Source organism: Neopsephotus bourkii, unplaced genomic scaffold (genome assembly GCF_033783945.1).
Source record: "Neopsephotus bourkii isolate Nb327-2 ecotype Australia unplaced genomic scaffold, CSIRO-AGI_Nbou_v1 NB_1120, whole genome shotgun sequence".
Classification (NCBI taxonomy): Eukaryota; Metazoa; Chordata; class Aves; order Psittaciformes; family Psittacidae; genus Neopsephotus; species Neopsephotus bourkii.
The window spans coordinates 291,151-363,239 of NW_026901606.1; the positions used below are offsets into that span (position 1 = coordinate 291,151).

Genomic DNA, 72,089 nt, shown 5'->3' on the forward strand with positions numbered 1-72,089 from the left:
TAGGTTAAATGAAGTCACTGCTTAATGTTAGAAGGCTTCTGAATCTGTAAAGAACTACTTACCCAATGTAGCATGTGTTGCCACTGGGGACAGGTTAATAAAGGTGTCTCTTTGCCAGAGGATTTTTACAGATAGCTTTGAAAATAGTATCTGCATTAACAAAGTTTTATAATCTAAACAGCTCGTTTTGGGTTTCTGCTAGACAAAGAGCCCTACATCAGCTCTCTCAGTAAGGGCAGCTGGGAATCTGGGTCATTGTTCCTAGAATTAACTGATACAATCTGGTGGGAAGGTATGAAAATAATCTTGTCAAATCATTGCCTCATCATTCTCAGCTGCTTTGAGACTCATGGGCCCATACAATTGGAGGTGTGAGTCTGGCTTGCCCAGACCACTGAGGATGGCAAAGAAACTGTGGGGCACAGAGCTACTGGTGATTGGCCTGGAATAAAAGGCTAAAACCATGAGCTGTATTACCATGTACATAAGAGTCAGGACTAGAAAACAGACAAGGATAAATTCCTTACTGAATAGAAAGGCAGCATTACCCTACACATCCCAATGGGCAAATGTAAACTCATTTATTTTTTTACAAATATTTTTAGTAAGTAGAAGAAAGCTCACAAAAGGCAGAATGGAAAATGCTCAGGACCTTGTATCCTTTTTGTTACTGCAATCCCATAGATATACTTGACAGAATTGAAGAGTATTGAAAACACAGCAACAAAAGCCCAAGTATATTGTTCAGATTTTGTTTTTCAGAGAAAATACAAGATAAGGATAAAATTTAAGTCCTCCTGAATTCAGCAGCCAAAGACCATTATTTTTCAGTGAACAAAAGATTTTGCAGAAAAGATTCTGTACACAAAGATACAAGTGATCAAATTTGAAGAGTATAGTGTATTTACGAAAGTATTTTTACAATCTATTCTTTGCATACAGTGGCATGATAAAATATTATCTGATCACATAGTACTGTTACAGCAGAGAAAAATCAGATTTGGGTGATCTGCCTGAAGAGTTCTTTTTTTCCAGTCACTTGGATCTAAATCCACAAAATGCCGAGGATTCAGCTACGTGACGCCATGCTCAGCATCCATGGCTCTTGGGCAACAGTTACTTGTCGTACAATACATCACTGCTTGCTGCCAGAGTCCAGATCTTCCCAGCTCAAAATCAGCACCACTCAATGAGAGCTTTCCATGTGGCTTCAGCTCCAGCTCTGCATCACTGACCTGGGGAAACTACTTCATGCACCAGGATGGCATGAAGCCACCAGGTATTCCAGTGCTAGCAATAGGGAGGTATCTAACCCGGCCCAAACAAGGAGGGGAGGCAGCTGTGTTTGGATTCCCTTCAGGGTGGATGCAACATAACCAGGGTAAAAAAGTACGGCGCAAGGTCACAGCTCTAAAACAGTGTTTAAAATCATTAATCCCAAGTAGTATGAAGCACAAAGTAAGCAGGCTGGATTGCAGAGAGGGCTGCGGTTTAATGTACAACTATTCATGGTATTTCCCCATTTTCCATCAGGAGGGTACCTGTGCTCAGCACCTAATACCTGTACTTTCAGGCACCTAATTCGGGGCAGTGAATCCCATTTCAGCTCTGGCATCCCTCAGCATCACTCACCAATGCAATGATGCCCATAGCTCCCTCTGTGCTTCAGTTCTCCATTGTATGATTAATTAATAGTAACAACACTTACTGCCTCACCAGGGTATTGTAAAGAAAAAGCATGCTAAAAACAGTAAGGCACTCAGATACATAATAAGGACTTTGTAATCTCCTAAGGAAAACTTTAAAGAACTGATCAAATATAGTTCAAAGTTTAAGCCCTCTAAGACTGAATTTCTGTCCTAGATAATTTCAGTCCGGGAAGAAGGACTCCTGCAGCATGTTGGCCTTGTTATGCTGGCATCTGCACAACATCACCTTTATCAAGGCATTTTGCTAATGCAGAGGTCCCTGAGAAAGTCCCTGGTCAAGCTATGACCAGCCATGTTAGTTCCTTCCTAGCATGCTCTGGCCACAGGAACAGGCTGCCTTGCTGTCACCTAATGCACAGATATGTCCTGCCCTTGTTCTGCTCACACAGCTCTCTCATGTTGTATTTAAGATGAGCGTAAAGTCTATTTTACATTTCCATGAGCCAGAGGTGCAAGTCACAGTGCAGCTGCCAGTGGAAGGCAGCACCATATCCCTGGGATAATTCCAACACTGCAGTCAAAGAGAGTCAAAGAGTTTTAACTACATGGTGGGAAGATCCAGCCACCACAGCACTCAGCACAAAGCCTGTCAGGCTGCTGGAAGAGCTCTGCATTGATTTTGATGGCCACTGGCCTTGCACTATGTAGAGGTGTAGTACAGATACTGCACTGTATCCTAGCACTTTACAACAAACCAAATTTGTTTCTGTTCTAGTCTTCTCCTACAACAAAGAAGAGGAAGGACATCGCAGGACATAGAGCAAAATTTAAAAACCTAGTATGATTTCACAGCTGGCATCCACTTAACCCAGAAATAATATCCATTGAGCCCATGAAAACAGGTTTAAACCTCAATTATGCCATTCACTTCCTTCTTTGGTCCTTCTTGTTCCTCTCTCAAAGGTTCTAGCTCAGGCCCATCCTGTGTGGTTTCTTTGATCCAGTTATTTCTGACTTCATTTTCTGTCTTTACAGTTTTAGGATCCTCTTCTTTTGCTTTTCTCTCCTTTTCCTCCTTGGCAAGCATGCGATAATTATAATAATTCATTATGAACAGGAAGGTTCCTGCCAGGACCATCACAACTCCACATTTAATGAACATGTATTTATAGTCCCCAAAGGTATCGATAAGCGTTCCTGTAAAAGATACATATATAAAAAAAAGGAGCTTAGAGATGAAGGTAAGAAAATTTTGGTTTAGGATCCTAAAGGACACCCTTGTGGCTTTTGGATAAAATAAGACATTCTCCAGACTTCTGATCTCTTCCATAAATGCTCTGATCCTTCAAATACTTCACATGTTCCACTATATATCCTTTGGGTAGTCAACACTGAGATAAGTAATACTACCAATAATTCGTGCAGTTAAATAGAAGGTGACAGGAAACCTACATCGCAAAGTCTGGACTTTTCAGCACACCTATTTTTCCCATGCAGAAACTGATCCTCTCATCACAGAGACAGTCTTTTGTTGACTCTGGTGATCACCTACAAGGATGTTCATTTCAGTTGATAGCCATCAGGCTGACAGCAAAAGCATCAGCTTTTGGGAAGACCTTCATGAGATAGCACTTGGCCACTCAGTCTCATTTCACACTCCTGACAAAGACCCTCCAATTTATTCCACCACTGCTCATTCACCAGCATTAGAGGGGACTCATCTTTTGGTCACAGCTGCCCTTGCTGCATTTATACTCATGATGTAAAGATGAAAGGGCGCTGCACGGAACTGGAAAACATTAGTTCCAGGGAATGCAAAGATGATGCTGTCAATGTCAGATAATTTCAATGCCAAGACAAATGTGTCAGGTTCTTCTCAAAGGTTAATGCCTCTGCCATGGAGTTACAGAGTAATTGAAGGGAGACTGCTTAATTGAAATGTCACTGTTCTCCATTATGTCAAAATGTAATGAAAATCTTACTGGGATTATGATCCTGAGCATTAATTCCATTTACTGGTGCAATACCGACCATTCTTAACATCCCAAATCCTAATTAAGGTAAGACTCGCTCCTAACCTGGCCTTCATAGTACAAATAGCCCTCCTTGAAACTGGCCCATCATCTATTAGCTCTCTGACTTCTTCAAATATGTTCTCCTCCTTAAAAAGAGGGACCTTTAATTACTTCCTGACTGAACCCTAATGTTGAAAAGCTGATGATTAATTCTCCCACTGCATTACACTAACAAAGGATTTTATGGCCACCAAATAGGTTTCTTGATCACAAAAATAACTGGTTTTAACTGGTTTTGGCCACGATTCTTCCTGAATCATTCCTAGGTATTTTGGAACATCATTGTCAATGGACTGGTTTTCATGTTACTGGTGAAACATCAACCAAATGCTAATTGCAACAATCTTCCCTTTTCTGCTAATCAGGATGACCTAGAGGTCTCCTAAATGAGTTTCAATGAGAGTTTTAATGAGCAGAGTATTGGAAAATTCAACAGTAGGATCGTCTTGCCTCTTTTCCTTTGAGAATAAGATAAAGTCATAAAACACACTGGGAACAATTTACTTAGTTCATTAAAGCAGAACCCTGCAGTAGGTTATTAAAATGCCAAAGAGCCAATAAATTTGCTGCTTATTAAAATGGTGGGGAAAAACCTACAAAACTAATATTCCTGATTATGGCATAGAACAGTTTTAGCCTCATTAGCAGTCTCTGGTCATTAACCTAATCTTCCACACAGAAAATTGTATCATTCAGAAAACAGTCATTTTGAAATTGTATTTTCTTTTGTTTGTCATTAATTAAATGAATCAGTAAGATAGCAAGAGGATACAGCTGCTTCTGTCACACTGGATGAGCTACATGGCAATATGAAGAATTAAATGGCTCTGCCCAATGTGTCATACAGAGTATCAGCCATGTCTCAGTTTTGAATCTAGGAAATAGATTTAAAGTGACTTCTTTCTGTTCATTCTTTACCTGTATTATGGCATTGTCGTATCAAAAGAATTAGCAGAGTTTAACTTTCACACATCTGAATACAGAGAGCACACACAAACTAATTCAACTTTTTTGCATACTTAAAGTGACCAATTTCCAAACTACTTATTCAGACGTTCATACAGGTGACATGCAAATTGCAGGACAGAGCACCCTATATATATGACAGTATCTGTACACTGAGATGATGTCACCTATAATGTCATTTATTTCATAGCCAACTCAGATCTGATAAGGACTTTACTAAGGCCAAATGCCAGATTCAAATATCATTCAAATTTAAAACCCATGTCTTTCAGACAAGGTGTGATCCTTGTAGAAAAAGAAGTGAGCGCATGCTGTAGAGGGGAAGAAGCGGAGGCTGTTAAAATGACAAAAGATCACTGTTCCCACTTACCTTCAGATGACTGTAAGCCCTACTGGAGGTTCAATAGTGTCAGCATGGACCTTTGAGGGTCTCTGCCTCTTGATATTTCAAAGCATTCCATCCAAAGTAAACCCTTTTTGTTATTATTATTATTGTTGGAACAGCCTTATCAATCTGATAGATTTAAGGCTGTGATTATATGACTAAAATGTGATTATATGATAAATAAAATCCATAAAAGGAAGTACTCAAAGCCTTACACACAAATAGCAAGGCTTAGCTTTGATTTAACAAGAGGATCTGTTAGAACTGTTGTGTTTTACTGTGCTTAAATGTGGAAGTTTTGCAACAGGAGAAGTCTCCAGGAGGAGTTATCTGGTGTTGCAGGAAGTCCCAGTCCGCAAGTTCAGCTCAAGTGGTTGAAGGGATCAGGAATGAAAATCACTTCCAAACTGTTGACTTCAACTGGAGGGCTACACAGGAAGGAGATACCTAAGACCTGCTGTCCCTGTTCAATTACTAGTGGAAAAATGGTGGGTGGGAAGCAGAGAAAACACAGGTAGAATCACTTCTTACAAACTGTGCTTGCAAGATGCTAAATGTGACAACCCAGTGGGAGCAGAGGAAGAAAATGCACTCACCTCCAATAGGTGGCCCCAGCAGTATTGTACAGCACTCTGCAATGGTGACCAGGCCAACAGCGCTTGTGAACCGGGCAGCTCCCACGAGGTCCATGAGTGTTTCAAAGAGCATGGCACAAACCATGCCAAAAGCCAAGCCAAAAAAGACAGAATAGACAACGAGTCCTGTGTAGCTCGAAGCCAGTGGGCACAGAAGGTGGCACGTGCCATTGAAAGCGATGGAGAAGCTGAAAAAGTATTGAATCCGTGGCCTCACCCACTTGCTGTTTGCAATGATGCCAGTGGTAGGACGGGCAACTATATCCACGATAGCAAGGATTGAAAGGAGGAAAGCAGCTGAATATTCATCAATGCCAATGTGCTTTGCATAGGGTGCCAGAAAAATAATGGGGGCAAAAAAGCCCAGGAACATGAGCACGTTTCCAATCAAGTAAATCAAAAACCCTCTGTGCTTAAAGAGGGAAAAATCGAGGTACTGATTGATTTTTTCACAACAGTCCCTGTCTCCTTCCTCTTCTGTTTTGTTCTTCATGGGCAGGTTTGTGGGACTACTCATTTCCATGGCATCTTCAGTGACTTCTCGTTTCAGAGAACCCTTCCCTTCCTCGGTCGCCTGAGTTTTGACTGATGCTGTGCCTGGCCCAATGGGTCTGAAGAGAGCTCCTGCCACACAGCAGTTCAGTAAAATTGCCCCAAGGATTAAGAAGCTGCCTCTCCAGCCAAAACTGTCAAAAAGGAACTGATTGAGAGGAGCCAGGGTGCAAAGCATCACGGGGCTCCCTGCCATAGCAAGGCCATTCGCAATGGGTCTTCTCTTCAGAAAGTATTTCCCTATCATTATCACTGATGGCTGGAGGTTGAGAGCAAGGCCCAGTCCTGGAACAGAGAAAAGTAGTTGAGACACAATGGAAGATACGAGACCCATTTAACCTCAGCTCATTGTTTAAGGCAGACTCATGAGCAATTGGTCCACTGGTGGCTCTTCAACATGATAGTCTGGATACAAACTTTGCTCAAGATACCCCTAAGCTAACGTGGGTAACCAGATCCCAGGAAGATACTTGCAGTCAGAGAACACTCCTTCCTCTTGCACAGCAAATCTCTTGGGTGGCAAACTTATCACAAAGAGTTTGCTTCAGAATAAACTGAAACTATAACTCTCAGTGAGTTAGTTTTGTCCAAAAACAGCAGCGTTGCTGCAGGAGAGGATGGATCTATTAAAAAACAAATGACAGCTCCCAGTTTGAGGAAGGTTGTTGTGGCTTGGACAGTGCAAACCACAGCCTTCTCAGGTGCATCTTGAGCTAGCACCCCCTTCCACAGGTGGTGGGCACCCAACACTGCTGCTGGGCACAGTAAATAACATCACCCTTCTCAGCCTCTACTAATGTGGTGGCGTGAGCAATTCAGGTCTGATGCAAAAGATGAAGAGGTCTGCAAGTACACAGCAGAACAGCGACTGAGGATGCTAATTAAACAGGGCCCTAGAGTGTTTCTTTTAATTAGAATTTATTTTTATTGCACTTAGATATATAAATGGCATTACAAATTTGCATTGCTAATTCAGTTAGCCAGCTTCCCTTGCACAGGTGAAATCTGAAGGCAAATGCTATCACAGTCTCAACTTTCTGTGGTTCTGTTTGAGAGCACTTGCCTATAACAATCTCTTCTTTTCAAACATTGCTGCAATGTGCAGTATTTCCTTCAAAAGTTAAATTTTCAGAACTCCATCAAAATGACATTTAAAAACCATATCACATATTTTCCACCCTATCATCCAGGAAAGAATGAGCCCCATTAGAACAAAGCAGAAATGTAATCCTTGAAGTGATTATATCAGATATATCAGTGATTATAACATGAATCCTGAAAATAGGGTCATGCAGATTTTTCTTGTTCATTAGTCTATATAATTAGTTTGTTTAACTGTGCAGTACATAATTAGGCATATTGCTTTACAGGAGAGAATTTAGAAAGGTCAAGGTCCTCAAAATTAATTAAGGAACACTATCATTAGTCGCTGATAGAGCAGAATCCAACTGATGCAGCAAAATTCAGCTGATGTTGGATAGCTTCGGTCTGAATGGTTTTACAAAATGATGATTTTTGCCAAGTCTAAGATTCTTTAAAAATAAATACTTGGAGGTTTGAAGCATTAAAATAAATTGAAATGGCAACAGATTAAAATTAACCTTGATATGTAACAAATTCTCAGCATGAACTTTTCTAGATAGTCCATTTATTTGGTAGGGCATCTCTTTGGGAAGTACAGGCTGCTCATAATGCATAAGGGGGCAAATTCATCCCCATGAAAGGGCTGACCTGAGGACTACAGAGACAAAACACAGCCTTGGTTAGAGGAAAAACCTTGATGGTCCTCAGATACAGGAATGCAGCTGTTTTCACCTGAGAAGATGCAGCACAGTGGATTAGAGTTTGCTTTATCTCCCTATTTCCCATGCTGGTAGATAAGGGCAGAAATCGAACCATCATTTCCACAGAATCATTTTTGGTAGGGACTTAGCACATGTCATGCAGAGAAGGAAAAATCAGATGCCAGCTACTCACTTAAACAATGATCTACTCCATTTTTTTATTATATGAACATTAATTTGCCAGTCAGACAAATCTAATTTAATATTACCTCATGCTCTTCCCATTAATTAAATTTGGAGAGTTTCAAACTGACTGACTGGAATTCCAATTTGCTTTAAGCTTTTGGATGACTTTAGTTGGAAATATTTATATCCATTTTATTCCAGTTTTCAGAAGTACAGCAGCTTTTCCATAGCTGAAATCATTACTCAAATAACCACATTTTCTCCCCAGGTATATGACAGAAAAGCCTATTGATGGTGTTGCATGAACAGAAGCAAGCCCATGCCAGAAGGAGCATCCTTCCTTAGATTAAATACATCTCCCTCATATTAGAAAGAAATAAGTGGTGCTACAGGAGTAAGCTGTGTAGCTATTGATCTTGTTCTTAACTTATTAGCAAGGGAAGATTCCACAGGTATTTCAATGCTCAACACTTACAGCTAAGGCAAAACCTCTAGTCTCATTAGTCAACACGCTTCACCCTAGATTCCACTTTATTTCATGGCTGTCTAATTGGCACAGATGGACCTAAACTCTGACCAGTTTTTATTGCCTTGTATTTAGCTTTGAAATTCGCTGTTTCTACCTCAGACTTGAAGAAGGGGTCGCATGCCTGAACACCTATTTAATGCACCCAGGCTGGCATCTATCCAGGTCAACAGCTTGCAAACTCCATTTCTTTTTCTAAGCACTATAGGGAAACACGTGAGGAAGAGAACATGGGTTTTACAGCGCATGCAAGTGCCTCGTGCAGCCCACAGCTCGGTGCCATCGAGAACAGAACTGCTTCAGAGCAGCAAAGCCTTGTCACTGCTCTGCATGCAAATCGAGAAAGACATAATCAAGAAAGCAACTGAGACTTCTATGTCTAATCCCTCCACTGTAAACAGATACTTCCTGCTCTGCCCCTCTGAAGAGATTGCTATTAATATGCCAAAAGCATAGGACTGTGGCAAAGACCTCCTAGTAACAACTATCTTGTTTTTATCTCCATCCCTGTGAATTACACAAACAGGGTCTTTCACATCAGCCTGTTTCCTTTTCAGGCTGGTGGGAAGGAGGCTAGAAAAGAATGTGATGTTTACAGGTTGCTTTCCAGTCACTGCAAATCATCTTTACAGAAGTCTCTCACCACTGATGCTGTCTCAGCTGCGTGATAAGCAGGCAGCTTCGTAATTGCCCTTGAATGCTTCCATGTTAGGCCTGACCAGCAAAAGCACTTCAAGTGCAATTAGAGGCATCAAGCATGTTAGCAGGATTACAAGGATCTTCCCTTCTCTGTCAAATTAATATTCCTTTCCCAGCACACATACCATGCCTGGAAATGATGGGTTATTAGCTAAGACCTCATCCATACAGCTGCCCCCGTTCAGCAAGCAGAAGGAAAAGATGTACACAACAAAATATGTGCTTTGCTTTGAGGAAATATCACAGCATTAAAAATGAGGAGATATTCGAGCTGTTTGCCCTGTATCCTTTTGCTGGCACAAGGGTTACATGTGTGCATCAAGCACAGCTCATACTATCAGCTCTATGGGGTAAGCAATGGACCAGATTTGTAAAGATACTAGGGAGCAAAACAGAGCAGGGTCTTCATAAATCCTATGCCCATTGGAATTAGGCACAGAATTCCCTCCTGGTGTGTTTTTAGGTAAGTATCTTTGAACATAGGAGTTAGTGCTTTCCTATAGCACTGTTCCTCGCCTGAGCCCTTCCGCTTACCAAAACGCATATATTTTTAGCAAAGGATTTATGGTTTCCATGCACTAATCCAGCATTAGCCAACTTGCTTGAGGACATTTGTTTAGTACAGAATGATGCAAGCTCATGCATCAATAACTCTTGAATTTATTCATGGCAGACACTGGTTATTTTTATTTTTCATTGCTTTGTTTATGGAATCTCTTTCAAGGAATCTGCAAGATTTAGTCATTCAGTAATAACACAGTTTCATCTAACTGCAGTGACTCTACTTGGAAAGATTGAGTTTTAGGAGAGGGAATCCTACACAGGGATTTATTCTCTACTGTATGGATTTAATGAAGCAATATTGGCGTAGGAGAATAGGGTGACAAACTTTCTGTCCCAATTTACTTTGTTAGTGGCTGGTTTTATTGATTTTTAAATGTTGAGCTCGTGCTTTTCATGATCAGAAAGCAGTAGCACTTAATACAGCTGCAGAGAGATAGGGAACACTCATTTAAACGTATGCCTTGCAACCTCAAAAGCCAATTTTGAACTCATTGTGTCATGTTTTTAGGCAGGTGTTCTCAGTGCAGTGGAAGGAACAGTGGCTGTACCTTAGCCAAAATAATCAAACAAAAATGCTTGCAGTTAAGAATCTACAACTCAGGTTGGGAACTCCATCTACCTTTAAAAGCAATAACCCAGCACCTGCAGGCTTTCAAGATGCTGGACTGAACCTATGTCTTCTTCTGTTTAAGTTTCCAATATGGAAATTCATATTTCAGTACAGACAAGTCAAACTGTAATTTCAAAAAGGAAATACAGTCTTATTTTTTCTTAATAGGGAGAATATTGCATCTTTTCAATCAATTCCAGTAGTTATTCTTTTCAGATAACCTCACAAGTAGGCAAAGCACAAGCAAACACCTAAACTCTCATTTCCTGCATCTCATGGAGGGAAGACAGAACACAGTAATACAGGAACACAGGTGCTTTCTTCATAGTCACACTTGAACCTTGAAGGACTCGCCATGCCCAGGGCAGAGTGCAGTCAACCTTCATTCACTTCAGCAGGAGCTGAGGGCACTGATGGCCATCCTCACCACCGCTTCCAGCCAAGAGCACCCATCTGCACAGAGCAGATCCACTGCTGTGATCCCGCACGCGATGTTCAGGAACACAGCGCTTAGCAGGGGATGTGCTCTTTGCTGAAGTTCATCTAGAGCACTTAGTAAGAGAGGGCCCTTGTCCCACTAGCTTTTTATCTCATTTCCCATTGCGTTCGGCTGCAGTGCCCAAGTGTGAACACCCCAAGCCACCAGATGTGAACCTCAAGTGCACATGGAAAGGAGATGCTTTGTTCTTACCTGTAATGAAGCCCACACAGATGTAGAGCTGCATGATACTGGTGCAGAAAGCAGCTGAGACCATCCCAATGCCACACAGCAGGCCTCCCAACATAACCACGGGTCGACTGCCATAGCGGTTTACTAGAATACTGCTAATGGGACCTGGGGAAAGAGCACAGAATGGTCCTTGAGGTAGGTATCTTCTGACAGAAGGGCATGTTTTACACAAAGGAGGTTAAGAGATGCTGCTGACAGCTTCTAACATGACTTCAGGAAGAAAATGGAAAAGGAGAGAAAGATGATTCATACTGTGTGGAGATGGCAGCATGTCCCGTGCCACACTGTGTCACTCTTGGTGACAGTTCCTGCCCCCAGGACTTTCAAGTGTCATCAGAGAAGGCAAACAGCAACACCAAATCAGGTGAACACATGATCCCAACATAGGACCTCCTTGATTTATTATGATGCTAAACCATACACACAAAGCAGGGGTTCATATTACTAGGCTGATATCATGAGTACTGTTGCATTTTTAATGCCTCTATTTAATGCAATTCCAATAGTGCTGACCAGAACTGAAGCTTCAGCAGAACAGTTGTTAATTAAATCTTAATAGCGGTCTATGTAGGTAGAAATGGTTTGGGATGATGGATTACCTGGATCTCAAAGGAATCAGTTTGGTCTTGCGTTTATGTAGAGAGGTGGTGCAGGACAACGCAAAATTAAGAAGGAGATAAATGGCTTAACAAAGACTGCACACAAGGAAATGAAGCACTGAAACCTGAGGAAGTGAAACACGCCAGCAGCTTTGAGTGGTGGAGGAAAGAAGGGAGGTTTTGTGTATAGTAGGCCCAACTAGCTGAGGGACTAATACAAATCAGAATCAGAGAATAATCTATGTTGGAGGGACAATGAAGGGACTAACCTCTTGCTCAAAGCAAAGCCAATTCTGAAGGTAGAAGAGGCTGAGATGTCAGAACTAGGGAATGCAAACAGAGCAGGAAAGAGTGGTCCAGAAATCAAGCTATGAGATGGAAGGAAAAGATTCTGTACTCCTCAAAAACCCTGAAGCAAAATGCTGCAAAGAAATGCTGGAAAGAGGCAGGGGAGTACAGGCAGTGTTTACTACCTTATCTGACTAGTTCTGGTGCTACTCAACAATGGTGTTTCAGAGCCCAGCGTTCCTGCTAGCCTTCATTTCTGCCCTTTGTAACAGCCCACGCTGTCCACATACGGATTACTGGAAACAGGCATCTTTAGCTTACAGGCATCTCTGAAGAGTTTGACTGTGGGATCCACCTCACTGCAGAGCCAGTCAGTAGGATATTTGCTTTTGCTTAAATAATCTTAGCCAGAAATAGTGCCAGAACTTTTTCCAGACCTTGCAAACCATGGCACACAGGAACGAGACCCAAAAACCCCAATATTCCTGGAACATGGCTGAGAGCATCTGAACAAGTTCTCAGCTGTTACAATGTGCAAGAATAAAAACCAGTAGATGTGACTGGTTTAATATAGAAAATGGACATATAAAATACTTCCCACTACATGCCTAAGGTCAAATCACTCCCAAATGAAATACACACAAGCACAGTCTTAACAGCATCCCTGTATCTGCATGATCTGAGCTGGTCCCATTGAATACACCATTCAATTAACATTTATGTGAGTGCATAATTCCACAGAGAGCTTTTTGTCCTAAACCAGTGACTGGATTCACATCATGCATCCTTTTGCTGCACAGAGCACTACAGAACTCAGTTAAGTTCTGGGGAAAGAGATACATACATGTGATCAGCACAACAGGAAAGGGACCCTTTTTCTCACTGAGCTTCCCCTGGTCGGAGCTTGGAATGCATCATGCTTAAGCCAGTGTCAGCATGTCCTTTAATTAAACAGATCAAGCCAGTGTTCCTCAGAAAGGCACCAACATGTTCATCTGCAGCCTAAGGGCACACAACTCTTCCATTTTTCAATTTTCCACATGTCCACATTTCTCCAGAATCAGTCTAATTACTCAACTAAGAAAATGTGGTTTCAATTACCTTTTTACACTGGAAGAGGACTTTCACATTAGCCCTAAAAATACAGGATGTCCCACCATGGAGCAGAGCATTTAAACCCCACAGGATTCTTGCTAAGGCCCCTCTCCTACTCTGACACAGGACAGATCCCAGGGAGAGAAGCCCCTGCTATGAGAAGTCAAGCAAAATGTTCACATATGTTCTACTCTTGCAGCATCCACCTTGAGAGAAGGGAAATATGGATCCACAGTGCTCTCACTCGATTCCACAAGCTCTTGTATTGGTTTCACCCATCAGTTAGGACAAGTTTGGACCATGACAGCAGATGATGAACTGGAAGGGGATGAGGGTGGGATACATTCTGCTCTGCTTCCCAGCTATAGAGACAACCTGGGATAGAGGCTAGAGTAGATGAAAGCAAAAATTTGTATCCCAACCACTGGCTTTACAAATGGGGGTGTCACTGTGGCATCCTCCACAAACATGCAACGCCCTCAAATACAGCCCAAGACATATTTGAGCCAAGAGACTACAACTGGTCCCTGTTCTTGTATTGTGTGATCTCTTGGCAATGTGTTTCAGCAGTGATCTTCAGCAAACAGCCTTTATCTCCTGTAACGAGCATTGTCAGTTTTACAGGGGGATAATCAACCTCACTTGTTTGCCAGTCTGGGTGGGAGAGCTGTGGTCTCAAAGGCATTACCTGCCTGGGCTGGGCTGAGCTCACAGGGAGCTGTGATGAACTTCAGAAGCAACATCAGCCTTTCTCCTTCACAGACTGAAACCTTACACCCAGACCCTGTGGGCCTGCTTTGCTAAAGACACAAAGCATAAAGGATCACGCCACACTCTTGCGAGTGACATCATTTGATCTTCCTGACCAGCCTCACCCACATACGACTGAGAGTTGGAGTCCTCCAAGATACTAAGTACAGCCAGTTAAAGGAGAAAACAGTAGCAGAGCACTGGGGCTAAACCTTTCAAGCCAACAGAGAATACACAGCAAAGGCCATGATGAGCACTCACCCTGCAAGGAAAGCACCATCTAGCCCATCCCATGCTTTAGGAGACACCAGAGAATCCAACCCAAGGACTCAAAACAGTTGGGAAACCAAACTTCCCTGAGCTGCTGCTCACAGGCCAAAGGTTTTGTAACAGTCCTGAGCAGACCTTTTAAACGCACTGAAGCAAACGCAAAATCACATCCCCAGAATTACTTCCACTCAAGTCATTTGGTCCTACATAAAACCATAGGCTTTAATGTAGCAGCCTTTCAAAAGCTGTCCCATCTCTCAGCAGAAACCAAGTGTGTGCAGTATGTCACATAGCTGCTGTGCACACTTCAGCACGCAAACCCTGCCAGTTTGGGCAGGCACATGAAGCACAGACACGTGCACCTTCACCCTGCCCAGATGCCTTCACTGATCAGCATCACACCCAACAGATCTAAATGCACCTCTCCTGCCCTGCTCTGCCACATGCCACCTGCAGCATATCTCTGGCAGGGGGCTTATTAGAGATCAGACCTAAGTTCAACAGCAGCCTTCTGGGGAGCTCTGGAAAACATCAAACAGCTCAAGTCAGGGCAAAGGAATTAAGGAGAGGGAACAACAAAGCCCCCACCTTTGGGAAGTTGTGGGAAATGGGAAACACGATTACTGCTTTGCTTGCAGCTATTGCACAAATTAAAAGTGTGACAGCCCCTGGAAACACAGTGGAACTGAAAAGCACGACCTGTTATTTACCAGTTATTTAGCCAGCATGAAACAAATAAAGATGCTGTGTATTACCACACAGAAACCATTTACAATAACAACGTGTGCAGTTTAGATCCCAAGGCACCTTTATTTGCTAATACCTGCCTGGTCAAATGTGCAGAAATCACAGGTTCTCTTGTCCTAGCACCCAAACTAAATCATTCTCCCTTTGTGCAAGCCAGGAGAAGCCAACAGGAGTTGGGGTGACTTTTACCTCTTAATTTACAGAGACAGGTGAGGACAGCAGAAGCTCTCAGAAAGCCGCTATTTACCTGGCTTTGCCTTGCAGAACCAGCCACGTGAATGCTGCCTGAGTCCCCGAAATGTCATAGCAAGGAGCAAAAGCTTTCTCATCCCCAGTGCATAGCTTCACTGGGACCAGGGCTAGTGCCACCCAGGCAGCACTGTTCCCACAACTCCACCACCATGGCAGCACTGCAACATCTAATGAGGAAATTAGAAGTAAAACTTAATCACCTCTTTGTAACCTAATACATTTCAAGGACAAGGCACTTCACTGCAGGAAGAGGTGGCACTTCCACCCACCCATACTTGGGAAACACGCAGCCCCTTCCGCAAACCAGCAAGTGGCTTCTTCCCTCCTGACCAACTTCCAGCCATCGTTTATCATCTATAACAAAGAGAGATGCTGAGCCTCATCTTGCTGCTGGTTTTGTTGAGAGCTGTGCCCATGGCCCCGCACCTCCTCTGGCTCACAGGGCAGTGTTGGAAGGGCACGTGGTCTCCAGTGGGGCTACCACCATCCCCACCGGCAAGGAAAGAGCAAGGAAAGCCCACTCAAGCACTTCACTTTACACCCTAATCCCTTGCAGAACAGGATGCACACAAGATGAGTTTACTGCAGTAAAAGTCTGCAGTCAGGAGAGCAACAGCTTACAGCAAATGTCCCCAAAAGATGTAGCTGGGATCATGGCATTCCTGGAAGACTGATGCAATGTAAAGTGCTATCCTCAGCCCATATAAATCATGCTGGTTTAGTGCCTGTCCTGTATAAAGCCTCTTTTCTCATACCTGTGGCAGATTTCCATTCGTTGTTAGCTGGTACATGAAAGGCCATGTCAAAGAAGCTGATCTTGGTGGCAAGCAAAACACAGCAGCTTGCCGGTGGGAAACACAGCAAGCAAGCCCTGTCTCATTTATTAGCTTGTCCAATTACTTCTCACCTTGAGTTTTGTGTTTGTAGAAGTGAAAAGGACCCTGAAGAGGAGTTTGCAAAACCATAAAGAAAATGCAGAATCCTCTGGTCTCCACAAAGCCAGGCCATTTGTTATTTATTCTTCCTGAGCTGCTGAAATATGATCCAAAGAGGATCATAATGCAGAGTTGGCATTTAACAAGAAATATCAATCCAGACTGGCTTAAACTCTTGCAAGTACAACAGTACTCAACAAATAGACACCTGAATTGCCTTTCTGTTTTCCTCAACGAGCCTTATGAATCTTTTATGAGCTGCAAAACTTCCAGTGGTGGTGCAAAACACAATATATTTTTAACAAGGACTAAAGCATTCTTCTCTCCTGTATCTCTGACAGTATATATGTATCTATATATCTTTTATTTATAAAGTTTGGTTTGCCCCTTTTTTTTTTTTAACTTAGCCTAATTCTAACAGAATTTTCCCTTTTTTGGTGGAACTTGGATGAATTTCTGCTGAAATATCTCTGTTCAGGGCCTTCAGAGCAGCAGCCGAAAGCTGAGACTGAAAGACTCATCTTGTAACCCAGGGGCCTCCATGAAACGTGGGGGTCTTCCCAGCTTTCACAAGACTGACCTGCAGGGTAAAGTGGCACAGAGCCATTGCAAATGCTACACGCCTGATGGGAAGACCATTTGATGGCCATGCAGGTGATAGAAGAGCAACCCTGCATAGACCCCAGTGTTGGCAGATTTGGCATGTCACCCCCATTGCTGGGGCTGCAACACACAGCCCAGCTTTTCCCACTTTTCCACAGTGATGAGTGGCTCTGAAGAGCTGTTCCCGCAAAGGGACAGGGGTCAGCACCAAAAGAACTGCCCAGACAGTCGATGTTTTTCAACTGCTGTTGTTATACTAAGGAATAGCATGATATACTGAGGAATGCAGCACAACATGCAGCAGAGTGTACTCAGCTGGGGGGGGGTGGAATCATCATTTATACTGATAAAACAAAGTCTATTACTATACTAGTAGTAAAACGACAGGAGCAGGCCTGCAATTTCCTCAGTAATAATCTCACTCCCTCGGTGGAATAACAACACTGCCTTTGGCCTTGTAATTTATCCACTAGGGTACCAGCCCATTGTAACAAAGCAACCTCCTCATTACCCCACAAATGAAAGCAAGTGCCTCCATGTTATTAACACATTGCCAGAATCCACCAAGCTCCCAAGGCAGAGGGGATCAGCATCAGCAACCAGCACTGGTAATGATGCACAACCCTGGAAAACAGTTCTAAAGGCAGGGGGAAGGGATGAGAGGGTTAAAACCTGCAGCTTTTCACTCTTCTTCCTTGCTAGAAGACCAAGGGTCCAGGACCTGGATGGTCATGCACTTAAGTGTCACCAGGGCTTGGAGAATGGCTGCTCTCTGTAGTCCCACAGTAACTGAGCTTACTGCATGTGGCAGTTCCAGATAACTAGACAAGAGAGGGTGGTACCTAGTAATAACAGCATATTATTAGTCCCAATTGCTTGGTGCAGATGGTTTGCTTTGCACCTGCAATAGCTGATGAGCCCACACACAACAGGCACTTCCTCAGGCAGGGCTGATGGAAGCAAGCTGGCCATGCACAAGCTGGAGGACAAGCAGCAGCAGCAAACAAACACCCCAGGAGACTATCATGGTATTAAATACCCCCCTGCCAGACCCCAAAGGGCAGCTTCCAAAGATCTGTTCACCCCAAAACTTCCCTGATGCTTTCTGTTAGTATTACTTTGCACTTCAAATAATCATTTTTAAATAAGGAGGCTGAAGTCCAGCATATGCAACAGCAGCTCCACCAGCTAACCCATCACCAGAAGATGCCTCTTTCTTCCTTGCAGGTGAGGAAAATGGTGTGTACATCAAAGGTGCTGGGTCTCAGTACTGTATCCAGCTCAGAAGGCAGTGGGTGTAATGATCTGCTGCAGAAACCAACCTGCGTCCTCCAAGAAAGGACCCTGACCTCCCATCAGAAATATGGATTTGCCACAGCAGCATCCTCATGTTAAAAAAGGAAAAGGCAGATGAGGCCCAAGCTTCACAAAGACAAAGTGATCCAGCAATCCCATCTGATCAGTGCCTCAGCATTTCAATTTCCACATCACACAGCTGACTCGCACTGCTCCTGCGGCACACAGAGGAGCCACAGGCCAACAGCTCCAAACCTGGGGCTGGAGCCAAGGTCCTTCGTGTCACTTCATATTTAGTCAATTAAATAATGGCTCCTGTAAGAGGATGGCGTTGCAGGTGCCTGTGCTCAGTGGTTTCCCTGGGCTGCTGGTTTGGATCTCTCCACACAGCAGATCACAGCTGCTCACCTGCAGAAGCCATGGGTTCATGGGTTTTGAATTGCTTTCCTATGGTTTCTTTAGCTAACCTCTTGCTTTGGCAGGACTGCAGGCTTCTATCCCTGCCAGCATTTGAAGCATGGCTGCAGAACACAAGTTTCCTTCATGGCTGAAACACCTATTCCCCAAGATCAGCAGCCCTTTGTTATTGGTTTTAACACAATTGTTTTATCGGCAAATTAGCCGCTACCTCGCCATGTATTCCAAAAGGCTTTGTCGACCTCCTGGAAGCTCTACATATTTGACCAAGAGATCAGTTATGCTGGAGAATCATCCAATGCAATTGCAATGCTGCAATGATAGAATGGTTTGGGTTGGAAAAGACCTTAAGATCATCCAGTTTCAACCCCCTGCCATAGGCAGGTTCGACTCACACTAATGTTGTCCAAGTCTCTGTCCAGCCTGGCCTTGAACACTATCAGGGATGGGGCATTCACCACTTCTTTGGGCACCTGTTCCAGTGCCTCACCACCCTCGCATTAAAGAACTTCTTCCTTATATCTAACCTGAACTTCCACTGTTTATGTTTAAACCCATCACCCCTTGTCCTATCACTACAGTCATTGATGAAGAATCCCTCACCAGGGGAGTGGATTATAATTTACTCCTGGGCTTAACACCCACCTGTGAAGTGTTAACACCACCCCAACCAAAACTCTGCGCATTCTTCTTCCTAGTTCTTATTAATCTTGGGGTTTATTAAGTCTTCCACATCCCTATTACTGCTGCCTGGTGACCTTGCTGGCTCCATGAAGGGCGAAATGATAAAGCTTTGTGACCAAGTCCGCGAACACAGAAATATTTCACCTGAAGCTATAGTGCTATTAGAGCTCTTAAGTAGAGCAGGGCTATTTAAAAAAATAAAAAATACAAGCACATATGTGATGACCTTGCAGGGCCTGAGTGCTCTCTGAGAGTCAGGAAAAGTATATGAATCTGCAGCATCATCCATTACAGAAATCAAATCATTCCTCATCCAGCTTTCTTAACAAAATCCATGACTGTAATGGTGCTGCTACCCTGGGGATTGCCCCAGTGTGGAAAGATGCCTTGTTTCAATAACACAGGGAGGCTGGTTGACTCTTGATGGGACTCCAAGAGGTGATGATGATAAGCAAAAGGATGTAGTCCTGCACAGGGCAGCTGAGCAGCGGGTACACAGGGAGCACCCGACAGAGCGTGGGCCACAATGGTAGGATGCTGGATATCCACTCTGGATAAACAGAGATATTCCTTTTGTTTCAGCCCACACATAATATCCATGTGGAAAAGCACATGCCCTGCTTGAGAACTGTTGTTGAACCAATGCTGCAAGCACATAACTAGAGTGAGATCACACAAGACACATCACTGCAAATACCACCTGTTCTCCCCTTCTTTCTCCTCTCTCATACCCCTCACTCAGTACTAAGGGCTCATGTCACTTCAGACACCCTCAGTAACTAAGGCGTCCCACAGGATGGTCAGAGACAACACAGGAGCTGGATTTCCTGGAAAGGTTAATGAGCAGCTGGGTACACACCGAAGACCCACGCTGCATGTGTATCAACTGAGCGTCTCCAAACGCAATACTAGCCAATCCTTTTATTTCTCTGCTGAGTCCATGCTATAGAAAATGATGGGAAACCCATAGTGCAACAACTTCCCAACCCCTTGTGCACCCCCAAACTCCTCCCTGATAGTGTGAGGAGCAGAAAAGGCCTTGACTCTGTGTAAGCCCTGCTCAGCAATCACAAACACACCTGAATTATCAAGGCTGTTTTCAGCACAAATCCAAAACATCACCCCAAACTAGATATAATGAAGAAAAGTAACTCTACCCCAGCCAAAACCAGTTCAGTATATGCAAACTTGCACCTTGCAGAGACCATTCTTAAACCAGACAACGGCCCCATAGGCTGTTCCACACAGACAACCTATTTCTCACACCAGCAGCTCTCTTCCCCATAGTGATGTGGAGGCCCACTTGTTTGGAACACCACACACAGAAAATCCACTGCAGAATGCTGGGCAATGCACAACACATGATTTTGCCCTAACCTATCACCAAGTTTCTAGCAGGTAAAGCCTCTACCTACCAGGGCACATCCTGCCCCGCTGCTTGTTGCCCATCAGCAATGTCTGAGACAAAAGTGGCTCAGTGCTCACACTTCTTAAAGCCTGGGATGGATTCTGCTACCCACATATTGCTTGCTCTTTAGAAGACCCCACACCTCCCTTCCCGTGCCTCAGTGTCCCCTTTTAGCACTGATACTTCACGACCATTTGCAAGCATCCGGCATGGATGAGAGCCCTGGGTGAGGTCTTCTGGAGGCAGAGAAGGTTTTGATGGAGCCCAGACCAGGCCAGAAGAAAACATTGGCAGCTTTGATTAAGTGAAAAACTGCAGAATCAAACTCATTATTAATACAGCTTTACGCTGCTGTATGTTGTAAGGTGCTTTCTAAACCTGTCACTGCAATTTATCATGCAGCACTGTAATAAAACACAGCTATAAAATTTTGGATTAGATGCTCAAGGTCAATGGTCGACTTTCAACTTCCCAATCTCTTCCTTGCTGCTTTAGCAGGTGCCCTATTAAGCAGTTACAGGCTCTGGGAGTAAGTTTCTTTGGAGAAAAGATGCTCTGTTGTGGAGCATCTCCAGAATTAAATCTTCAGCCATTTCATTTAATTACAAACCAATAAATAATAAATACTAGAAGTAATAAAGACTGACTGGCTTCAGGATAAGGCTTTTGCTCCAGAAACACTCATTTTCCCTTGTGCTTGCAAAAGGTAGCTCTCTGCTCCTGTCTGAAAAAGAGACAGAAGGTGATTGCCCAATTTTAATAAACATTCGGATGGGTAAAACCAGCCCGTTGGAGATTTTAGGGGGAGTATTACAGTAGCGTAGAGTGAGACTGAGACAAGGACTCCACTGCATTACGTTCTGAATGGAAACAGTGTATGGTCCTCATGAAACTTAGCTTTATACATAAAGGGACAACAAAAGCAGCTCGTATTTACATCTAAAGTGCACACAAACATGCACAAGGCTCAGCTGCACAGCAACTGCAAAAGAAAGAGTGAGATTCTTCAAAATAAGGTGGAAAATAAGAGCAGATGTCCTCTGCTCCAGCCCCAGCTATTCACGCTCAGCAGCTGAAATGATTGTGTCAGGAGCTAATCTATGTGTTTACCCAGGTGACTCCTCTGTTTTTTCATTACAGTGATGACAGGAGCATCCTCACCACATACTCACTATTAAAAACCCCTGGAAATGAGGATATTGTCCTAGATATTATTTTCTCTATTCTGGCACATGTGCCAGAAAGCTTACTGCTCAAGCTCTAAGTTGGCTATAATAAAAGACATTACTTCTTCCTGCAATCTTTACCTCTCTCAAAGCCTTAGAGGAGACCATAACAGCTATGAGAACATTGCTGCTATTAAATTACTGGCATCAGTATTCCTTATTTTTAGAAGGTTTGGCTGCTTCCCCTGATGCTGAATAGGGCAACTGAATTACCAGCAAATTAATACTGTTTATCCTTTCTTTTCTGGGAGCTTAACAGCCTCCTGCTTTCCCCAGGTAATGATTATCTCCAGGAACTCATCTGTGGCCTAGCTTGAAATGCGTCACCCTAGAAAATGGGAGAAGGGCAGCTCAGTTTGCCATTGTGAGTGCAACACATGGCCCAAGTCAGGAGGTGTGAAGGCCAAAGGCTTTTGTTTTTGCAATTACATTAGTTGAGGTTGTCTTCCTCAACAAAACTCATCCCTGTACATAAAACAAGACCTTGGGAACCTTGGTGTTGGCATAACGAAGTCCAAGGAGGCAGTCTGCAAAAGGAAATCCTGCCAAAGGCATGCAGCAGCATGATGGGCGCCCTGTGATGCTCACATGTTGGTGTGTCCTTGTCACCTATACAGCCTGATACCTTGTCGTGGTTTAAGTTCAGTCGTAAATCAGCCACACAGTCCTTGCTCACTCCCCCCCCTTTCCTTCCCCCACTCCCGGAGGGATGGGAAGGAGAACTGAAAGAATGTAACTCCCACAGGTTGAAATAAGAACAGTTCAGTAACTAAGGTATAACACAAATCACTACTGCTACCACCAGTAATAATAATGATAAGGGAAATAACAAGGGGAGAGAATACAACCCCTCACCACCCGCCGACCAATACCCAAGCCCAACCGAGCAGTGAACCAGCCCTTCTGGGTAACTCTCAGTTTACATCCTGGGCATGATGTGCTGTGGTATGGAATACCTCTTTGGTCAGTTTGGGTCAGGTGTCCTGTCTCTGCTTCCTCCCGGCTTTCCTTCCTCCCTGGCAGAGCCTGAGACTCAGAAAGTCCTTGGTCAGGGTAAACATTCTGAACAGCAACTAAAAACATCGGTGTTATCAGCGCTGTTCCCAGGCTGAAAGTCAAAACCACAGCACTGCACCAGCTGCTAAGAAGGAGAAAAAAATGACTGCTGCTGCTGAACCCAGGACATACCTGGAAGCTGAGGTGCAGCTGAAAGCACCTTTAGGGAAAGGTGATGCAATCTTCCTTCCTTTTCTTTCCATCCATTTAAGACTCTGCTCTGTAATACTTTTTTCATTTGAGGTAAGGAATGAGCTCTTGGCTCACACACACAAAAAAAAGTGTAAATATTGCAAAACAAAACCCCTTCTTTATCAGATTCATAGGTTTCACCCTGCAGGATTTGGTCAGGGAAAAGCAATGTTCCTTTGAGCTCCTCATTCACACACCTCCCAGCTTGCCCTCCACAGTGGGAAGCAGGGAATTGCTGAACGTGAATGCTGGAGAGAACTACAAGCATCCGATCATAAAGTCCAAGCTGTCCACTTTACTGCACACTAATCTGTTTTACTACTTGTATTATAGTGACAGAATTGTTTTCTGCAGCCTAGTTCAGATTAAGAAACTGGGGGATAAGACACATTAAAACTTCTGCAATATATATTGCCAGAGCCTCAGCTGGTACAAAACACCTTCCTGGGGGAATTCAGCAAAAAGTGAAGGGCAGAAACAGTCTCGGCTGCTGGCTTTCGGTTTGAGTCTGAAAAACTGGAGCTGCTCTGGTGCTACAAGCTAAAGCCTCAGGTGGTCACTGTAAATCTGCATCCATGCTGTCAAAGTAAAAACAGCTGCTCCAGTAGAGACTTGGGAAGGTTCACGCGTGTGTTTTCAGAACACAGGCATTTGCATTATTTATGAAACACAAATATAAGCTCTGTTACACAGCAGCGAAGCCTAGCAGCAAGTCCCCACACAAGGAGCATGCCAAGGAAATGAGGGACTACCACCTAAGGGTGTTTGCAAACAAAAGCTGTTGCCACTGAAACCATTAGACCCTGCATGCCCTACAGGCACGGATGCCCAGAGCTCTAGGGATAGAGGAGACCGGCTGGCTGGGTCAGTCCTTGTAGGGGACTTCTGTGCTTGGATGTGCCTCCCTGAGTCTTGGCTCAGAGAGCCACAGCACAGCACAGGGACACGGCAGCGTTTCCCCGAGATAGCAAACAGCAGAGCCTGTGCACGCTTCAGGAACGCTTTTTGATCCAAATCACTGCCATTCACGGCTGATGGAGGTGAAGCAAGGCTGGTGCTTTCCTCTCATGGCTGTGTTGCCCACACCTGACACCAGCGAATGCACCATTCATCCCCTCCAGCCCTCGGACCTGATGCTTCACATAGGATATACTCTACACCCCAACACAGCTCCTACATGGATGTAGACTGCACCCCCCTGCACCTCCACACAGTGACAGTTCTGCCTCACCACCGATACGGGAAAGGAATGGGCAAGCTATGGCAATAATTACCTGGTTTAATAACTCCACTAGTTACACAGCACTATGGTGAATGCTTCCTTTGGCATTTTTGAAACTTCTTTTCAGGAGAGATCAGCAAAAATCCAGTGTTAAACCATTCTCTAGTTTGTCAGCAAAGTAAATCAAGCTTTGCATGGGCATCTGAACAGCTCTAACAGGCACCGCAGCAGAGCGAGACTTGGGCAGCCTTGTTCCTTTAATGAGAATTTCTAAATCACTGAAGTCATTCATAAGTCAAACTGCTCTGGTGCTAAATGCTCAGTCAATCAAATGAGATGTGTTAAATACACTCCTGGGCACGTGTGTTCCATTTGCTCCATGTTCTGCAAACTCCCACCGCGCGCCTGTCTGCAGCTACTGAGTGACTGAGTCTCAGCTCAGATCACTGCAGACAGGATGATCAAACAAGCATAAATCTTATCTGAGAGCAGAGCAGAGGAGGGGAGGACTATTAAATGGACATAACTCTGAGCAACTGCAGGGCCAGTGGGAAGGTACAAAAGTACAATCACCTGCATTAAGTCTAAAAGCACCTAGATGTATCATCCCCCATATTACCATGTAATAGCATAAGGGAGAATAAGGCTAAAACTCCTTGATAAAAGGCAGAAGACTGCTGACTAGGATAAAAGTCTACTACAATGTTCCAGGTACAGAGCCACTGGCTTGAAAACTTGGACAAAAAGAGAAGAAAGTGGGTTGGAAAATCTACAGACAGGAGAAGGCAGAGGTGACCAGAGCAGCATTTCACCTGCTCCAGTGATGTCCTAACTTTAGTACCAGACCATGAACTTTACAGCAGCCTCCACTCATTTGCATACTTTTGGCACCAAATATTAGCCATCTTTTTGACTTTCAAACCATCCAACTTCCTCAGACCCTCGTATGTAGACAATTGAACACACCAAAGGCATGGGCTGCATGCTTTGCTTTTTTTTTCCCCACCTGACTGCTTCAGAGACATTCCACATAGTTTACCCCAGCCTTTTAAAACAGCATTTAAATGTAACCTAAATGACAAGTGGTCCTTTTGCCTGCCTCCCCACAGCAGTGTTTCCCTCTCCCACCACAACCCACTTGCTTCTGTTGAGCCTAAACAGAACCTGTTTCCTTTGCACTGCAGACTGCTTATTGATATTAATGGGGTTGACGCAAAAGTGCTTTTATCTACATTTAATAACAAGCCCCAGTGGAAATCTGTCTCCAAGAGGCAGCACTCCCTAGGGCTTGGGCTCAGCATCCCATCAGGGAGGCCAAAAGTGTGGCCTGGGACAATGGCACTGGCCTAAGCTGTGTGGGTCTTGCCCTCAAAAGTGCTCCATTTGTTGAGTTCTCAGCCCTTGCAGAGCTCCTTTCTGTGGGACCAAGCCTTTGCAATAGGTTATGATGGAATGGATTACTATAGGCTCTGATTCAAGCATCTCTTTACAAACCTTTACAAAGCATCTTTACTCTCAGCTGTGCTCTCCAAAAAACACTGCAATGCATTATTAAGGAAACAAAACAAAACAAGAATCCCTGTTTTTAAGAAACAGCATGTTTTCAGAATTGCCTGAAGAGCCAAGATAAATATTGATAAAGTTTCCTGCAATTACAGAGTGTGGTTCCCATCCACTTACCATTGCAGCCTCAAAGGCAGCCCAAGTTTTTCACTGAGCCATGAAAGTGCTATCAGAATCATTTTAAGAAGAGCAGAGCTCTATGCACTGCTTCGCAACTGATAAGAATGATGAACTCTGGTGATTTCACTGCTGTAATTATAAGCTGCCACAAGAAACGAGCAGCTACTTCATTTATTGCTTCACTCCACGCTCGCCTTCGGCTGAAACCCAGGCCCAGCTACTGCACATCAGCCTACTCTCAGAGTGTTTTCACTGATGCCCATGGAAAGTTATTTGATTTCCGAGTAGGAGAGCTCACTGCTACCATCAACAACACACCAGGATCAGGCCTCTGGATGTGCAGAGGCTTTATAAAGGCCTCTGGATACGCAGAGGCTTTATAAAGGCCTCCGTGCCCATATTAATGAAATAAGCAGTATTGGAAAGCAGCAAAGGTGCTGCAACCCCAAATGAAAATAAAGGGAATGTCAACACCAAACTGTTCACGGACCACAATTCCCAAGGCATTTAGAAACCTCCAAAAAGCCAAAAGGCACCCAGAGAAGTCAAAAGATGCTTGAACCCAGTAGTAAATAAGGTGGGCATCAGACATGTTTGAAGACCTGCACCAACACCAATTTACCTCTGAAAAACTTCCCCTCAACCCCTTTAGGCTCCACACAAGACTCATTTCCCTAAGGGACATTGGAAACATGATCATAAAATGAACCTGTTGATAGTACCCATGCAGATGTCCTTCTGCCCTGTCCCAGAGTTTCCATTTCTGGCTTATTTCTGCCCTTCCAATGCACCACACAGCAGGGGGTGGTGCAGGTTTACTCACCGGCACCGTACGTCGTGGCCAACATGATGGAGGAGACCCACGCGACCTCGCTATAGGACGTGCCAAAGAAATCCTGGATTTCTTTGAAGAAGATGGCTACGCCTTTGGGGAATGCGTACGCGAAGCCGATAGACACGAAAGCACCAAAGACCACCACCCAGCCCCAGCCACCGTCCGGTGGGCTGGGGGCTTGCCTTGTGTTAGCAGGAGGTGGCATGGCTCCTCAGAAAGCCTGAAACACAAGGTGCAAAGGTGGAGAGTCAGTCCTAGACCCCCAGTCTATTCCATACAACTGGTATCTTCATGTTAAATGGGAAAACAGAATGGCAGGGGTGAGAAGTTAGAAATAAATAACCAGATTGAAGCTGCAATGCTGCTGCTTCACATCTTTAATGTGAATCTGAGAATCACAGAATCAGCTAGTTTGGAAAAGACCTTTAAGATCACCAAGTCCAATCTTTACCCCAGGACTGCCGAGACTCCCACTAAACCATGTCACTCTGGATCTCATCTACATAGTTTCTGAACACTCGCAGGGATGGTGATTAGAGAATCATAGGTTAGGGTTGGAAAGGACCTTAAGATCATCTAGTTCCAACCCTCCTACCATGGGCAGGGACACCTCACATTATCCCCATTCCAAAACCTGACCACCCTTTTGGTAAAGAAATTTCTCCTAATATCCAAGTTAAACCTCCCCTGGTTCAGCTTGAGGCTGCTAGCTCTTGTCCTATGACTTGTTACTTGAGAGATGAAGTGAATATACCAGTTATATGGCATAAAGCCTCCTGCATCCATACCGGGGGTCATGGGAGAGTGGGATGGTCCCAGATACGCACAGTGGAGGTGAATTAGAACCAGTGCACCACCCCATCCATGCCTGTCTCCAGCCCCAAGACAGGCTGGGCTGCAGCCCCAGACATGCATGGACCCCGCACCCCAACATGGCAGCACCCACCTGCGGAGTACAGCACGGACACGAAGCCCCTTGTGGCCGACGGGACGAGGTTGGAATGGCACAGGATGGTCAGGACGGGGCGGGCACGGATCCAGCCTGCCCCGGCCCCCACTGGACTCTACAGCTTTCCTGCTTGTTCCTTTCCCCTCCAGCTTCCCCTGCACACACACGCACTCCCAGCCGAGGCACCCGGGAGGCAGCCACAGTAATTCTTTCCCTCCCTGTGTTCCCACCAGTATCCCAGCTCCGTGCTCGTCCTTACAAAGTCTCCAGCTGCTCTCTGGTCCCGTACCTCCACAGCACCGCAGCCTCACGGTCATCCACCCGCTGGTTATGTTCACCCATTCCATGTATATTCTGGCTTTTAGGTCGAAGTCTGTTCCAGGAAGCGATAGCAATGTTTGCCCTTGATGGAAAGTTGCAATTTTCGCTGGAGACATGCATCTTGCTCAACCTTGCCTCCCCCTGCCTTAAGTAACAGCCCTTGGCTCTTGGAGGAACTCAGCCTCATGTCTTTCCAGCCTCAATTTTGGGGACATTCATATGGAGCCGTTAGTGAGTGTCAGCACCCTGTCACCTCCCACAAGAGACCTTCTTTCCTCTGTGTGTAACCAGGAAGACTGGGGAATGATTTGGGCAGATTTTACAAATCAGTTTGGCAAAACACATTTCTGTCTGCAAATAATCACACTGCCTGCACTGCAAACACAGCAGTTTCTTTCCAGTTCCCCTGAGCAGAGCTTCCCTTTCTCCCTTGGCTTCTCTGCGTGTTCAGGCTCAGACCAACTCTTCCCCAATCTCCTATAAAGCTGCACTCAGCCAAAAAAAAGACAACCTAACACTCAAACCCCCAAGTCACACTAGCTCAGTGTGTGGAAATGAGCTGGGTTTAAAATCTGCATTTAAGTTCTGTTGCTGTTCACACTTTTATTTCCTCCTCTTACTACATGATTAGAACACCAACCATGCAGCAATGAAAAAGGGGGCTGTGGGATCCCCCTGCCTGAGATGGAGGTCCTCTGCATGGGGATGCTGGGAACCCTTCCCAGGCAGTCCAGGAAGAGCAAATCCCTGCTCATGAGGGTCTCTGTGAGGTTTGGCTGCTATCCCATCTCACACCTTTCTGGGCCTGTACACAGCTCTTCCTTCCCCAAGGAATGGGGGACTCAGCTTGCTGCTCCTGGCTGGTGTTTATTCTCTAATCTTGAACTAACAACACAATTTCAACAGTGGCACCACTTTTGGTTCAGGTACAACCATGTCAACCTGTGATGAAATAGGGAGCTCTGCTCCGCCTTATTTCCATCCTCCCTCCAACACTCTCAAAACAGACACTGCATTACTGTAAATCCTATTTTTCTACATACATAATTAAGCAATAATGAAGAGGAATGGGAAAAAAAATAAAAATCACTGCCTTACTCAGTAGTTTCCCTGGCACAATAAACCTAGAGCTTTAAAATGCCCTTACAATATGCCTGTAGGATGCTTTATTACTACTATTTCTTTCTTCCTATAAAACTGAGTAAACTTAAAATGACCAGAAGGCCTTTACTCTCAGGTAGAAGGGCTCCAGGATGACCTGGAGAGTCTTGTTTTCATACAGCCCAGACCCACTTTAGGGGCCATGAGGATACCTGCTTTTACTGCATCGCCTCTCCAACATAGTCTTGCACACACAAAGGAGCAAAGTGCAATGGTGGGCAGTCTGCCATCACAGGAGACAATTAAAGTCTCTCCAGCATGAAAGCCCTGCCTGCAGCTGAACAAGAGGATAAGCCCAGGGGACAGGGCTGTTTCCCTCTATTTTACTACAGAGGGATGAGGGTTTGGATTAGTGGAGTTTTTCCTCATAAACAGGAATAAAGTTTGTTTCAGAGGCTGGTTTCTGTGTTCTGCCCCCCAAAAATAACAGCTCAGACCAAATCTACATAAACACACCAGAGACTGAACTTGGGCACAACATCAGCAGCAGTGTGGAAAGTGGGGAGGACAGATGGAAACACCCAGGAGTAAAGGGATGAAGAAGCACCCATGACCTCAACTGGAAGATGGGCCTTTCCTTCCAACACTAAATTTGGTCTCATATTAAAGCATGTTACTTCAGCAAACCGTGATATGACAGCTTCTGTGTACATGTGCTCACAGACTGGTGGCAAACTCAAAACTGGAGCAGGAAACCAGTTGCAGCAGGAGGTACTGGGGGCAAAGAAATGGTTTCTGAAGATGTCTGAAAATGATTACTCTTTGCCCTCATGATGCTGCTCTGGATGCTCACAAGCAACGCACAGCATCCTGAGAGCAGAGCGTGGGTCTGACAGCAGAAACAGTGTGTTCCCTAGGTCAAAAAGGACTAAGTAGCAATGTGGGGAGGACTGGGCTCATCTCACAGTAGCTGCCTGTGTGAGTGCTCCCCCTCCATTTGGGGAGCAGAGGCTCCCCAGGGGCAGTCTCCGCTCACCCATCCACAGAGAGCAGACGCTTCCTGCAGGGCAGGGTTTTAATTTGCTGGCAAGCAGCAAAGAAATTGATTGTAATTGCAAATACCTTCTCCAAATGACTCACTCCCCTATCGCAGTGCTCCATGTAAATAAATGAGTGACTGCTATTGTGGTGCATTCCCAGCACTCCACTACAGAGCTGTCCAAAGAAGAGGGGCAAAGTGGGAGGAGGGGTCAGGAGCAAGGCAGAATACCAAACTCTTCCTCTCCTCCCAAAAGGGTCCATTTTCACTTCCTTTTCATAGAATCCTTCCTTCCCATAGAATCACAGAATTCTATGATTCTACAGAAAGGGCCTATTCCGCAAACTGCAAAGCTTTCCACGACAGCTCCCACAGATATTTTTAATCATGATTTTTAAAATCAAATGGACCAACATCAGTCATTATTGAAACCTAAGCTTTGAGGAACAATATTTAAAACCCTAGAATGGTTTGGGTTGAAGGGACCTTAAAGCTCATCCAATTCCAACCCCCTGCCACAGGAAGGGACACCTTCCACTAGACCAGGTTGCTCCAAGCCCTGTCCAACCTGGCCTTGAACACTACCAGGGCTGGGGCAGCCACAGCTTCTCTGGGCAACCTGTGCCAGTGCTTCAGCACCCTCACAGGGAGCAACATAAGGTCACAGAAAACCAGTTACAAGTGTTGACAACTTGAGTGCTTTTTCTTTTCCTGGAAAAGAAAAGGAAAGAAATGGGCTCACCTGAGAATGGAAAGCATTTCTATTTATTCTCAAGTGCACCACTTTGGTATTTGGAAAGAATTTTGTTCAAAGCCTTTATGCAAGGCATTTTTTTACAGCCAAAGGTAGGGGCTACATCTCCATAACCCCAACAGTTTTTCCTTCATTGAGTCTTTGAAAGTCAATTAAAGGCTTTAGAGATTGCTTCCACGCTAAATAAATAAATCCATACCTATCTCTGTTGCATGAAAACAGTGTCTGATAAATGAGCACCTAAACAGGTAACTCTGTGCTGCTTTAAAGGGCCTGCAGTCCTCACTTCCATGGCACACCTGCATTTCTTACAACTATTCGACTGTCATTTTCCATTTGCCCATAAAATACATCAGCAGTGAAACACAATCCATAACCACAGTTAAAATGGAGCTTCTGAATTAATGAATGAGATTATTAAGCAGCAATTGTCCACAAAACCAAAGGGCTGAACGCCGTGGCCCAGGACGTGACGCCATTACTCTCCTCTTAGGAGACAGATACTGCAGTCCTCTGAAAATAGGCCCACCCATTTATTTTCCTAATAATCTTCTTAACTTTTTCCAAGGGATCAAACCATAATAATATAGATTGTTACCTGGGAAAAGGTTTCAATTCAGTAAAACTCTTGGCTCTGGACCCCAACCAGATGCAATTGCAAAACATAGACCTGGGAAGAGATCAATAGTACCCTCTCTGGCAAGCACAGAATTGCCCTCATACCTCTCTGTTCTCCTCACCACTGAGCACGACCAGGCTGATACAACACATTCCTCAGTGTTTAGCCACAAGACCTCCAGCATTCATGGATTTACCACTAATATTTTCATACTCAAGGTTTTAATTAAAGGGAACCTCATCCTGCCCAGCAGCTCTCAGAGCACTGAGCAGCAGGAAGGATGGGGGCAGCACCCCACCAATGCAGTACCAACACATGGTCCAAACGGGGCATGTGGGTCCAAATGGGGCATGTGGGTCCATGTACCTGCATCCCTTTACATCCTTATGGCTAGTTCAGAGGGAACTTGAATTCCTACACAACCTCTTTACCACTATGTAAGATGCTGTGCTGTGGACAGTCACCAGCTCAATGTGTCCCTGGCACCATGTGAAGTCAAGGGATGTCGGTGCTGGCACTGCTCAGAACCACCTGGGATGCTGGCAGGGCCTCGTGGCTTTGCATTCCACTGAGTAATGTTTTACAAGGGGGTCAAGGAGAGGTTAAAACAGAAAGTTATGAAATGCCCAGTTTGCTTTTTGCTAAACCCCAGTATTAATAGCAAGAGGCCAGGCAGAGGGGCTCATACAACACAAAATAATCTCTCCAGAGCTAGCAAACCTCTCGGATGGCCCCAGCTCTGCATCCACGCCATCAAACCACCCAGGTGCATGCAGCATTGCTGCTGGATGTGCTGCTTTCCTGGAGGTGATAAAATAAACTGAGCAGTGACATCAGTTCTGCTGTTTTTCCCCTGTTGCAGGAGTTTAATCAGCAGCTGAAACCAAAACATTTTGGTTAGGAAAGAGATGGCCACAATTAATCTAAATCTAATAACTAGAACGTTTTCACTGGGGAATTAAAACAAATTATTCCTTTGCTATTGCATCTTCATCTCATTTACATTTTAATCCCAGTAGGATCTTCCTCTGTTATATTTGGAAAACGACTGCACAGAAAGGGAAAAACAACTCTGTTGAAGTACTCAAAGATGCATCCAGAATTTAGCTATTAGCTTTTATGGCAGATGTCTGGCTATGCCAAGATGAGAATGGTTGAAAATTAGGACAAATACTGTGGTTTGTTCCAAACACAGCTGAATGCAGAGCCTGGTGGCTTTTCAGCCTGTGCACACAAAGACAGGCAAACAAAAGGTTGGGGCATAAGGTTCTGTTGAAGGTGTAATTACACATTAGCCAGAGCAAAGCAGGTTGCTCTTTCATTTGTACCAAAATGAAAGGGAACTCTGCTGGAGATCACTGTGTGCAGAGGGAACCTATGCCTTCCTACCCCCTGGTTCTCCACTTCCAGGGGGTGGGAGAAAACACTTAAGCCTTGTTTTCCTTGCTGTGAGGTTTCTTTGCAGGATAACAGGCTCACAGCTTTTGACTCAAGGTAAATATGCAGTGAATAAAGGTGCTTTAGTGTTGTCAAAGTAACATCAGCACTATATCCCATCTTATTCCAGTTTGCCTTACTACTTTGCCTTCTTGTTCTTATTTTGAAGCAAAAGCATGCTAAAAATAAATAACCTACATTTCTGCCATGTCAACGATGGGAAGTCCTGGTTAAACACAAACTGTCACACACATACCACGCTCCAGATCCTCCATGCTGTCACAGGGTAGCTGATCCCACTAAGGATACCAGGTTAAACCAGCAACAGAGACAGCAGCTTTCTCCACCCCAGAGCATGTTCTCTGTACTTTCAGACAGTTTAGAGTCACTGCATAATCCCAGTTTTACCTCCAGTAATTATTTTCATGTGATCCTGTGCATCCCTTTGCTTAGGAAGATACGCAGTGACGGTAACGTACCAGAAAGGAAGCAACCACACAGTCTAACATGGGAAGAGATGAGTTCATGCATCATGTGGTGTGGATAGCTGTGTGTAATATCACTCAAGGCTGATCAGCCCTCTGTGGCCTTAACACTGGGTGACTTAATACACAGAATTACTCTAGGTAAACCCAGACAGGCTCCTGCACCTGCTTTTTCTGTGTTGCTTTGCCTTTGTGGATGACCGTTGTCTAGCAGATCAAGCATGATGCTTTAGTATTAACTTTCAAGTTCTTACACAGATTGTTCTTTAGGAGCTTGTTGAACTATTGACAATGTACATCCATGTTGCCCCACAAGATCAAAAGGAGAAGACTTTCGGTCCACATGTATTATTTGCTCAGGCTTGCTGTAATCCTGGCTTTAGAGACTGACCTTCCCAAGAGCCCCCTAAGTGCCACAGAAATGACTCCTCATAATACAGGCTTCAAGGATGCACCTGTTATCTAGGTTGTGTTTATAGGGCACTCCATCGCTTAACATTCCTGGAGACCTTTGTGAAACCAAGAGTTTACAGACACAGAACTCGTTGCTAAAATCTCATCTGATTTCCAGTCCCCCTTTCCCAAATGCCACGCTTGGGGCTGAAATTTGCCAGGTTCCTACTGCTATAGATCAGCAGATCAACCACTGAAGCTGAAAGGTGAAATCTGGCTGCACAAAAGGTGATGGCAAGGTGCCTGCTGACTTCAGAACAGCCACAGTTTCATCCACTAATAATATTCAGTGTTTGTTGAAGCTTTTTGTTTTAATCAGTCTAGTGCAAAGAAACACATGCTGTCCCAAACGACTACTCATGTAGTTAGCTGTAGCATTTCTGAATATCGTAATACTAAAGTTGGGGTTTAAAGGTATAATTTTCCCCAAAGGGATCCATCCCTTGCATGTCCTCAGCCACTCTGAGCAGGCTCTGCTGGTGCTTTCCTCCTCCCTCAAATACAATGTGCAGCTTCCCTGAATGCTACAAAATTGCTCTAGACGTACGCTGGTGTAGCTGAAAGAAAGATCAAACTGAGTATTCAATTACTTGTGCACCCAAAGATATTTATTCCCTGAGATGAAACTCCTAAATCTGTTACTGCCAGTCCCTCTTCTATTACTATTCACATGCTGCTGCTTTCAGATCTATGGAGTTGTCAACACTATTTACTGGAAACAAAAAGTGAAAGATTGGAACATGACAGGGAAATGTTTAGAATTATTAACTGTTTGCACAGAGGAGGTAACTAATCTTAATTAATTCTAGTAGAGTGTAATTGCTACACAGGGATGCTTCCCAAGACTTTTTATTGTATCCAAGGTCTATTTGTTTCATACTTTGGGATTCTTGTTTCTTTTTTAAACCCAGATACTATGGTGGGTAAAAACTGAGGTCAAAAGCAACAGCTACAAGACCACAGGACAAACCCCAGAGAGGAAAGGGGCTCTTGCAGCAATGTTTGTGAAAACACCAGACAAGAAGGGACGGAACCCCCCTACCAGCACTGAGATCTTAGCTCAAGGTCTATGTAAAGGTAAATGCAATGCTGCAAAGGAAAAGTCATTTTGCTTCACAGCATCCTGTATTTTCCTCTTTATGCTGACACCCTCCTGTTGTTAGCATGTACCATAGTTTTAATGATAGCTCTGCAGCAATAAGACTTCATAAAAGTCTGTACGTAAAAATCAATGAAGAAAACCACAGGGTTTATCCTGTAATGGCCTCTGCCCCCATCAAGATCACTGACAGCAGTCCTCTTTGATGTACTCTCCCCTGTATCTTCATCAGGTGTTGAGGGCCCTAGCTCAGGGAATGTAGAAAATGAAAAGCCAAAAATCTGAACCAGTCAACTCAACCTGTCTAATGTTCAATGCTCAGTTTCAGACATCCAATTTTCAGAGGGCCCTGAAGAGCCACATGAGGAAATGAAAAATGAGCCCTCTGACAGAGCCCACAGCCTGAACCTGTCCTCAGTCTCTTGCCCAGAGTCTGTTAGCCCTTCTCAGTGTATGAAACCACCAGAGCCAAACAGCAGCCAGAAAATACACATTCACTGTTTCAAGGGGAAATAGGTGAACAATATAGCTGCTGATTTAATAACCCTGGAACTGAACCTTTCTGTCTATGTGCAGTGGAGACAATAGCCCAAAGAACTCAGCAAAGTCTCCTCGCTGACCGGCCTCACAGCCAGATGTGAAAAGGCTCTTCCTAGTCACATACATCCCAAACCTTGAGCATGCCAATCACCCCTGGTGGGTTAGCAACACCAGCACCAGCCCGCTGTGAATGGGCTGAGACTCATTTAATATCCCTTGACAGGGGCTGGATTCAAATCAGTAAGTCAAAGTCGCTTGCTCCTGTGCCAGCTTTCCAAGGAATGCTGTTATCTTGGGAACCGCACACGTAATAACACAAGGCATGAGCTGTCAAAGGAGTACACACAGGTTGTCCACAGAGTCACAGGTGTAATATCCCTTGACACAGGCTGGATTCAAATCAGTAAGTCAAAGTCGCTTGCTCCTGTGCCAGCTTTCCAAGGAATGCTGTTATCTTGGGAATCACACACGTAATAACACAAGGCATGAGCTGTCAAAGGAGTACACACAGGTTGTCCACAGATTCACAGGTATTGCTCGCAGCACTGACAGAGCAATGTGTATCACTGTCCCAAGTGCCAGATGAGCTCTACTGATAATTTTCCCCTTTCAACTTAATCCATCCGTATCAATGACAAAATGTCTCTTTTTATTGCCATGTAAAACCAGTTCCTAAAATACACGAGATAAGTGTGCATGACTTCTGCACACAGGCTGCACCCCTGGTGCCTATATTACGTGACCCAAGAAGCCTCCAAACTGCACCATCCTGAAAGCAAGGGGATACAGAGAGGATCCCTCCATCTACAACTTTGTTATAATAGTCTTTCCCAAAGTGTGTGTCCATGACCTCATTTGAGGAAGAATACAGGTTTGGGTAGATGTGATTTGGTGTGACTGCTCTTGTTTTCTTTAAGTGTTAATCCTTTTACCTTTCAACCTTGCAAAACAAGCTAAGAGGATCTAAGAGCCAGCTAAGAGCCCAGAAGTAACCCCCAAACTCACAAGCAACATGACCTAAAAGCAAGACGGTCCTCTACTAACCATTAACAACAAGATACACAACAGCTTCTCGGATCAAAGTGGCAGACTGATACCTAGCATCAGTATCTGAGGGAAATATCCCTCAGCATATCCACTCTAGGATTTAATTATGAGGACAAGCAGTACCTTCACAACACCTTTGTGCAACAGCAAGTTTTGCAGCCAAGGTACAAATACCCAGTGAACCTTTTAACTTCAAGTAACTGGTGGGCACATTTGTTCTTTCAGAAAAATTCAGCAGAGACAATCACCATCCTTTAATAAATTATCTGCAGCAAAATTCTAGCAATAGAATTAGGGAAAGACATACTTGCATCCTGTCTCAAGATTTACATGCATGTTCACCAAAGTTTCAAGTATCCAGTATCATGAATGCAAGCAACACATTTTTTGTTTCAAACAGAAAGCCAAGAGTAGGAACAGAACTAAAGACAGTACTAAATATACTAAAATAACTGTCCAAGACTCAAATAACCCCACCATGGCCTCTCCCCACACATAGCAAGATTTCCAATGAAATAACAAGAATTGATGGCATCATATATGTTGTCAATAAAATACTCAACAGTAATGGTTTTCTCTGTTTTGCCAATGCACATCATCAGAAAACAGAAAGCCAAACTTGCAGTTAGAGCTTCCCAACAACTTTCTCAAAGAAATATATTCTCCCCTACCAAGGGTTCCAACCTCCTTTTTTCCAAAGAAAAATATGGTCTTGCCTTACTTACCTCCTCCATAGGTGGTAGCACACATGATGGATGTTACCCAGGCAATCTGGCTGTAGGAGATGCTGTAAACAGCCTGGAGCTCTTTGAAGTAGATTGTGAAAGCTTTAGGAAAGGTATATGCAAACCCAACTGAGATGGAGGCTCCGAACACCACTGCCCATCCCCATCCGCCATCAGGGGGTACATAGCCCAGGTCTGAAGAGACTGGAGGAGACATGGTCAATCCAGATTTCAGAGCAAAATCCCCTTTGTGCTGTCCTACAGGGCAAAGGATATGTGTGTTTTACAGAATATGCATATCGTGTAATCAGTAACACAATTTTAAAGCATAGTGATATAATTTAGAGGTACAGAGGATCACCCACTCTCAAAGCCTTGATCTTTTGCTGTTGTACAGTTCTAACACAACCAAAATCACCCTTCCCTCCCAATACCCTTTCTACCAGTATTTTAAATATACACACCCTCAAAGCTCTCCCACAGCTTCCACCTCCAGGGACAGACCTCATTCACAACCGAAGTTAAAGCCTCTGCTTTCTCTTCTCTCCTGTATCCAGCCAGTAGCTCGGTGTCTTACTTCAGGAGTTGGCTTCTGGAGGTTGCTCCTGCAACAGTCTCACCAGAGAGAACCAGATGATGCAGTTGTAATGTTTTTAGGGTAAATGCCTCATTGTGTATTTTTCAGATGTGGGTGGAAAACCCTATGATTCTGTGTTATCCCTCCTGAAAAGAATAATTCCCATTATGTGAACAGCAGAATGGCCCCACAGCATGTCCAGCTCTCCTGTTCTGCAGGGGACAAGGCTCTCTTGCCTGTATGATTCCGTCAAGCCAAAAAGCAAAGTGTAAGCAACTACTTGCAAAGAGGCTGATGTATCTTGCTACTTAGGGGCAGCAATTCTGCTTATGCCTGGTGCCTGCCAGGTTAGCAGATTATGCTCAGGAGCAACACAGATCAAAGAGGGCATTCACTCACTTGCATTCTTCCCATTTTCCCTGCCCGTTAAAATAAAATGAGGGTAAAAGGAAAAGCACTACCTCTCAGGAGTTAGTCCATAAGGCTCCTGTCAAGGTCAACGCATTAAACCAGAGAGGAGGAGGTACGACAGCAAGGAGTAGCAGGGAGGTGCACCTGCATCTTTGTGGATAAAAGGTGATTTATTACCTTCATATACTGCAAACTCAGAAGCAAGTGAAGCTGAGAGGAAAAGGCTAATGGGAAGCAGCAAGTACAGATAATCAGCTGGACACATTTTGCTGAACCATAGTCAGCTAACTGGGGAGAGAGGGACCTTTGCTTACCTTGCAAAAAGAGAGAAGAAAAATCCCAGGACCTTAGGAAAAGTTCAATGCAATTTGCATCTATCTGAAAGTGCATTGCCTCTTGAGAGGTGTAGTGTGGAACCAAACTGTAAGTAGGGGGACACTACTGGAACCATATAGAAATTAAAAAAACCCCAACCAAATAGGTACTTTAAGCTGGTGATGTATAGGTATAGGTATACAATGATATACTCCTGACTTCATACTTTCTTTCATCTGCTTTTACAGCTGTTGCTGCAAGGACTTCCTGGCAAATGCACACGTAAGAACTACTCAACTTCTAACATACAAGAAAACCCCTATGGCCCTAAACCCCTGTCCAAAGCAGCTGAGCAAACCCCAATCGTACTGGAGAAAACATTGGTCCCAAAAGCTCCTGTTTAATGTATCTAGTCTTTAATTTCTAACCTGGATGAAATCCAGGGTAGCAAGTTGCTGGGTTTTCTGAGATTTCATTGCTATACCAAGAGAAGGCCAACTAAGAAGTCTTTTACCACAGCAAAATAATAAATAATAATGAAAATGTCCTGTTATGTGATGAGGGATGCTACAGTACAATTTCAGCAGCAAGACAGATGGCACTTGTAAAGTTTCTCCTGTTCTGATATTAAGTAATAAAATAGTCTTATGGAAATTCATTGAACATTATTTCCCCATTACTGGCATTCAGAATATATGGAACAAGTTATTCTGGTGAAGAATTTATCATCCCTCATCATTAAAGTTTTACCATAGAAAGAATAGTTGTCTTTTAGAATTAACTATTCTTTGTTACCATAGGTGGGATTTTAAAAGGAAACCTAAATTAAAGAGTAATAGTGGTGACGTTGGAATGACTGTCCACTGACAAGATGCTTAAGAGCTTTTATTACTTGTCATATTTGCATTTCATTGCACTGTTTCTTTCATCTATGCTTATTCTAGCCAATTTAAGCTACTCAAATACTAGAGAATACCAAGCTCGCAAAAAAACATTGATGTATCCTAGTGCTTTTGAAATCAGGCAAAGTAAAATTGATTAAGAGGTGAGCATCGTGAGGACGTGTTCCCTTATTTAATATTATGTTTGATATTCACAGTCTACCAAAGTTTAGAATATGCAAAACTTCTCAGGCACCTCAAATTCACATCTCTTTTGGCAGCCCTTTAAAAAGGTCGAGCCTGAACTTCCAATATATTTTCAGGGATTAACAAGAAAGGTCATTTTTTTATTACCACCAATTCATTCCTCTTGTAAAACCTTGACTAATTGTGCACCACCTTTACAAGTCTCACACGATGAATATATTTGTTCAGTGAATCTCATTTTCTGTTTAATGGCAGATTTATTAAGAAGACATTAGCATAAAATCAGATTCCGGTATCAGTTTCCTTGTCCAGCTTTCCTTTATCAAGGCAATTTCTTACGTAATACAGAAAACCAAACAGAGGAACTGAAGATAAATGAAAACTTAGTGTACACTAGGAAATAAAAATCATATAAACTGACTTTTACTTCCCTGACTGTAAAACAAGTCTTGCAGAGGCTGGCCTGGGGGAACTGAACTTTAGGGACTATTTTAACAGTTTAATAGCCTGAGCAATAAACAGTAATGGGACACATTGATACTCTCGCTCACTTCTCCTGTGGCACCCCCATAGTTTGTGGAGACAGCAGCACTAAGGAGGGCACAGGACCATCCTCTCATGGGATATTACCCCTTTCAGTTACCACGCTCTCAGCCATGTCCTTGCCACCTTAAAGTTCCTCAGCCCCAGCCCTCATCTTCTACAGGTTTGTTCTTAATTTCCATGTGGCATCACAGCAGCTCTTTCTCCAACACCCACTTCAAGGAAAACTTTTGCATTTTGATTTTTTCCTTTTTAATAACTGTTCACTAAACTGTTTGATTTCCTCCTGGAAGGCCCTGCTTTCTTACATCTGTGCCCTTACTTACCCTTACCACATTTGTGTTTTTCCTCCCCTCAATATTGTTCAGGCCCTGCTACACCACTGAAATAAAATTACAGCCCTATAATTTTCGAGGTCTTATTTAAATGAATGGAGGCATTACAGTTCATTTGTTGTTCTCTAGTTGCATTGTGCATGTAATTTCATTTGTCAGCTCTTTCAAATGACCCTATCTCTCCTCATCCTTGATAGCTTCTCTTTCCTTTACCCAGAAAGCACTGAAACCTCCACCTCTTAATTCCCCTTTTACTGGAGCAGAGGAAAATCATGAGAAAATTGTCTTCGCATAGACATGGCCTGACTCACATTCACTGGTAGGCGCTTTCCTTTTACTAAGGTTTCTTTTTTTATGAAGTTATACATGTCTGGAATTCCCATTTCTCCCATTTCTCCACCCACCATTCCCTATAAGCTTCCTGCTTTATTCCTCTTACCTTTTTAGACCTACTTATTCATTGATCACTTCTAGATACTCATTATCCACTATTTTTCCTCCCGTTTAGGAAACCAGGTAAGGCTATCATCAACAACTTCAAAATAAAGAAATTCCAGGTCTCTTGCACAATCAAGGCCCTCACATCTCAATCTTGCTGATATTACCATCTTCTTCATTTGTTGAACATTTTTCCTTTTGGAACCAACATATACAATCACAGTCCTCCATTCTGTAATTAAATCAACTGGGGACTATTCTTAGACTATACAATTACTTTCTACATTTGTTTTATTTGGTTGGATGTGATTTTTTGTTGTTAAAAGACAGCACCATGACAAATCAAACCCAAGTCTAATGCAGCTTCACCTGTCTATACAAGGACTCCCTTGGTTTCCCTCAACCCAAGCAAGCCACCGCATACCGTACATACATACAAACTCACTGACCACTGTTCAGTGGGATGCTCTCTCTTCCGCAGAAGTGGGTACCACTGGGACTCTCCTCCCTGTGGCTCTCCGGTTTCTGGCTCTCCTGGCAGTGACCTGCTCAGCTTTTAAAACCATCTGCTGAACTCTTCCCCCACCCCAGATGCAGCAGAGATCAAAGGTTGAAATCAGAGGCTGTATCCTCAGATACAAGACTTTGCTGTAACTCACAACACCCTTTCCCACCCAACCCCTTAAGTTATATCCAAAGGTGACTACATCCCACATTAAGTAACGTTCCAGGAACAGGGATGACCATTTGCCTACCAGAGACAACATGAGTGCCAGCTCCCCATTTGCAGTGCTTGGAATGCTGGCTTCTCTCACATCTCTGGTGATATTTATAAATTACTTGCCAGATATCCTTTTTCCTTCCTCCCTCTCTTCCTTGTACATGTTAACTTATTCTTTCTTCACACCGCATTTCTGCAGGTTCTGCTCCCATTCTCTCCTCTGGGGGCATTTGCATACAGAGATCCCCTATCTTTGCCTATCCTGCTGTAGGAATTTTAACCTCCTGCCTGAAATTCTCTTTCACGACGTCCGAGTCACCTAAAATCCTGCATCAGACTTATTTTGATCACTCAAGAACAAACAAAGGGTTTCACAGACCACAGCAACACTTATCAAAGGGTGAATTTCACCCAGGAGCAAGGGGAGGAGGATATGCAAAGTTCCTGAATTTCTTGCCAGTAAACAAGTGGATGACTTGGACAAGCGAGCAATGTCCACAATGTGAGTCCACACTTTGGGGAGGTTTAATATAACCCAATTTCAGTAGGAATGTTTCCACAAGACTTAGGTTGCAAATCCCCACTTGCAGGATTTAAAACATTCCCCTGGCGTGTTTATAATCCAGACGTTGTAATGCACTACTTAAGCACAAGAAAATGCAGGAATCAAGCTGACAGTAGGCAGGTCAGGGTAATGTTCTCATCCAATCTAGTAGAAAACTCAACAGAAAGGTAAATAAACACAGAGAAAAATAATATATCCAAGCTAACTTTGCAAGTCAGCATTTACCTCAACCCACATTTCCTTGGGGCGACATGCAGTCATCCATGCTGTTTTGTATTGCCCCAACAAAAATACCTTCCTTGCAAGGACACAGCAAATGCTTAAACCCATGCACTAGCTCGCAGTTTACATTAAAAAGAAAGGCTGCTACCAGCACTACTGCAGCCAGCTCAACACTCGTTTCACACAGGACACACAATGGATTTTCTACCAGCCAATACTACCAGCATGCTGAAGAAGTCTCCAAGCGTCAAAAGACAGCAAGATAAAATGGAGAAATCCATTGAGGGCTACTAATACAAAGATGCCACCTCTGGCATTGCAGTTGCAAACTGCTGGAGGCTAGGGAATACTGACAGCCAGCTCCATTCTTGTCATCCCAGATATCCACTGTCAGGGACAGAATACCAATTGAACATACCTAGGTCTGAATTGATCTTATGGTCCAGCCCTCTTTACCTCGCTGGTCATGGCTTCTACAAGTTACTCTTTCTAAAAGCATCTTACAGCCAGAAATGTAACAAGCATAGCCAGTGTGTTCTGTCTTCTGAAAGGAATATATCAGTTATTGGTGCTATAAGAATTCACTGCAGCGTGTTTGAGATGCCCGTGGTCCTCAGCGCTGTCCCACTGGAGGTCATCAGAAGCTGCCTATTGAAGAGGCTGAAACTGCACCAAACCTAGGGTTCAGAAGAGTCATTTCTTTCAACACTACGATCTTTAAGAGCAATGTTATTGTGAAAACTCAATGGCTTTGCAAAAGGTGAAATCTCTTTTAGAATTCTGTAGTTTCTACACTGCTGGTCTTTCCTTCTAAAACTGCACTTCCCCTTTGCTTGCAGATACTTGATAGTTCCCTGGGCTCTGAGATATTTTAGACATTTTGGTACTTTACCAAATCAAAACATGATATTACCTTTGTTAAATTATGTTGTCCTCCTTCCACTTCTGTGTTAATAGCAATTGCCTTCGTTATAAAAGCTTTCTACTGATGGCTGTGGCCATTTGTAGCACTTCAGACGTAACAGCGATTCCAACAGTTGAGACTGCTTTTCAAAATCACTTTGGAATACCTTGGAAAAATCACCTCCATCAGTGGTTGAGATAGAAAAAAAGCAGCAGAAACTCTTTTACTATTCCATTGACCTATGAAAAATTGAAATGTGAAGGACTAATCAGATGGCTCTTTAATACTTGCTTTCCATATACCATTTTTGATGTAAAATGTGGCACATCTCTATTTCTTTTAAGAAAAAACAAAATGCAAGTTTCAGAGTAAATACAATTTAAGCACTTCGCTTATTGGCTGTGAAAGAAGGTTAATTTGATATTCACCAAATAGTCCTGCCCCTGTACTTTCCAGAATGTCTGAAGAAATCTGTTGCTGAAGGAATATGAACAGAATCAAACTAGAAGGGTATAAAGCAATTCAAAATTTAATTGCAAGTATTTTCCTGCAGCTGATGTATCACATACCAACTTGACTTCAAAACAATAAGTTTCATAAAATTTAGAATTGAGTTTACAAATAATCAAAAGCTATCATTAAAAAAAGAATCAAAAGTTGGCACAAACCAAGTGTACATTTCGCACATCTTCCATTTGCACTGGACCTTCCCAGCTTTCTGCAATACTAACAGCTGCAGAAAAGAGGTCATGTGCAGGTCCTAGGGATACATGGGAACAGAGAGCATTCCTTAAAATGGACTTACGTGGTACTATTTTGGTTGATGTTTTACAGGTATGTTATCATTGCTAGTACTCATTGACACCTGAAGATCTAAATAAGCACATACTGTCTTTTAAGAGGTCAGACTCCACACTTTAAAGGTGGTAACTGAGACTGTAAGGGCACAGCCTCCTGCCCCATTAACCTGTTGTGACTGTGGGGCCACAGCACAAAGCAGCAGGGCTAGGAGAACTTGAGACTCACTTCTAGGGAACTGCATGCAGCAATGGTCCTTCCATGCTGGGAAGGTCTCACCATCACTAAGGTACTATAAAGAGTAAGACACAATGCTTTACTGATTTCCCTTTTGCTCCTCTTCATGTAGATCTACATCTTCTTTACTCAAAAACTTACATGTCGGAAACTGCCTAGTCCTTCAAAAAGAGACAAACCCAGGAAACTGTTCAAGGGGGCATTTTTAGCCTGTTTTTCCTTGAGGAAACACGGTATTTAGTTTCGTTGTTTTTTTGTTTTGTTTTTATGTGCTCAATTACTCTCACTATCTGCTACCACATACACCTCAACTTCTGAGATGCTGTCTGGTTTAAATTACATTTTATGGAGGGCCAAAGCTTTCAAAGATGGGTACTCTGTACAGGTTTTGTGTGCAATTAGTTGGCTAGAACAGAAAGAGATCATAGACTACCTTGGGTTGGAAGGGACCTTAACACTCATCCAGTTCCAACCCCCCTGCCACGGGCAGGGCCACCTTCCACTAGAGCAGGTTGCTCCAAGCCCCATCCAACCTGACCTTGAAGGCTGCCAGGGATGGAGCAGCCACAGCTTTTCTGGGCACCCTGTGCAACTTCCTGCAAAGGGAAGCTGATAAACACAACCTTTGTTACAGTTCAGAAAACCTGCTGTAGAGAGACACATTAGAAATCAGTTTCGCTGCTCCTGAAATGACTTGTTAACCTGTAGCTCAATCACACAAACTCAGACAAAGTTAATAAATACCTGCCTCTGACAGTGGATATTTGCAGTATCATTTGTGTAAAGTACAGAAATCAGCAGTGAGGCAAATGGGACCTTAACTAAATGTTAAGGAAGGGGTGAGGTTCAAACTTTGAGGCAGAGAGAGGAGTACATGTTGCACAGAGATAAGCAGATAGCAACGCCTGGGTGGTTATTTCTCCACCTTCTGACAGGACGACTGCCCAGCTGTGAGATATCCCCTGCACACAGCATATGGGAGTGTAGTTCTTCGTAACTTGGGGGCTGTGAAAAACCAGGGCACAGATTCATGAAAGTCGAACAAACCTGGTGGATTATTTCATTTAAGTAATGCTACTTTGCCTTGGGGTGTACATGTGTGTTCCATTCCTCCAGCAAATGCTTCCAAAATAACATGTCTTGCTTCCCTAAGTATGTCCGAAAAGGAAAATCAAAATGGCCAGAAAATAGTTCAACCCCCTCCCAGGACAGAAACAATCTCCCCAGGTGCCTATATATTTCTCTCATCAAAAAATACATCAGAATTTACTGTAGTATCCAAAGAAGGGAAATCCTCTTTGACGCTTAGAGGGTATAATAATTTGCAAAACTGCTCCCTTAGCTACTCATGACCCTCAGTATACCTGAATAGGTCAACTTGACCATGCAAAGTTCTCATTCATTGCATGCCAAGTGTTAGAAGGATTTCATAAGAGCTACTAGGGAATTTGGAACACTGAGGTCCAATTCTTTTGTCATGTTTTTTTTTTTTTTTGCCATGAGAGCAAAAGAGAAATTAAAGAGAAATTAAAGAATCAAAGAACATGGTTGAACTCCTGTCCCAGTTTTGGCTCTACTCCCTCTCCGTGGCCATTACAAACCAAGAGTGCCTTCCAGATATGTCTTAGAAAATTCAAGCCTACCTCCTCTGTGCTGGCTTCATCATTTTTTCTGCTAGGTCTTCAAGGGGACACATCCCTGGTTTGTGACAGAGCAGTTGCAGATCTGGACAGGAAAGCAGGCAGGCAAGTGGCGCCTTTGCTCTACTGGCTGATTACTGCAGAGAAATCTTCCCAGCAACAGAAGGCTGTGAACAGAAAAGATATCAAGACTGTCCAGTACATGCTGTTAATAGGCTGGAAGAAAGTAGCTCAACTATGAAGAACAATGCTGCAATCACATGAAATAAACCAGTGACTACACAAAGAAGCTAGGAACATGGGTGCTGCTCTTGGTCCAACTGGAGAGAGTGGACCATTCTGAAACAGTGACCAGGAGCATGGATTTCCTAGCACAAATTCACCCAAGGCTAGAATCATCATGCAGAAGTCTCCAGACATCTGGGTACCGCAATGCATGGCTCATGAGCAGTCTCCTGCATAGCTCAGGCAGCCAAGCCAGCCTGACTCACCAACCATGTGTGCAGAGCTCATCTGTAGATACACCACCACCACTAGCCTGGATGATGTATTTCTTCTGTTGTGACCAGACTACCAGGTGAATAGCCTTTAAATCACAACCAGACAAGTTTACAGGCTGAGGGTGAGGGGCTGAATGGGTGGGAGGGTGGAATAACACCTGCAAGAACTCAGTAAAAGGGGTACCTTCCCAAACAAGAGAATTTCATGTTTTCCTAGCCTGCAATGACTGAGCATCATTAGACAGTTCCTGAAAAGGAACAAAGGTTCTCAAATGAAGAGTATAATTTACAAGCAGATGTGCTAAGCACTGTCACTACATCAGAAGCCACATATAAGGCTGGAGTTCTGTTTAAACAGCTAGGAGAAAAGAGGCTTCTTGTTCTCGGCTCTGCAGTAGACTCCTTTGCAACTAGCATCACTGTACTCTCCACCTCCCTTTTGCCACCTGGGAAGGAACATCCTTACTAAGGATGTTGGGAAACTCAGTATGAAGCATTTCAGGGTTTTCCAATGTGCAGCAGGATCAGACTGGAAAGCCCTACTTGACATTCCTGCTGTGATGACAGCTCCAGGCAAAGGCAAGGAGGAAGGGAAAGGGAAAGATGATGTCACCTGCATGTAAGCAAATGAGACGTTAGACCTGAATAGCAACAAGGAGACAGCAAAGCAGAACAAAGCACCTTCCACCCCAAGTAACAGCCTTAAAAAGGAAAAAATGACATAGATACATTACACACAAGTAGAGAAACAACTGAACAAGCATCAAAAAGATGCATCACTGGGTTAACTTACAGAAGTTTACTAAAAAGCATGCAAGAAATTTATCACAAAACCAGTTGAACTCAATTGTATTTCAACAATAGGTTTATTTTAAGAAACATAACATGACATTACGTAAAAATGCAAAATTGTGCAATTATGGCAAAATGTTTAAAAATCCACACATTTGCCCTCATAGGACTACAGTACTTCTTACTAACATACCTGAGCACTGAATGTTGGATGCCATTTCTAAACAGCCTTACGAACAGGGAGCTCTTCAATATCTTGTAGAACATACACACACTGGTTGGTGCACCAGAACTGCTTTTAGTTAGTCTAAATTTTACTGATGGAATCAAGTGGAAATTACAAAATGTTGCCTTCTAAAGTAACTAAGAAGTCTGGAAAAAGAGATTTACACTCACAAAGTCCTCACAATGCTAGAAATTCATTTAATAAAGGGCAAGAAATGAATGCAGAAAAAATACCAAGTGGGGGAAAATGTACAGATTACTGTTTAAATATTATCAGTACCTTTGGTGCAATTTTTTCTCTTGTGCTGTGCAAGTTTACTTAAGCCTGACTCTAAAGCAAAACTTTAGCAGGAATCTGACTTTCAGCAAGACGTAGAAGCATTTAAGAATTGGCAAAATGTCACAGCTACATTACTGTCTCAACAAACTCCTCATGCAAAAAGTTTAGTATATTCTACTCCCACAGCAAGTTCCAGGATTTAACTTTTAAACACATAACAGACTTGGATCACACCCTCAGTTTGAATGGTTAAACAGAATGGAGATCTTCGTACTTTAGTGCAGATAAAACAAAATGAACAAACCTACTGTAGAATTAACCACAGCATATTGTACTTCTATACATCACATGACCAGTCAACTGCTAACTCAATTCTATTTCATAGTTTCAAGTAATATATTGAAATTTGTTCTACTAAATAAATATAGATTGTCAAAAAGCAGCAAGAAGTCTTGTAAATATTCAACCAAGCTTAAGAAAACCCAAAACAACAAAAAACCAAAACCAACCAACAAAAAAAAAAAAAGACAGAGAGAAAAAAGGTACAAAACACTTTGCAAAGAAATGGTTTTACACATAAATGCAACACTGTTAGGGAGGGTGCTTCAGAAAGCTTGCAGCTAGAGGCCTACAACAGAGCAAAGAGCTAGCCAAGGACTAAGGGTAATTGTAAAAATGAAACCAGTTGTCCTTTATAAAAACACCAACACTCTTATTCTTGGCTATGGATACACTGAAAACAGTATCCAGAGGAAAACTAAACAAAAAAACCAACACACTTCAACACTGTTGGAAAATGCAACAAATGCAACGCTGTTGGAAAATGCAACTTAGCAAGAAGTGTCAATTCAGGCGCTCATGTTCAAAAGCAGCGGCTTGGTGAGTCTCTGGAAGATGAGGTATGTAATGCAAAGAGGCTTTTTCTTTTTTTCTCCTTTTCATTTCACAGTTTTTGTGTTTGCTTTTGCCTTTTAAACACTTTGTGCAAGAATTAAGAAACAGAACCAGGCATGTATTGTTGTGGATGAGAAAGAGCCCATTTGGGAACAGTAACACCACGTTGTAAACAAACAGTATCAAAATCCTCAGCCATGCCAGGGGGGATAAACAACAAGCTAAATATTTGGCTTACTGAAATATCAGCTGTGAAGCCAGATAGTGGTAAGCATTTACAGCCAGCGATGGCCACTGCTATTTCAAGTTAACTGATTTCCTTAGGTCAATTGGAGAAAACAGGGAAGCGTAAGATAACAGTCACAGCTCTACAAAAATTAGAGCCGTAACAAAGTAAACCTGGTGAGTTACAGCCGATACGAGTTTTAGGATTCATCTTTTCCCTTTTAAATCCAGTTTTCAGTACTGAAGTAGAGGCTGAACTTTGAACTCATTTACCACTCAAAAATAAACTAGATGTTAAGTACGTAAAGTGTTGCAATACGTTGGATTCCTATTACGTATTTGCACCTCAGAGCATTTAAGCCACAGACACTTATTGTCAATTTTCCTTTAATACACCACGTAATGAGGACAGCTCAGTAGTGCAAATTTTCACATTATAGATCAGAATGAAAGAGGAATTGAGGGTTTGACTGCAGGGAGACAAGAACAACTTGTAAAGTTAAGCCACACTTTTCCAAACTACTGGAGCACACGCCAACTCTGCACATAGCACTGTACTTCAGTGGAGACAAAGTGAACACTCCACACAGAAAGAAAAGAAAAATAATCACTATTATGAAGGCCGTATCCTGTCACCATTCTGTGCAAGAATATCACTGCAGTAAAAATGTTATGCTAAAAAAGACAACCTGATGACAGGACAGGGCCTCACGACAGACACATTTCATGGAAAATAACGAGTTGTCTTAAACAGTAGCATAAAGCTGGCCCATTTCAGACAAACAAGTATTAAAAACGTACTAGCACCATCAACTTTTGGGTTAAAGCCCTTTATGGGATGGAAAAAAAGGTGTTAAGCAGTGTTAAAAAAAAAATATATGGTTTTACAACACTATGCCTATGTGGCAGAAAATAGGTGTTGGGATTCCCCCCTCATCTTTAAGCTCAGAAATCCACAGACAAGAAGTGGTACAGTAATGTGAACGGGATCCGTCCAGGTCAAAGGTACTCTGTGCTCCAATTCTGACTTGAGGACTCGAGTTTTCCTCCTAAATTGTAGTGCACAAACATCACAAAACATCTTCGCAGACTTCAAAAATAGTACAAAAAAAAAAAAAAGGGAGATCATTATGAATCAGGATCTATCATTCCTCTATGCACTTTCAATCTAGAATAATAAACAACCAAAGAAAACCAACATAGTGATATTGCCTCAAAATTTACCCGTATTTAAAAAAAAAGAAAAAAAAAGGAAAGGAAAAAGAAAGAAAAGTCACTTCCAAACATCTTGGACATCCTTAGCTAGTAATGCTAGATTTTCTTTAACTGTAGTGCATAGTTATCCTGGCTCTTCCACTTAATTAGCTCTTACCACAAAACCACCCCTCTAGTATGACATGACTACTCATGGTAAACAAGTGTTTACCAGGAAAAAAAAAAAAATGCTGATAATTGCACTTTGTAACCTCCTTCTCATTTCCCAGGAAAGCATCAGTAAATATGAAACTGAACCAGTATTCCCTCCCCAGACTGCAACCTTTGAAGAGCACCCGTCCCCATACACAAAAAACGGTCTGTTTCAGCTTACAATAAATACTGACATGACTTCTTTGTTTTCTTTTAAGACATGTTTTCTCTAGCATCAGATCACCACTGAAATCACTAAGGCCTGTGACTGAAAACAAACAAGATTTAAATAACTTTCTGAAGACACTGCGGATACAATTTAGCAACAACACATTCAAAATGCCGGCCCAAATCCCAGAGCCTGTCTGGAGTCTCATAGACCTTTTGCCATTGGTCAGTAACTTCATCATACTGGTAGAGCGAATTCTTCCTGCTGGTTCTGAAAACATGTTCTTCAACAGTGACTTGAGTAGCTCTGACAAACAGATGGAGTTTGTTTTTGAGGAGTACGAGTTTTATATATGGATTAATGGACTGATCACAAGGGAAGTCTTTTTTTCGAGTCCACTTATTTTGTTCAATGTCATAGGCCTCTACGGTAAACATACGTTGATGGTTTCCACAGGTTCCAGCTATGTAGTAGATGGAGTCATTGTACACAGTTGCCAAGCCTTGGAGTCTAGGCACAGTCATGGGGGTCAAAAAGCCCCAGTAATCCTTCTGAGGATCATAGCAGAGAAAAAATTCCCCTGAAAAAAGAGAGGAAAAATAAAACATAACTTACGCTTCATTCTCGGACCAGTAATTCTGCAGCTACTAAGCTTTCAGATACGTTGTTCCACAGACATAAACAGTCTACCAATTTTTAAGTGCCCAGATCCCATAACAGAAACCCTAGCACCATGGCCTGCTTTCGTCCAGGTTACAAACACATGAGTAAAAACTACTTTGAGTTTGTATTCCAGCCAAAAAAGAGGGAATGTGAAATGTATCAGAAGTACAATGTTTTACGTATTTACTAGATATCCTTCACTACTTCTAAATCATGCTTACTAATTTGGGACAAATTCTTGTAAGATTCTAGGCTTGAAATGTCTGGAGTATTTGTTTTGCTCTTTAACATCTTCACAATAGGTCATCTACAGCCCATGGAGTCCCTGAATTCAGTGCCAGAAAGTCATTAAACCTGAGCAAACAATTGTGTCTTGCACCACACACAGACTTTGAAACCATTTGCATCAGGAAGCTGGGTTACACATTTGGGTTGATCTGCTTAGAAGGATGCCAGGTGAGTATTTGCATGAAGCTACTGATTCATCATTAGTTTTGTGATGTGATTACAAAAACATCTCTTCTGTTCACTGCACAGGGAAGCATCTACAGGCTACAGATAATGGAAGTTCAGCTGAGTGAAAGCTTATGCTCTGCAAACTTGATGAAAATAGATAAATATTACTCTGTCTTTTGTAAAGCTTGGGGAAATAAAGGTCTAACATTTGCCAAATACCAGCATAATTCAAATAATATATAATTTCACATGGCTGTTTTAAGAATCTTAATCAAGCTGCTGTGTAACCAAGCACGTCAAGTATAACAAAGAATACAGCAGTGATACAATAAAATGGATGGGGGACAACTTAAAAGCCAAGCTTTACATATAATACATTTTTTGATTATTAATTTTTATTCCAAAGTGTAATCTCCTATGACTGATGCTCGTGTTCCACTGGCATTTAAACATTCAATCCTTATTGACTACTTCAAACTTACTACCTTTCTCTAGAAAGGTTATTGAAAGTTAACTTTTTTATACTACTTCAGTGCAACTCAATCAAGGTTTTATCTATCACACTCAAACAGAAGAGTTGCCTATTTCCCATAACATAAATCTTTGTAATCTGCTGGTTGCACAGTGAAATACCTTGCAAGCATTGAGCTGTCATTTAAACCACTGAACCACAGAATTAGTGCAGTTAAAATCTGTAAACAAATTATGCAGGTTATTAAATTGTTTATGTTTTTAGCAGTTCTAACAAACTCTAACAAGTTAAATCATAGACAGGTTTGGGTTGGAAGGGACTTTAAAATTAATTCTGTTCCAACCCACTGCCATGGGCAGGACACCTTCCGCTAGAGCAGGTTGCTCCAAGCCCCATCCAACCTGCCCTTGAACACTGCCAGGGATGGGGCAGTCACAGCTTCTCTGGGCAACCTGTACCAGTGCCTCATGATCTTCGCTGAAAAGCAGTTCTTCCTTTTCTCTCATCTAAATCTACTCTTTCATTTTAAAGCCATTACCCCCTTGTCCTGTCACTATGTTAAGTATTAAAGTATTACATGAAATATTCTTCTGTGTTCTTTTAACCATCTAAAGCAGACATCTGACCCAACAGAACAAACAGACTGAGACAACTTGCTAGCGTAACACAATTACTTAAAGCCACAACCAGCAAGAGTCAAATCTGATACAGAAACTACAAAGTCTCTCCCAGTCATGTGGAAGCCCAACCTTACCAAGTAGCAGGGAAGCAAAGTCAAGAAATCCAGTTGAGTTCTTCAAGTACGTAACAATGACCTTACAGTATTCTCTATCCTATTTCTTTCTTCTGGTCCAGCTTTGTATGGAGAGCAACCCAAAGAGGGTGTTGATGTGAATCTAGGACTCCAACTTCTGCAGGTGTTTTCAGAGGTGGCCTTTAGCAAAACATAACCAAGACACCCTCTCTTCTTTCGCTCCACTTCTTGGGACTCTTACTACAGCCCCGTAGACCAGTCTCTGCACCTTTATGTGCAGACTGCTATATGGCTCGAAATACAAATAGGTATTTTATAGAAAAAGGAAGAATATATTATTTGATCCATTTTGATAATTACCCTGTTTATTAATTTAATAATATCTAATACACCAGGAAGTCCGAATATTTAGTTGGAAGAAAGCATGTAAAGGCACTATATAATTACTGATCAAAGAAACAGAGCTAATTAGAAAGAGAGAAATCATCTTTCTTAGTTTCCAGGTTGACTTTGAATAGCAGGGTAGGGGATGAAATGAAGGCTTTCAGTGGTCACCAAGAATATAGACACTAGGAATTTTCACGGGTTTAGCTAAATAAAATGAAACCTGCTTTTTCAGAGGACAGTATCTTTTCTTCAACATTAGTGCATTTCAACCAGATGATGATTTAATAGAAGAATTTTGACAGTAAAATTTAATACTATACTGTTGACTTAGCACCACCAAAATTGCCATTTGGGCAACACTCAATGCTACAATTCAGTGATATGTTCCCAGGGCATGAGAACTCAAGCAGCAACCTCGCTCTTCCTCACCCGCTGCTTTCCCTAGCCTTCATTCCACCTTGTTGTTCCAGGTGTACTCTAAATGTCCAGGAAATTTAGGTTTTACAAGGTGCTTAAAGGAGCATAGTCAGATTGAACAATCCCCACTTCCAAGAAAACACCATGTAGTCAAACCACCTTACCCTGTAAAACATAGATGTTATCCTTATATTCCACAGCACTATGAAACTCCATTGCTACTGGCATTGGACAGACAGCTGTCCAACAGTTCTCTCGGCTGTCGTAACACTCCACAGACTTGAGTGAGTTACGTCCATCTCCTTCATAAACACGACCACCTATTGCATACAGTTTACCACAGCAATGAACCAGTTTGCAGCCTATCCTGGCTCGCAACAAAGGAGCTTTCGGAATCCACCTATTGCCAGAGTGATCATACATCCAAAAATCACTCTCTGCTCTGTGGTCAATGGAGACCTCACTGCTGCTCGGTCTGTAACCACCCGCAATATAAATATCATTATCAGGAGATACAAGAATTCCAACCTCCCTCAAGTCATTTGGTGGCTTGCATAGTTTAAACACTCTCCCTGTGACCGAATCTAAACAAGGCACTGTTTGCTTCTTTCCTGAGTGTTTGTGGGCAGCATCAAAGCATATGATCATTTCAGAAGCGGTCATTCCAAGCCGTTGTGTATAGCCATTGGCACTATGTTGTCCCTTTTGTACACAGCTTTTGGCCATAGCCTGTGCAAACACGGGAGGGATTTTCTCTAAAAATGTCTCTTCCAACAGAGGCATACGGATGCATTTGGCAAATATTTCTGGAAGGTGCACTTCTCTCTTATGTTGTTCATGCTCAAACCACCTTATAATGCTGTCATAAACGTGTTCTTCTTTGTCTACATTTAAGTCATCACTGTCGAGTATACTTATCAGTTGGTCTTTTCTCAAGTGAAGAAACTCTTGCTCTTTGGTGACACTCAGAAACTTTTTACGAATGTAGTCTTGTGATCTGTCTTTGAGTTCCTGATGACCATAGTGATCAGCAAAGATAAACACCCCAATGGAGTTCTGTGGGTCCAAATGACTGATCATGTATTTAGCACACTGGTCTTGTATGGAAGGGATCTGGAAGATACTAGCTGCAGTGAACAAAGCTTGAACGTTGGCCTCTGTCAGCATTACTCTGGAGGTATATGCATAGTTCAATACTAAATGCATTGACTCTGCTTCAACACCAACTATACGAACTTCTTTCTGGGTACTCTCTGTAAGGCCGCTAGTGAACATAGATCTACAAAAGAGAAACATTCAGCAGTTTATTTGTAATCACCTTCTACGTACATGTATGAGGAAAGAAGTCATATTGTATAGCTAATCCCAATCAGTTTGCCCTTGTAGCTGCATAAATACATTTATCACTGATGTTATACTGTCCTGTTTGGATACCTAAATTTAAGATCAGTTCTAGACTTACTGAAACAAAAATGGCAAACTCTAATTTCTTGCTTAATTATCTCATTAACCCCATATTAAAATTCACTCACTTTACAAGCAAAGCTCCTGACACGCGCAAGTCTTCGCATTCAACTTTCAACATGTTATTTCACATGCACATTCTAGCATACTAGAATATATAAATTTAAAAGGAAACAAGGAGTTTAAATATGCTGTTCTTGAATCCAAGATACCCTCAAAACTGGATGCAATTTTGTTGGGGGTTTTTGTTAAATCATGTAACATTTTCTCCAGTGAAACTCTCATTTTATAAACAGACACTGCTAATTCACTGGCCTGAAAAGAACAATAACCTTTACTTAACTAGGTTCACTGTATTACCAGGTTCCATGGAATATTAGTATAGGTGTGATTTTTAATTTTAACAATGAACTTAAATTATAATTCTGCTATTGATCACTAGAACAATGGACTATTGTACCTGAAGTAAGGACTGATCGCAGCAAGAACATTCCTGTGACAAGAGAATGTTTTCCCATGATCCACCTCCACTACGATATCTGTCAACTGTCCTTCATCATACATGGTTTTCAGCTGTTGAAGAATACTACAAGCATGGAAGGGGTCCATTCCACTGCTGACTGGGTTTGAAGAAGGAATTCCGTTCAGTGTTTGTGAAAACTTACTTGGTTCTACAAGGCAAAAATTGAAACTGTTTAACTAACGAACAAGAAATACAATACCCCAACCCTCTCCCTCCAAAGAAAAACCATGCAGGAGCAAGAATTAGCTCAAATTAATATTCTATACTTCCTCATTGTCACTATTCATCAACAGCAAGTCTAACACTTTCAAGAGTAAAGATATAGATATCTTTTTTTTTTTTCAATGTATGCATTGGCTACCATTAACCATTAAATTATATCTATTGACATTAAGAAAAAAAAAACAAAACAAATAGTTCATACTTACTCCGTTTCACTGGGAAATTAAGTCAAGAATCACAAAGCTTACTGACTTACAAAACAGGAAAACCAAAGAATGCAAAAGAATAACATAAGCCTCCAACCTACATCATCATTACACAAGTCTATATGCACAAGCTTAACTTCACACTGAAACAGGAACTGGCTTCTAGCTTACACAAGTGATGGTTAATAGCGTGGACTCATGAAGAAACAGTAAATATGTTGGGCAACAAACTTAAATTCGCATCAGTTTGTATGGATGCTTAGATGTTTTTCTTTACAAATACAACACAACTGCCATATCAAATTGCTTGGCTATGAGGGAGCTCACATATCATCCTGAAAACATATGAAGTGGAGCATATTCTTCTAAGTAACATGTGATGTGCCTAATGAAGTAAAGCCCAAAGTGAAAATTGAGCAATACCTCAAGCACGGAAAAACTGTTTCGTAATAGCAACCAAATTTTTACGCAACAACAACAACAAAGGAGAGCTCAAAAGAAAAACATTAGGTGGCAAGAGCTGCAAATCAGGTAAAGCTGCTGACTGCAACAGAGAAAGCTTCCAACAGATTTTAGGCAACACAAAGGGGCAAAGAGGACAGCAAACTACAATGTTGATGATGAATAGGAAATTTCAATTCTAATTCATAGTGATACACAGCAGTTACAGTTTCTCTTACTCAGAATTAAGACACAGCTTTGATCAGGGACAATTAAATCAATGGGGATCTGCTGTTGGGCACCCATTTCCCATGGAGGCTTAGGGACAAATATCATCAGTGTCTCTTCAAACTACTGTTAGGAAAAGTCTTCAAAACACTTTCATGCCTCCCTCCCTACTCTTCCCATGAAATAGTAATACTTCAGGTAAAATCTACAACAGGGAACTTGACTTTATCACACTAATTGAGCTCCAACATTCAAAACTCACCAATCATTAGGGAAGTGGAGTATTGGTGCTTGTTTAGAAATAGTGTCAATCACCAGCGAGCAAATTCCAAGTAAATAATACTTTGCTAAATCGGTTCCAAGGCTTCCTACCTACCACAGCTCTGATGTAGCTACTATTGCAGGAGAGTTTAATTTATTTTTCTAACAGTGAAAAAGATGCAAAACAGTTCTTTTCTGACCCTGCCAGTAACTCCGGCAATGAGCATATGCAAGCAAGCCAGCTTCTAGTGCTAGAATAGGTACTCATGCACGTATTCTACTTAATCCTTGACACTATCCACATTTCAGCTTTCACCCCATAAAACCTTCCCAGTCATTTTCATCACCTTCATTTCCCTCCTCCTGCCCCAATCTTCTTTATCCTCTGTCAATATTCCTCTCAATTGCACCTCAAAATTTTAACTGTTTCTCACAGACATCACCCCAAAACACTCTCCACATTAACTTCTCCGACTCCCCTCTCTTCTCCACTCCCCACACATCCACGTTCATACACGCCTTTCATCACGCACAGCCCCTCTCGGCTGAGCTCCCCTCACACAGACCACAACACTGAGATGCCCCTCAGAGGAAACCCTCCCTCCACCCTAACAAAGCCCAGCCTTGCCGCACACCTCACGCGGCCCTGCTCTCTGCCCATACACCAGCTCTCACCTCACACCCCTGCACACAACCCAGTCAGACACCCCCCTCTGACATCACCTTCCCCACACCGCAGGCCCCTCATCCAAGCACCCCAGGCCCGTCCCCCCTCACATCCACTCCTCAGCCCAGGGACCTCCACCTCGGTTCTCCCCACGACCACCCCCCAGATAAAGGCTTCACTCCCCTTCTCTATGTGCCTCCCCTCCCCAGACATCCCTCACCACACAGACTCCCACAGCAGCCACCCCACCCCGAGTGCCCTATCCCACAGGCCGCTCCCCCCTCCAGCCCGCTCCCCCACACGGCTGGCCCGGCCGCACCGACCTCCTAACGCTGCCATTCTCGGGGCCCCGCTCCGGCAGCGGCAGAGAGGGGCGGCCCGAGAGGAAATGTCACCCGCGCCGATTCCTCTCCGCGGCCCGCTTACTCCCGCGGAAGCCAACCCCGCTCCTCGCACCGGCCAACCTGAGGCGCGCTGATTGGTCACAACCCGCACAGCCTGACGGGAAATGTAGTGCGTGCCTCCATCCGGGACGTGCACCGCCCCCGGTCGCGCGGGGCATGCCGGGAGTTGTAGTTCTCCCCGGGGCGGTCTGATTGGGTGTTGTAGCTTAAAGGAGGAGGCAGAGGGGGACATGGGGACGGGTTCTGCTCGTCGCGTAGCAACGCGCCCCAGGGCGGAGCAGCCATCTTGGGGCCTTCAGGCAGGGGTGTGCGGACAGCACTCAGCACCTTGCTGTGAGTCTTCCGCTCTTTAGGGGCACTCAACAGAAATGGCCTCACCACACAAATAAACCCATCCCGATTCCTGCTTTATCAGCCCTTGTGCTGCCTCTCTCCTGCTCTCACGGACTTGCAGACCCTCCCAAAGAGGAGCAGAGGCATCACCCAGAAGCTGTGTGCCCAGCAGGCCAGGCAGAGCAGCCACCATGGGCACTGCTGGAAAACGAGCAGAAACGGGGAAGAGGAAAATGCCTGCCATCATCCTAATAATGCAAGGACGTGGTTGGGGCAGGGCAGCATCTGAATGCAAGACCCAGAGCTGTGCAAGGCAGAATTGACCTTTAATGAAGAGCATAATGGACTGCTTAGTCTGAAAGCTCATCACGCCGGGAGTCTTTATTTTACCATTGTTCACAACACCCAGCGCAGTGTGGCTGGTGCTGAACCAGCCCTACACACAGAGCAGCTGAACAACTCCAGCAAACAAGCAACCATTTTGTTGGCAATGACCTTTAATATCACAAAGCACATTTCTCTCCATCCTGGAGATCAAGGGGCTGATAGTCACCAGCTTTTCCAGTTCTCTGCAGCCACTGGCCACTGGTTTCATTCTTGGTAACTGAGTCATTATCAGAAGTTTGCTGCAGAAGTGGGTTTTTTTCCTCCTTTGTGAAACGCAGTTAATGAAGAATTAACCGTAAGAGAAGCATGAGAAAATCCAGCATGTTTCTCTGGGTTTGATGAAAATAGATTTATTACAACTTTGCAGCTTCTAGCTGGAAAGTTCTGTTAAAAACTGCAAGCCAAGCCAATTTAATTTATATTTGTACAATACATTTCCCTTTAATTCTCAGAAACAGTAACATGGGTCCATCACCAGCGCTCTAAAGTGAATGAATTTAAAGGCAAGAAGAGTACCACTCGGTGTCATCCGCCTGCTGCTGACGTGGCTTTGCTTTCACTTGCAAGGCACGGCTTTTCCCCAGTTTAGCAATTATCAGTGGCGTCCAGGCTGCTGTCAATACTAATGCCACAGAGAACAGGGATGATAGAGACACTGAAGAAGGAGGTGTAAAAGAAAATAGAACTTTGCGTCTGCAAATCGATCCTGCAGTTTTTCCAATTTCCCCATTCAGCAATGGCACAGCCTGTGAAATTGTCCCTTGGAATGTAAAACGGAGGGAAGAAGAATACCTCTATTCTTACCTTGCAGCAAATTACACTGCCTGATACAGCTCATTTCCTTTGCTGGAAGCAAAACATAGAATGTTTTTTAATACAGATACCACATTGAACCATACTTTGGAGTGAAAGCTTTTCTTGAAATAGCTTACCTTTGTATGGTCTTTGGTGAAGCACATAAATTGCGATACAAACAGGTTTAAATATGCTTCAAGAGGCATTGGTGTCAACTATTTATCTTAGTCCAAAGTCTTTGCAAGTGTAATATGCCACCACCCCTCTCCTCTGTGGAAGCCTTCACTGTTAGTCCTTAGCGCTTAGAAGACTTAGCACAACGGAGCACTCCCACGGAAATCCAAGGACCTGCTTTTTCACCTATCTCTGCATATTATTTACTGGATCACTGAGGTGCAAAATGAGAAGCATGTGCCTGTGCAAGTTGCTCTGAAATCCATGTCAGTCACCTAGCATGCTGAAGCTAGGTATTAGAAATGGCATTTGCATTACACACAAATATTGGAACCTTTCTCTCAGAAATTACAAGATGCTGTGTTCCAGCTCCCTTTGCATCTGCTGCATCCTTTTCTTTCTTTCTTCCGTCATTGTTTTGCCTGCAAAGCGATGCAGGCCCTCTATTCAAGCATAGAACTACAAGTTTGAATACTGGGTTCTCAGCTCGGAACTGACACTAATTTGCTTTCATGCTGTTGATGAAATTATTTGATTTCATGGATTTTGGCTTCCCCAGAGACACAGGGGAGCTATGGATAGACATATTCATATCAATTCCTTTATCAATATTCTAATTAGTTTGGGTAGGGTGGTTTTACTGGTTTACATTTTCTGTTGGTCAGCAATGCACTGAAACTAGTGATACCATTTTAACATGTTGCAAGAATCCAAAAGGTCCTGGTTATTGAGGGACTGGGATGCTTTCACTTGTGCTTTAGCTTCACACCTAATTTAGCATTCCTTCAGATACAGCTTGAAAATATACATCTGAAAACACTTGGTGGGGAAAGTGCCATGGGCAGGGACACCTTCCACTAGAGCAGATTGCTCCAAGCCCTGTCCAACCTGGCCTTGAGCACTGCCAGGAATGGGGCAACCACAGCTTCTCTGGGCACCCTGTGCCAGTGCCTCAGCACCCTCACAGGGAAGAACTTTTGCCTAAATGCTCATCTCAATCTCCCCTCTAGCAGATTAAAGCCATTCCCCCATGTCCTGTCACTAAAAGCCTTGTCAGAATCTCCTATCCAGCTTGCTTGTCAGCCCCTTTAGCTAATGGGAGCTGCTCTAAGGTCTCCCTGGAGCCTTCTCCAGCTGAACAAGCCCAACTCTCTCAGCCTGTTGAGATGTTTTCCTTCATTACACCTACAGAACAAGTTAATTAGAGAGCTGTGCTCATCTGCCTTCAACACAGAGACCAAGAGAGCCTCCTATCTTTGGCAAATTATTGGTTTGGGTCATCTGGTAGGGAACTGCCCAAGCCACCCCCTGTGCTCCTGCTGCGCAAGAGATAATGCACGGAGCACTTGGATAATGCCAGCTCTTGCTACTCAGTATTAGGTAAGACTTTTCATACTGCCTTCTGCCAGCAAAATGAAGATAATAAATGTAATTGGACTAAAATGTAAAGAAAAATAGAATGAGAGGGTTGTTCGAGCAGCTTTTTAGTCTTTTTCCGCAACATTGAAAGGTCTCTTTTAATCAGTTGCTCGAGGTAAAAAAAAACAAGCATTAATTTCCAGCAGAACTGTTTAATTATAAAATTCAAATCAAATACTAGTAAATAATATTCCTTGCTGTCTCCCAAATGTCTCAATAACTAATATTTGCAACTCTTCAGTTATTTGTGCTTTGAGTCTGTAAGAAGCAATACAGGTGACAACTGCACTCTGAAACCCCATCATACTTTAAAAGGAAAACTCTTGATATTCACTATGGCACAATCTAACCTTGAAAACAATCTTTTACCAGTTTGGCTTTAATGCATAAAACACTGCTCATTTTCTGCAATCCTGTCACCAAGAGGCACATTAATTTAGTTGCACAATAATTTAATACATTGATGTATCGATTGAAGGAGAGGGTTTTGTTTAGTGGTTCCCAGAAATAGTGCATTTCTTGCAGGATCCTTAAAAGGACAGCTCTTGCTGCAGTTTAAATAGGAGGAATTGGAGATCATTAGGGAAAGTTGCCCTTCAAAGCTGATTGATCCTGCCATACTGAGCACAGTGGGCCTTACATCAGGAGAGAGGGAAAGCTGGCAGGGGGCAATTAATGGGGCAGATATCAGAGTGACTTTTCTGATTACCACATACTGTACAGTGGATTTGGCTTTGTTGAGACAGGCTGGTAGAAACAAGAATCCTGATGAGATATGGCTCTGCTAATGTCAAGAAGTGCCACTTCCTAGCAGCAGGAGCAACTTTATTGAAACCATCTGTTGTTTTGGAAGGCACATGTGCATGCACACACATACTTCCTTCTCCCAAAGTGTTTAACCTTTCTCTTAAGGCTGACTGAGATCGCACAGTTAATCCCTCCTTATCACTGAATGACAAGCTCTACCCTTTTCAGCAAGTCCCAGCGGCTACTGGAAATGTGGATGACCAGCATTGTTTAGATGGTGTGAGAGCGATGTATTCTGGAACAGCCACTTCAGAGGAAAATACCCATTCATCCGTCATCAACATAAAGTTTCCCAAGAGCAGTCTGTGATTACTAGGAGCCTGACACAGAAGGCGTGGGTATCTGCACAGAGATGGGAAATCAGTACTCCACTGGATCTGCTCTACACAGGGGACAGAAAGAAGAGATCCAGCAGTCATAACCCAACAACAGCCTCAAAGTGAATGACGCTTTTTGGGTTACAGCAGACTCCATGTATGAGCTCTGTTCAGATTTGTCAAGTCTCTAATCATATTTTTATGATCATCCCTCCTTAACATGCCACAACTTTTAAGCTTCTCTTGGCTGTTACAGAGGGGTGCATCAGAGCCTGGCTGCCACCAGAAAATGTGGCTCCACTGGAGCATTCACTGAGACTGAATTAACTGCAGATAATCTATTTATGTCACTATTTCGTGCACATCTGTGCATGTTTTATTCCTGAAAGACATGTCTAAAAGCACCACTTGAAAAATAAACAGCAGCTTCTTGCAGCTTTGGAGCAAACACTGTGTATCATACCTGGACTCTCCAAAATCCCTCTGACCAGCAAATATGACACATATTCCACAGGCGTCTGGGCCACTCTCTAAACCAAACCACATACAAAGGTGGAATGTGCCCCATCCAGAGCAGGAGGAGGCATGTTCCTGAGCTTGTCTCAGAACTGTGCTGCAACAAGTAGTTTAAACTCATCTCCAAACCCTTCTAGCTACCTCCTGTCTACATCCAGTGGGCCCAGACAAAACCAACCCTTGCAACGCTGGATGAAGCAACAACAGAGAAGAGCAACGACTTCTTACTGCGCCTTCTTTTCTGCATCCACTTTTGCTTCTACCTACATGTGTGTGTTATGAGAACTTTGCAGCTTGCATATAAAAAACCCAGACAGACCTCCAGATCACCAATGGCCTGGTCAGCTCCTACAGTTAAAAGCTAGGACTTCAATGCACTGATGTAGATGTAAACTGATCCAACCACTAGTCAGAATGGGATTCAACCATGGGAAAGGTGTAGGCACTTCCAAAAGAGTACAGATGGGTAAGGAAAGGGGAGAGGAAAAAAAAGAAAGAAAAAAATAAAAAGCACTTCTGCTGGAACAAGGCATGAAGGTTAAGAGCAAACTCATTTTGCTTCTTAACTGGAGGAGCTGGCATAGCTGCAACCATATTTGTTTCTTTTTAGGGATAGTACAGTAAACTTGAACCACTCAATACCATCCAATGGGCCATTCTGAAGTTATTGCTCAGAGCTGCTGAGTTTCTTAGTTCTTTCTCCAGTAACTTTTCTCTGGGTGTTTTAAATAAGTTGAATATGGAACAGACAATCCCTGGAGCTGTAACAGGAAGGAAAGTATCTCTCCCCTTCAGTCTTTCGCCCTGAAGAACTCTGGAAGGTTAATACACTGGAGTTATTTTCATAACTCAGAAGGCCCATTGCTTAAAAAAAGTGTCTCAGCAGACGTCTCATTCTTAAGGGCCATTTTTGAGTCAATGCTGTCAAGATGGGGCAGTGTGGGGTTATAGACCTGTTCACTGAATGCAGAAAGGTAACAACCATAAACAAATTTAACATCCTTGAAAGGGTAATGGATAGTGTGAATATTTTTAGAAGTGTCCCTGTATTTGCTTTCTTGTATAGAGGAAAGCCCAGTGGATCAGCTTTCATAAGGAAGTTTAATACCTGGTACTAGGGTTTTTAAGTAGTGGATTGTGATACAGGTCTCATTACCTGCCCTTATTTACTTGACCCACCCAAACTCAGCTGCATCATTTATGTTCTGTGGCTTGATTTGGAATGTTACACTGTTCAGGACAACTTCAGTTTACATATTTCTGGCTACTGGCAATTTTTGTCTTCCGATTGTGGCTTTAGACCCTTATCTCATTGTGGTCAGTAGCTTTATTGTTGAATGGAGAGACACTGAACTGAGATCCTCAGAGAATCCTGGTCTGTTATTGCCTGTAAAAGTGTATTTAATGGTTATGTGTTAAAAAGAATGAAAGGTTATTTCCTGTAAAATCCCTGTGCAGCAGAGTAAATCAGATAACTGGAAGTCAGACAATGGGTGGATTCCTAGACGTTATTTGCAAATACTGTGTTTGAATATACAGAAAGGAAAATGACTCATTCTGGATTCCAGAGGAGCAAGAAGGACAACAGGGGTTTCTCCCATTTGAACCCTGCCGTCCTCCTGATAAGGTCGTTCGGGTGTATTCACACCAAGGACATACTAGCAGCAGTAAAGCTGCAATGATGCCAGCTGCAGTACACACCAGACACCCAATTTAGGCTCTAAAGGCTTCAGCGATTAAGCTGCTCTTGGGTCTCTGAGCCGGTCAAGTTGTAGCTAGCCGGACTCTCCCTGCACATGCTGCCATTGCACTCCTGAAGCAGAGGAACTCTTCCAAACTCAATGTCTCCTCCAAGAGTCTGCTTTGATGATATATGGAAAATAATTGCCAGTTTAAAAGGCCATTTTGCAAGCTGCCTTTTTGAAAATCCTGACACGCCTTTAAAGTCTGGAACTGCGTTCCTCATAGGAGGCCTTGAACTCTCTCTGAGCAGTCCACTTTCATATCCTCTTGGATGCAACACTTTCATATCCTCTAAGCTCATGTATTTCATGGTAATAAGCTGTGGGATTTAGCTGTGCTGAGATAACATGCCTGCTCTTTAACCTAGAAGAATGAAGAAGAGATTTCCAAGCAAAAACAGTTAAGATAAAGTGGTTCATGTGATGCTTGGAGCTAGCAGGGCATTCACTCTTTTGCTGTTGGGTAGAAAGGATTCCAAGAAAGCAAGCCTACAAACATGACTGGAGGAATGGCTGGGTCAGCTATGGCCCCACACACCCATCAGCTCCTTGGGAAGTCTTCAGGCCTCAGCAGCTCATCAGTCTCTCCCAAGACCTGGCTTGGGAAGGGCTCTTCCACCTGCTGGGAAGTGACCCATTACTCCTGCTGCTGTAAACAAACTTGAAGGCAAAGCTCATCAGCAACACAAGGAGCATGGGAATTGAAGGGCAGGGAGTTAGAACTTTCATTCCTTTCTCACATTGATTGTGCTTGCTCGTCATAGGCATGGAAAGCACTCGGAACTCAGTTCTTTTACTAATCATAGCAATAGTATAAATGCTAAAAGGGAAAGTAATTTTAAAGCCACTTTTTGCAGAAACTGTTCTCATTTCTAGCATGCGCTGTGCAGGCAGGATCTTGGGGCACTCCCTCACCATTCTTTTTATATTTCCAATGAAGGAAAATTCAATTTTTCTGCTATTTGCCAAAGAAAATAGCAAGTGCGCTTTGGGGAGCTGGTAAGACAATGAAGTACCATTTTTAGCACCTAGCCTATCTGCTCCTTTCAGCTAAAAGATTCAAGTCTTTATAAATAAGGATTTTATAAATTCAGATCTGAATAAAGATTCATCTTATCATTGAAAGAATTTAAACCCACTTCTACCATAGTCAATATAAATGTCCCCTTGAGGCAAAGGGAATGCTGGGAGAAAATTCACTGTGAGCCAGTCACTCCTCCACAGAACAGTGGAGATGAAACTTGGGACAGAAGTATCGAGTTGGGAAAGCAGAAGCATATATTTGTTAAGGTGGGCTCCTGTCTGCTAATGATAGTAGCTTCCTGAATTTATACACAGACTATTGAGCCTGGCATTACAGCTTTCACATCAGGAGTAATGAACCAAAACATGCACACATTGAACAATACACATAATTTAGACATGTATGTAATACACTATGCATTATACATATTTTAACTCAAATATGTAGGCCTGGCATTCAGCTCAGATGTAGACCTGCAATAAGATGCAACACACATGCTTTAGTAGGGCATCTGTTTCTCTTAATATATTAAAACCCTTACCTTGCAGACAGAGGCCAGGCTTAGCTCCCTCTCTCATTGTTCTCTATCTAAAGCTGAAATGTGGGATTAGTTCCACTCTCCGAATTCAATGCATAGCTAAGCTTACCTGATGCGACTTGAGGACAGCTACTCAGCAGGGAGGTTTGAAACCTAATAGTGGAACAGGAACAGAGAAACTAGAGAAACTCCCCAGCGACTACAGTGCACCAGTGTGTGAAAGCTGGAGCTGTCATTTCAACCACATGTCAGTGTGGGAGCTGTGGACTGGCTCTTGGCAAATGCACAAGGCAGGGAACAAGCTGCAGTTCCAGAAGAAGAGGCTTGAATGGTATCAATAAGGGAAGGGTGAGCAGCTCAGTGCCAGTATTTTTGAAAATTAGGTTGACTGGAAAGTTTGCACTGCAAAGTTTGGGATGTAACGTAGCAGTCTCTCAAAATCCATTTGGTTTTCCAAGAACATTCTGGTTTTGTTTCCTAAATGTTATGGCATAAAAAGGAAAAGAAAAGCAGCAGCAATGGCAAAAAGGAGATAGTCCAACTTCAACTGCCAGAGGAAGTTGTGACTGTCACACCACAGTGCTCCACAAATAGCCGTGGCCGTGTACCAGCTTCTGTCACCCCATCCCCTGGCAGACCTCACCTGGCACATCAGAGGGAGATTCAAAGTCAAATAAAGAGCATGGAAAAAGAACACACAAGTGTGGAAATAAGAGATGCCTTGCAGAAATAGGGAATTTGTTTCCTTACAGCCATGATCTCACCCCAGCCTCTCCTTCACCAAATATGTCCATAGTGCTCTTCACACACATCAACATTTCTGTATTAAATCTGCCAACATGACAACCCAAACATCTCCCCTTCAGTGATACACTCTTGCCAACATGTCTTGGCTGCTGTGTGTGCCAGGGATTACTCAGTCATGAGGCACTAGTGTGGATCCACACACAGTCAAGGGAGCTATGTCACTGGTCAAGTGACCTCTTGGTCAGGAGCTCCCCGTCAAGTTGCCAGGCTGGTTTCAGTGGGCTGCCTCCCTACTGTCATCCCATCAGCTAGCTAGTGGTATTGCAAACCTCTCGTCTTACCTCTGTTGTCCTCCTTCCCTGAAATATGGGATGGCAAATTCACTCTCAATTTAAGCAAAACACCCTCAAACACTATTTTGCATGACCTCAAAACAGATGCAAAGAAAATGTACCCCCAGACCTTAATTTGCCAAGGTTCAACTACATCCTGTTGATTTTGAGGCTAAGTATTTCTGAGCTGCAGCTGTGCAACTCAGCATCACCTCAGAACCCTAGCTTAACACCAGTGGGGCATCCTTACTCGAAAATAAAGCTCAGAAGAACACCGGCACTTAATGAATGCAGTCCAATTTCCAACCAATAATATTCATTTCAAGGCCAGGATTTTTCAAACCCCCTCTGCTGTTACACGTTACCTGCCAAACCTTCCCACACTTGTGGACTGGAACAATACCAGAAGAGTTGGTTACAGTTAGTAAATAACATGGGATGAAAGCAAATTAGGTAATAAAAGGACCCTTGAGAAATTAGGAAGAAAACTCTACAGCCTTTCAACTTATTCATGATTTACTAGGAAGTTATAAAATTTAACAGGCCTAAGAGCCAGCAAAAAATGCTTCTAAGGCCAAAATACCCCAATTTGAATAGCTAAGCTACAGACTGAAAGCCTGGGGAAGTGTTTAAAGTAAGCTAGAAAGGAAACCAACACTCCCCACTTCCCCCCACCCCAAACCTTTGATTAAAAAGGACACAAAAATGCTAATCTTCTGTGGTTAAGCACAAAGGCTTAAAGAGTGGCTGACAAACAACATGAATTATTCAAAGACATGGTTACTGCTATTCTACACACATCGCTCTAGAATGGAAGCACAAAGCCACACAAGCACAATAATTTCTGTGAGTGTTACATTGGTAAATAGCTTCAAATAACCACCATTAATTGCATCAACATAATATAGCATTTCTGGATCTTTAAGGATCCATAACAGACTGTCTAAAACCATAGAGCCTGATCCCAACCTAAACTAAGCAGATTTTATATATTACATAACTGCAGTACGGCAAGTATTACATTATGTTGAAGAGGGCTGCTCAGAAGCAGCCCCATTCTTCAGTCTGATATTGGGCAATCATCCAGGAGGGTTGAAGATCAATAATTACATGAAGCATTTAGAGTTTCCGTGTTCATCATTATCCCCAGCTGCCCTAAATCCAGAAAAACCCTCATTTCCTTGCAGGCTGAGTCTGCCTGGCTCTATGTATGTGCATTAAACCTATTTCTTTAGCAAGAAAAGGGAAGGAGGAACAAGCAGGCCTGGTTTAGAACTAAATGGCCCAGATCTCAGACCACAGAAAGGAACCTGTGCATTAAACTAACTGTGTCTGCTTGGGAGGAAGCATTAGCAGCCTCCACAAGCCTACCCTTGACCCAGCTTCCAATCTGGGTAGCTTGGGATCTTGCTAAGAAGTATTGGGATGCCTTTGGCTCCATTGTATCTTACTTTGCCACTCACCTGCAGGTCTCCCTCTGCTGTCCTATAAACCCTTCGGCTTGCTTGGCAGTTTGCTGCCCTGCAAAGCTCATGGAGAGGAAAGATCTGTTGGCCTGACTGGGCAATCAGACTAAGGGACTTATTAATAAGCTTTTCTAAGGTGGCTGCACATGGCCCAGCATCTCTGAAGCACAAGGTAGAGAGCAGAGCAGCAGGTACCCCAACACACATAAGACAGTCCTAGAGCTTACCTTTACAATCCCCAGAGTACTGCAATACTTAGAGCCCTACTAAGGATTCCCCTAGCCCAGAAAGCCCCTTTATTGCCACTGATACCTACACAGCTGTGATAATGACCTTGAGGGAGACAACCTGGTGCTGGTCTCGCAAGGAAAATCACCTGATGCTGCAGCACCTCAGGTTGATGAAGAAACCAATGTAGCAGCAAACGGCAATGCTGTTAATGGCAGAGCTGTATGCAGTGATTTGTTTTCTGTCAGTGGGTTTGGGAAGGGATGGGAAGTAGGAGAACAGTCACAGAGAAGCTCAGTTACAAAAATTCAAAGGCAAAGCTCCCAATTAAACACGTAGCAGTCAAGCTAAAATTATAGGTGACAATTACTGTAACTTGATTAGGCACAATAGCAAATTCACTTCTCTAAATCACTTTCACAACTCTCCTAGGAGGTCTGAAAGATGTAGTATATGAGGTTCATTTAATTTCTAATGTAGTAATTATCACTACTGAATAAAAAAAAAAAGGGAAAAAAATAGCAGTGACAGACCCAGGAAATAAAATTAGCACTTGAGGTTTTAATAAAATTTTTATGTGCAACCCCGTTGGTTAGAAATTGTTTAATCAATCTTATCTGGTTCACAGACTTTGTGCTGAGCTTTTGCTTCATGTTATTACAAGGCAATATGCTGCAGCACCTTCTTAGCATCCCAAACTGCAAAGCCTAAAGACTATTGCTATCCAAAGCTTGGTGCAAGCTCCTCTTTTAGTTGTGAACACACAGTTTTGTTCACGTGCTGATGGCTGTTTTCAGGTTATACAGCTGAACATGAGTGCTGGTAACTCAGGAGCAGGGTCCAGCCTGCTCTGCCTGGCTGCCCCAGTAGGTGGTAGCTTGTTTCTGTGGTAGCAGAGGTATCTAGTGAGCTTGGTCAGGTTTTCAAGCTATTCATGTGTAGGAGACACTGTCGGTCCTTTCTGAAGGGGCTTCATGTTCCAGGCTTCAGAGTAACACTGAGAGATATCCATCGCAGCCTCTCCTGGGCCTCCAGGATGACCAGGCTGTGACAGGCATACCGGGAGCCCAGACCAGTAGTTTGCTCAGGGACAGTGGAGGGACATAAAGAAACTAAGTTGGTGATCCACAACTACTGGCATTTCTGTGATTTTCCGACTCATGTCCTCAAGCTCCTGGGAACCAATGGAGAGAAAGCTGAACCCAGATTTCCTGTCCTGCATCTTGCAGGGTCACTGCCTGTACAAATTAAGCTGAAGTGGTTCGTTTCTGTTTGTAGACCAGGTCAGTGTCAGTAGGAGAGAGGTGAAAATGTGGTTATTCATATCTAAAGGCAAAAAATATATTAGCAGGATTCCTTGATTGTTTCAGTAGTTCTCTTATTTCACCTAAGAAGTCCATCTCCATCCAGTGTTGAACAAAATTACTCTCACTGTCAAACTGCTTAAAATGCTCACTGCTGTAAAGTGTGCCAGTGTGAATTCTTTAGTGCAATTTTAATTAGGTTCAGTACCATTCAGAAATCCAGTGAAGGAGAATGGCCAGCACAGACAGAACTATGAGCAGCACTTGGCCTGGCTTGCTCTGCTTTTGTCCATCAGAAACCTTCCCCTGCCAATGGACTTAGCTCCACTCTCTCTCTTTGCTGGCACTGTCTGGCCAATCACACAGAATAATACATCATCCAAGTTGGGTTTTTTCTTCTTCTGTTTGCAGTTTGTACACTAATAATTAGTGAGTGGTCCAGTGGCTAACAGGTAACTTGGCAGCCCTCCGATCAATAACAAAATCAATAAATATTTGGGCATCATCATAAACAGAGCCCATTATTGCAGCCTTTCAGTACTTAAAAAGAGCCTGTCAGAAAGACATGGAAGACTTTTTAGCAGGGACTGTTGCAATAGGATGAGAGGTGATGGCTTTGAACTAAAAGAGGGTGGTAAAACACTGGAACAGGTTGTCCAGAGCGGTGATGGATGCCCCATCCCTGGAGATACTCAAGGCCAGGCTGGATGTCCCTGCTTATTGCAGGGGGTATGGATAAGATGACCTTTGAAGGTCCCTTCCAACTCAAACTATTCTATGATTCTATGATTTGATGATTAAAGCACTACAACATGGTAATTTGAAATGAGAAAGTAACCTGCTGTCCAGACAGTTAATGTAACTTTCTTAAATTGATTTATTTCAAGAAAAAAAAAAAGTGGTATAAGCAACATTTTGCCCAGCTGCATGTTAGATTGGATATAAGGAAGAAGTTCTTTACTGTAAGGGTGGTGAGGCACTGGAATGGGTTGCCCAGGGAAGTTGTGAATGCTCCATCCCTGGCAGTGTTCAAGACCAGGTTGGATAGAGCCTTGGGTGACATGGTTTAGTGTGAGGTGTCCCTGCCCATGGCAGGAGAATTGGAACTAGATGATCTTAAGGTCCTTTCCAACCCTAGGTATTCTATGATTCTGTTTTATGAACCATACACACATAGAATCATAGATCCCTGAGGGACAACACTCATTACTGGTCTCCAGGTGGACATTGAGCCATTGATCACAACTCTTTGTGTGCAGCCATCCAGCCAGTTCTTTACCCACCGAGTGGTCCTCCTATCAAATTGATGTCTCTCCAATTTAGAGACAAGGATGTTGTGTGGGACAGCGTTGAATGCTTTGCACAAGTCCAGGTAGATGACATCAACTGCTCTACCCCTGTCCATCGGTTCCATAGCCCCATCATAGAAGGCCACCAAATTGGTCAGACAGGATTTCCCCTTAGTGAAGCCATGCTGGCTGTCACCAAGCACCTTGTTGTTTCTCATGTGCCTTAGCATGCCTTCCAGGAGAATATGCTCCAAGATTTTGCTAGGCACAGAGGTGAAACTGGCTGGTCTAATTCCCTGGGTCATCCATTTTCCTTCTTGACAATGGGGGTT

The 72,089-nt window shown here is 43.2% G+C and overlaps 2 protein-coding genes across 8 annotated transcripts; both read right to left on the minus strand.

Moving 5' to 3' along the window:
• Positions 1-882: 882 nt before the first annotated feature.
• LOC133217147 (monocarboxylate transporter 2-like) lies at positions 883-42,881 on the minus strand. 6 transcript variants are annotated; one of them, XM_061362311.1, is made up of 6 exons: positions 41,645-42,881; positions 37,953-38,093; positions 37,489-37,746; positions 11,323-11,466; positions 5,672-6,547; positions 883-2,846 (listed from the first exon to the last, which is right to left on the minus strand). In XM_061362311.1, the coding sequence occupies exons 3-6, from the start codon at positions 37,703-37,705 to the stop codon at positions 2,554-2,556; spliced, it is 1,530 nt and encodes a 509-aa protein (XP_061218295.1). In that variant the 5' UTR covers positions 37,706-37,746; positions 37,953-38,093; positions 41,645-42,881; the 3' UTR covers positions 883-2,553. The 6 variants fall into 6 exon arrangements, with proteins under 6 accessions (XP_061218295.1, XP_061218294.1, XP_061218296.1 ...); XM_061362310.1 differs by having other exon boundaries at positions 37,953-38,103; XM_061362312.1 differs by lacking the exons at positions 37,953-38,093; positions 41,645-42,881 and adding exons at positions 26,908-27,139; positions 28,128-28,241 and having other exon boundaries at positions 37,489-37,630.
• Positions 42,882-48,900: 6,019 nt separating this feature from the next.
• KBTBD8 (kelch repeat and BTB domain containing 8) lies at positions 48,901-58,420 on the minus strand. 2 transcript variants are annotated; one of them, XM_061362309.1, is made up of 4 exons: positions 58,259-58,420; positions 55,848-56,007; positions 54,088-55,202; positions 48,901-51,354 (listed from the first exon to the last, which is right to left on the minus strand). In XM_061362309.1, the coding sequence occupies exons 1-4, from the start codon at positions 58,272-58,274 to the stop codon at positions 50,891-50,893; spliced, it is 1,755 nt and encodes a 584-aa protein (XP_061218293.1). In that variant the 5' UTR covers positions 58,275-58,420; the 3' UTR covers positions 48,901-50,890. The 2 variants fall into 2 exon arrangements, with proteins under 2 accessions (XP_061218293.1, XP_061218292.1); XM_061362308.1 differs by having other exon boundaries at positions 55,848-56,058; positions 58,259-58,419.
• Between the last annotated feature and the right edge of the window lie 13,669 nt (positions 58,421-72,089).

Bases quoted from the DNA above. Each gene is read 5' to 3' on its own strand.
- LOC133217147 (XM_061362316.1), bottom strand. From the start codon at position 37,705: ATGTCTCCTCCAGTCTCTTCAGACCTGGGCTATGTACCCCCTGATGGC. The intron at 11,467-37,488 runs GTAAGTAAGGCA...CTCTTTCCCCAG, and splicing joins TGCTACCACCTATGGAGGAG to GTCCCATTAGCAGTATTCTA. The intron at 6,548-11,322 runs GTAAGAACAAAG...TCTCTGTTCCAG, and splicing joins CTGTGTGGGCTTCATTACAG to GACTGGGCCTTGCTCTCAAC.
- KBTBD8 (XM_061362308.1), bottom strand. The intron at 55,203-55,847 runs GTACAATAGTCC...TCTCTTTTGTAG, and splicing joins GCGATCAGTCCTTACTTCAG to ATCTATGTTCACTAGCGGCC. The intron at 51,355-54,087 runs GTAAGGTGGTTT...CTCTTTTTTCAG, and splicing joins TAACATCTATGTTTTACAGG to GGGAATTTTTTCTCTGCTAT.